The sequence below is a fragment of the Hippichthys cyanospilos genome, chromosome 2 (assembly GCF_059441005.1).
Source record: "Hippichthys cyanospilos isolate Australia breed blue-spotted pipefish chromosome 2, RoL_Hcya_1.0, whole genome shotgun sequence".
NCBI classification, from domain to species: Eukaryota; Metazoa; Chordata; class Actinopteri; order Syngnathiformes; family Syngnathidae; genus Hippichthys; species Hippichthys cyanospilos.
Genome location: NC_142370.1, coordinates 23,669,127 through 23,739,121, shown reverse-complemented (window position 1 = coordinate 23,739,121; position 69,995 = coordinate 23,669,127). Strand labels below are relative to the sequence as shown.

At 41.6% G+C, this 69,995-nt stretch overlaps 5 protein-coding genes and 1 pseudogene across 12 annotated transcripts; 2 read left to right on the top strand and 4 right to left on the bottom strand.

The window, feature by feature from the left end:
- Nucleotides 1-17,632: 17,632 nt before the first annotated feature.
- Nucleotides 17,633-19,452, bottom strand: LOC148427909 (alpha-1,6-mannosylglycoprotein 6-beta-N-acetylglucosaminyltransferase B pseudogene; annotated as a pseudogene).
- A 775-nt stretch (nt 19,453-20,227) lies between these two features.
- On the top strand, nt 20,228-24,988 carry hemk2 (HemK methyltransferase 2, ETF1 glutamine and histone H4 lysine). 6 transcript variants are annotated; one of them, XR_015864043.1, is made up of 6 exons: nt 20,228-20,492; nt 20,686-20,784; nt 20,854-21,097; nt 21,169-21,310; nt 23,079-23,379; nt 23,595-24,988. XR_015864043.1 is itself a non-coding variant. In XM_088405437.1 (6 exons), exons 1-6 carry the CDS (start codon nt 20,356-20,358, stop codon nt 23,149-23,151), a joined length of 540 nt encoding a protein of 179 aa, XP_088261563.1. In that variant the 5' UTR covers nt 20,228-20,355; the 3' UTR covers nt 23,152-24,988. The 6 variants fall into 6 exon arrangements, 5 of the variants coding, with proteins under 5 accessions (XP_088261563.1, XP_088261549.1, XP_088261556.1 ...); XM_088405437.1 differs by having other exon boundaries at nt 20,854-20,944; nt 21,014-21,097; nt 21,255-21,310; nt 23,079-24,988; XM_088405423.1 differs by having other exon boundaries at nt 20,854-20,944; nt 21,014-21,097; nt 23,079-24,988.
- On the bottom strand, nt 21,815-40,386 carry gart (phosphoribosylglycinamide formyltransferase). Its single transcript, XM_088405387.1, has 22 exons — nt 40,265-40,386; nt 39,911-39,993; nt 38,178-38,327; nt 37,845-37,940; nt 37,598-37,772; nt 37,350-37,461; nt 37,197-37,265; nt 35,589-35,714; nt 34,337-34,424; nt 34,001-34,255; nt 33,449-33,680; nt 33,147-33,241; nt 32,014-32,123; nt 31,051-31,249; nt 30,722-30,973; nt 29,418-29,570; nt 27,672-27,875; nt 27,455-27,592; nt 27,249-27,379; nt 26,755-26,896; nt 25,899-26,014; nt 21,815-25,824 (listed from the first exon to the last, which is right to left on the bottom strand). The coding sequence occupies exons 3-22, from the start codon at nt 38,320-38,322 to the stop codon at nt 25,630-25,632; spliced, it is 3,033 nt and encodes a 1,010-aa protein (XP_088261513.1). The 5' UTR covers nt 38,323-38,327; nt 39,911-39,993; nt 40,265-40,386; the 3' UTR covers nt 21,815-25,629.
- A 633-nt stretch (nt 40,387-41,019) lies between these two features.
- gpr180 (G protein-coupled receptor 180) lies at nt 41,020-46,819 on the bottom strand. The gene is made up of 10 exons (XM_088407858.1): nt 46,592-46,819; nt 46,261-46,404; nt 45,900-45,994; nt 45,483-45,588; nt 45,204-45,384; nt 44,145-44,194; nt 43,890-44,047; nt 43,632-43,820; nt 43,479-43,556; nt 41,020-41,976 (listed from the first exon to the last, which is right to left on the bottom strand). Exons 1-10 carry the CDS (start codon nt 46,725-46,727, stop codon nt 41,821-41,823), a joined length of 1,293 nt encoding a protein of 430 aa, XP_088263984.1. The 5' UTR covers nt 46,728-46,819; the 3' UTR covers nt 41,020-41,820.
- A 419-nt stretch (nt 46,820-47,238) lies between these two features.
- On the top strand, nt 47,239-53,413 carry tgds (TDP-glucose 4,6-dehydratase). The gene is made up of 12 exons (XM_088407859.1): nt 47,239-47,479; nt 47,565-47,631; nt 47,745-47,813; nt 47,880-47,970; nt 48,042-48,190; nt 48,257-48,355; nt 48,440-48,499; nt 48,644-48,687; nt 48,759-48,924; nt 48,996-49,051; nt 49,262-49,359; nt 49,458-53,413. The coding sequence occupies exons 1-12, from the start codon at nt 47,433-47,435 to the stop codon at nt 49,547-49,549; spliced, it is 1,038 nt and encodes a 345-aa protein (XP_088263985.1). The 5' UTR covers nt 47,239-47,432; the 3' UTR covers nt 49,550-53,413.
- LOC148427904 (ATP-dependent RNA helicase DDX3X-like) lies at nt 50,501-69,145 on the bottom strand. Of its 3 annotated transcripts, XM_088407854.1 has the most exons (20): nt 68,829-69,145; nt 65,188-65,239; nt 64,920-64,967; nt 64,684-64,737; nt 64,407-64,613; nt 64,209-64,311; nt 63,632-63,745; nt 63,288-63,387; nt 63,069-63,204; nt 62,887-62,984; nt 61,772-61,870; nt 60,687-60,847; nt 57,772-57,916; nt 57,523-57,667; nt 57,334-57,384; nt 56,745-56,926; nt 56,546-56,663; nt 55,513-55,666; nt 55,276-55,397; nt 50,501-55,194 (listed from the first exon to the last, which is right to left on the bottom strand). In XM_088407854.1, the coding sequence occupies exons 1-20, from the start codon at nt 68,871-68,873 to the stop codon at nt 55,115-55,117; spliced, it is 2,214 nt and encodes a 737-aa protein (XP_088263980.1). In that variant the 5' UTR covers nt 68,874-69,145; the 3' UTR covers nt 50,501-55,114. The 3 variants fall into 3 exon arrangements, with proteins under 3 accessions (XP_088263980.1, XP_088263981.1, XP_088263982.1); XM_088407855.1 differs by lacking the exon at nt 64,920-64,967; XM_088407856.1 differs by lacking the exon at nt 57,334-57,384 and having other exon boundaries at nt 68,829-69,144.
- Nucleotides 69,146-69,995: the final 850 nt, after the last annotated feature.

Genomic DNA, 69,995 nt, shown 5'->3' with positions numbered 1-69,995 from the left:
GCCACCACAGGGAGAATGAGGAACAACAACTTTGATCTCTCCCGTAACAAAAAAAATTAAAAAAAAATTGTAATTTTCCACCGCAATTCAGCCTGTTGGTAGTATTGGATTAAAACAGCCTTTTCTTCCCTGTCCACTCATGTGTGGCGACTGTGAGGATGAGGTCTGTCGGAGACGCTTGGCCGCGCTGCACAGTGGAGATAGAGGCAAGCAATTTTGACATTTCTGCTTCAGGGTCATGACGCATTAAATCAGCTCAGCAGAACATTTTCAAAACCTGGTCGAAAGCTGGCCAGGGCACATGTTTGCATGACTTTACCAATATATTAAATGGAAGGGTTGATGTGTCCGTTGATGGCTAATTATTAAGAAACGTTTGTTGGGTATTACGCCATTTGAATATTTTTTAATTCAATTCATTTGAAGTTTACTTTGATACTTTTAAGAAGCCCATGTTTCCATTTTTCAGTGTAATATCAAGAATTATTTCAATGTAACCTGAAGAAATCTTGTATCTAGACTTGTTACAAACATAGTAACAATATTTATATTGTAATATCTTCTCAATGATTTTATATTTTCATATTACTGAATCTAAAATATTACTTCAAATACATTCGGAACGATAGGCAAGGCAACGTAATTACAAAGTGCACGATTACAAACGCAACATTTAAAAGCAGTCAATAAAAGAACGAAAGGCATGTCTTTTTATTTTTAGTACAAGAAAAAAATAGCTTAGAAAAAATTCTTTATCAGAGCTCAGTCATGTGGGACAATCAGCACAGATTTTCACGCTGCACTCAAGGACCGGCCAACATACATAAGATGCAGGTGTCTTTGTTACAAAAGAAACCCTTGACTTTGCTCATTTTAAGGAAGAAGAGGGCCAGAGACAAGCGCACGTATCTTGCGTCAAGATACTATATCATCACTGGTGGAATGTGTCATTTACGAGCTCAATTTGGTTCTCTGACTGTTTATATGCAGTCGAAAGCCTTTTCAAAACCCGCGTATTGGCAATATATGATTTTTTTTAAATGTGATGTAAATGCCGCAATCAGCTGAATAAGCTCACATTGGAGGTTTTAAAAACTCAACCACGATCCCTTGTCCCTTTGCTTGATCCCCTGATCTCTTTTCTAACTCAAATATGTGGTCATGTGAACATATACCTCCGTCAAATGTGTCGTTGTTTTGTGGTCTGCCCGTGCTCTATCGGCAAGGAATCTGGGTCTTTGTTTATTTTTTTTAAACAGACTTCATTGTGTTATGCGCTGCTCTGCTCTGCCATTTCGCTGTACCTGGACGAGCGTGGGGAAAAAAAAACAAAAAAAACGTTCGCCATGGGGGGTCAAATCTACTCTCATCATGGTAGCACTTACAGTAGTTAGCCGAACTTGAATAGTGCCTTTCTCCGAGGAATAAAACCTCACAGTGAGAAAAACGATTAAGTTGTAACTGTAGTATGCGACTCAAATAGAATGTGTTTTATTGACAGCTGAATTTCTGACATATCCTGACCTTGACTTGAATGTTGATCGCAAAGGTAAAAAAATGAAATAGACTGAGGATCTTTTTTTAAGCTTCAGCTGACATGTTCTTTAGTGTGTGCATCGTTATTTAAACATGTCACCGAAACCACAAAGGTACTCGTAACATGACACGCAGCAAAGGCAGACTTCTAAAATAGTCTACCTTTTAATACATTTACACCAATATCCCGCATCAAGATAATATATATTCATTAGTGGAATGTGTCATGTCATGGCATGAGTAAATGTGAAACCATTGACTTTTTAGACCAATTTTGTCCTCATACAAAATAGTTGTCATAACCGTCGCCTAACATGTTGTTTTGTTTTGTTATTCCGGTTAAACTGGATGGCTTTGGGAGCAATGACTTCCTTGTTTTGGAGAATGCAAAGAGCAAAGGCCCGCCATCTTGTTCACAGGGCTTTACTGAAGGCTTGCTCACGCGTCTGCGACCGTCAGACTATTTGTCCGTCACTGGTGGATGCCCATTTTGCCGAAGAATGACAGACCAGCAAAAATGTGCATATCCCTGCCTCTGCTGGTAGTGATGATGGAAGTGTTGGTAAAATAAAACAATTAACAGAATAACTGACAACTTACAGATGGTTTTGTTTGACTTGAAGAAAGGTGGACCAAAGCCCCAGGGCAACAACAAATAATGAGTGACGGCGTAGCCTATTTCAGCTATTATTCATTATACTGTAAAAGGAAGGGGATGTGCATGTTAAGGCCCTTTTCATTCAAAACAAAAACGTGTGTCATTTTTTTTAAACATTTGTTTCCTAAAGCATTCAACTCAAGATGTCAAATATGGCCGTTACATTTTTTTTTTCCTGTTTAACTGAGGTCTTGGGTCTAGCGAAGCTCAAACGCAAGCAGGTTGCAAGCAACTCAGTATTTCACGCAACCTCCGGGATGCCCCGAGTTAGTCACCCCTGTATGACACATATGAAGGTTCTCGACGCCGTGACGCTCCACTGATCCAACAATCGGAAGTCTTGCTTGGTCAGGTGCAGGTTGGTCTTCGCGTGGATGACGAGTCGGTGGGAATGCTGGTGGGAGCTCGGTGTAAGCAGCATGACGTTCCTTGTTAACCCGTGCCTCGCGGCGAGGGACGGCGTAGTGAACCATTCAACGCATCCACATTTGAGTGTATGTTTTCAGGCAGTAAAGGGGGATCAATGTAGCTCCTCTCATGCAGATGACTCATCGAACAAATGGAGTAATGGTCCACGGACGCGCGATCCACAATTGACTGCTGTCTTGGATGCCCGGAAAGACAGATGGGGAAGGAAACCAGCAAATGATTTCACTCTTATCTTTTTTTGTTGGTGTTGTTAAGGAAGTCTTAGTGTATTTATCCAAGCGCAAGTAAAGCCTCAAAGCTGCGCACCGTATTAACAAAGCCAGACAAAGCGGAGGACTGTTCAAACGTTATGGGGGTTAAGCACTTTCAGCTCATTGAAATGTCCTTTCCTCTAGCTGCGCCAGGTGACCCAATGAGTCTGTAAGGAAAAAATATGATTTTCCTGAAAGCTCATTGGTATTACTTGCCTTTCAAAACCGCCGAATGGTTATAATGCATATAATTACGTGATTTCATGTATTTCTTTGTGTTTTAATTGCACTTGTCCTCAGTGCGGTACAGGTAAGATGGAGTTGATCTCGGACGACAACACTAAGAATTCAGTTGCGCGTTTTAGGAACGTGTGAGGAACGCCATCACAACTCCACTTTTCTGTTTTTCTCACAGTAACTGCCATGCAAATTAGCTCAATGAGACACACATACATGCCCCCATCGGATGAGTATAAGTTTTCTGGTTCCAGCTTTAGGCATCAAATGGAACGCATCAATTGGTGTTGTTGCTTAGCATACAAGCAGAGAGGTTCTTTCATTTTGAAACCTGAGGGAGGACCTGCAGAATCCATTAGTGCTTTGCCACCCCTCCACAAAAGCTGAAAAGTCACTCAACTGTCAGAAAGTAAACGTCAACACCTCCATCTTTCATTTATGCCTTTCTACTGCGTGTCACCGTCACAGCTGCACAAGTACTCTGTCAGGCTGCTCACTGGACGGAAGTTTCAGCCCGCCGGCTCTGATGGTTCACATCCGCTCGGACTGACATAGCCAGCATTATTCCGAGCAGGTTACAAAAGCCAAATATGATGAGGTTATGCAGCCACAGGCGTGTCTGTGGAGTTTCATATCTGTCTGCCTGTACCTCAATCAAAATCACCAAAATCACATTAGACCAGCTGCGTCAATCTTTAGATGTGGACTTAGAAATAAATTCCAACAACTCAGCATGTGTAGACTCTAAAGCTACACATGCGGAGACCACATCTAAAGAATGACACAGCTGGTCTAATGGGATTCACATCACATTACACCTACACAATACAAGTTGTAAATGAGCAGCAAGTTCCTTGGATGGAAAGCCGTTCATTCGGAGTCTTAGCGACTTTTGTGGGTCTCTGTTGTATGTCTGAGTGAGACAGTGGCAGCGGCACAACAGTTTGACGGGTGTTCTTTGACTGCCATGTACCTTATATGCCACTTTGAACCGAAAGGTTACAGAAACGCCAGATGGGAAATGCAGAAACATCAAAGCAGACATCACTCAAAATGCCACAAAATGAAATGCCAGCTATGTCTTCCCAGTCTGAACCAGGCAGATTTGAAGAACCATGATGTGTGTGGCGAGCAGATCAAGCGCCTTAGAGGCCAACCGCAATATTCTACTTTATCATAAAAATGGATCGCCTGGCCTTCTTTGAATGAAAGCGTGGCACCCTCAGTTTAATGGGTTGCGTAGATTTGGTTTGGCCATGGTAACACTCCATTACTCTGACACTTAAGCGCTTGAGTTATAATGACTATGATTTATTCACTGTAGGGGACCTGTTCCAAACATCACTAGTATACCCTAGGTTGAATTCTGTTGTTTAGAGAGATCGTTTTTATGCCATTTGGTAGAAGTGTGAATCTTGAATAGTGAAACAGTAGAAGTGTCTTGAAGATGTGCATGACAGTGACAATTTGTTGGCAGTGCAGTGATCCCTCCTACTACGCTGTCTCAGATATTGCGGTCTCACTACTTTTTCCAGGAAAAATAAAAAATATTTCAAAATGAAAAATAATTTAAAAATGTGCAAAAATGGAAAAAAAATTGAAAACAGCAAAAAAGTACATTACACAGTACTGTATTCATCAAATAACCAAGTTGTATTAGTTAATACCTATTGTTGGGGAGGATTTGGGTTGCTGGCTCGTTTAAGGTGTCTACCGGGTACAGGACGGTGTATCGGTAAGGATACAGGAAGGAAAGTTCGTTCAAAGAGTCTTTACTCAACAGGTGGAATGGTGAAATGATGATAATGGAAATAAACATACAGAAGTGAGGATTTATCGGCAGATGCAGAGTCTGAAATATCAAATAAACAAGATAAGTATAGACTATAATAGGTAAATTATACATATCAGTAATCGGAACAATATTGAAGCCTTGATATGCAACTGAATATAAATGATCACTTTAACTTAAATACAACCTAAATAATGGCACTTAAATGACATCTTAAATAGATACATATCACACTGCCACAATCAGTATTAGCATTCTAATTAGACCACCATTGAAAACTGCCTAAATATTTATGTGGTCTATGAAGACCTCTGGCGGCCAACAACAATGGCACACATTCCAACAGTAGTATAGGTCTAATATCGCGATTCCTTATGAACATTAATAAGGACGCGAAGCAGACATACAATTCACGGCTTCAAACAAGTACAATAGATAACATAGAAAACTTACTTTTTTGTCATGAACTCTGTACTTAAACTTAAATGCGCCACTTCGCCGACTTTACGAGCGCAGACCGCACGGTGAACAGGACATCACTGACTTCCGCATACGAAAGCATGCAGTCATGTGACCCGGAAGGTACGGCAATCAAACGGTCCACGTAACTATGCAACACTAAACCACACTTGAGAATCTAGCAGATACAAATATTTGGGGCCTTTTATACACCTATGTTAAAAATTCTTCAAGCTTTAGCGTTCTTGACGTTTCTTATCTTGTTTTGAAATGCATGCTTTTAGTTTGTCGGGACGCGTTTCATTTCCGTTTCCTGTTTAACGTTCTCTGTGAGTCATTTGGCTCGTTACGTGACGTAGTGAATGACAACTACGCTCATATTTATAGTTTATCATTTATGTTGATAACGCACGCGACTGCCTATGTTTAGTAAGCGATGAGTGTTTATTCTGTTTATGTGTTCGTTTGTGTAGAGGTTGCACTTACAGTTAGTAGTTGTTGTTAGTTGTTGCTTACCCGCTAATGTCGGCTAAAAATACAGTCAATTCATAGATTCAAGTTCGGCAAGTGTTTATATGTTAGTTTACTGACTTAAACATTGTTTTTGATTTATTATTCAACAGATACTACATGATACACCGTACATGAGCCAAAATAAATGTGAAGTTCAACGTGATGACTTGCGTACTCTTTCACCGGAGTCTGGGGTGCAGATAATCAGTCCTGAGAACAAATTCTCAACAAACTAAGTAATGTTAGTTATTTAATGAATATACAATAATGTTAATAAGGATAATGTAATGTTAAATAATTGGAGAAAGGTAATAAAATACCAATAAAAAGGATTGTTTATGGTTACTGCGGCTATATTGGGGCGTACATAGAAATCTAGGAACTGATACCCTACTTCGCAGGTTTCAGACTTCGCGGGGGTTGACACCCCCTATTAACAGTGAAGTAGGGGGGAATCACCGTAATTCGATCTTAAACTTACGCCTGCTCAGACCATGTCTAATGCAATCAAATCCATTCAAATATTTGTAAACAGCCGGCGTCAAAACCTCCCAACCATTGCATTACATTTGTTGAATCACGCACCGGGCAGCTCGGCAAGGGAGGGACACACGGACAATTCTGGCTGCGGGGTGGGCTGGTCACTCCGCAGCACAGATGTGCTTCCGCAATGTCAAATATCTCGTGCAGATCCACTGATCCACTGTGCTGGTCTACGAAATAATGCCAAACGTCATGTAGGATTTTAGCGTAGATCCTGCTAAACTGTTGGCTTTCCGTTAATACCAAGGAAAATGTACGTGATAAATGTCAACGTAAATCTGCCGTAGGTTTAATGAAGGGTCTCTATCAATATATAGGTAAGAAGTGTGTAATCCGCATTCTGCTTTTTCAGTAGTTTTATAATGTGCTCTCCAATCCATTATTACAGTGCACTCTTCTTTAGTAGTGTCTTGAAAATTGATGGAAAACACTTGGTCTCATCCCCACTGCCTGTTCATATCCCCTGATGTTATTCCCAACCAGATGCGAGCTTGAATGGAAGGATAAGCTTGTTGAAGCTGATGTCCCTTGCTAATGTTGGTGTCACAATTGAGGGCAGACTGTAGATCTCAATGGGATCTGCAGCTGCCTCTGGGAGTAAGATGAATGGTAAGATGAAAGACAAATGGAGGACAAAAGTGCCACATGGACACAAGAGGATGGCTAGACTAGGTTCTGTTGAAACAGGATCGAGGTATTCGGTCAGGGGACGAATAGGGAACGAATGAGAAGAATGGAAGTTCTAGGCCTGACGGGAGCGAGTGAGCGGCAGCTCTGATTGAAGGGGCACAGATAGAGATCCAAAAAACTCTTCATGCACTTAGCGAGACCATTAAGCATCAACCTCAAAGGGTCACAATATCACGTTGTTTTAATCACGATGCACGATTCTGCTGTGCCTCATTTTAGGTATGAAAAACATAGCACATGCCTGCCTCATCGATCATTGAATTACTTGTACGATGGACGCTATCATTCCTCAAAGGGTTCAAGGAAAGTGAGTCAATCCATTTTAACGACAGGTCCACACCAGCCACCCTGTGATAGATGGGGACAAATATGGCAGCATGGGAGATTAGAAACAAACGCGTCAATGGGCTCCACAAAGAAATTGGCGGCTTGCAAATTTTGCTGGCTGCATGCACTATGGAATTCGTTATATAATTATTTCTAGATTAAAGTGGAATGATTGAGTTCATCATATACAAAACCTCAATTAATCAACTATTTTAACAATGAGATAATACTAATTCTTCCCAGCTTGTTGCAAATCAGCTGATTTATTTGGAAATTAGTATCATATATCATTATTATTCAAGCGGTTTGCGACACAGTGAATAGCACGTCCGCCTCACAGTTTAAGCCACCCGAGTTCAAGTCCATCTTGCTCCGGCCTTCCTGTGTGGAGTTTGCATGCTCTCCTCGAGCCCTTGAGGATTCTCTCCGGGCACTCCGGCTTCCTCTCACACTCCCAAAACATGCATTGCAGGTGTATTGGACATACTAAATTGTCCTCGGGTGTGATTGGGTGTGTGAAAGGTTTTTCGTGCGATTGGCTGGCAACCAGTTCAGGGTGTCCCCCACCAGCTGGGATAGGCACCAGCAAGCCTGCGACCCTTGCGAGGATAAGAAGCTCTCGAGAATGGAAGGATAGTTATTATTATTAGGAAACAAAACAGAAAAAATAAGAATTCCAGGAATAATATGTTGCCATCATGAAACTGTTATTGATTGTACAGACATACCTAAAGAATGCCAAATTTTCCACATAGTCAATCTGAGCCAAGCATTGTTTATTTTCCCAAACCACGGAGAGCCGCAACGTAAGGATGAAAGAGACGCATGCCCTATGATATGTAAACTTATGAGTATAATTGTGTGTCACTGAAACCTTAGTCCTGAGAATCCTCAAGCGGACCCTGGCCCCGACGCAAGCTTGCGCTATGCAAATAAACGTTAGTCAGAACCCTCTCTTCTAAGTTTTCTAGAAGGGTGAGCCGTTGGCCCTTCCATCACTGCGTTTCGAGCGTGACTCAACAATGCAGATGCATAATTACTGTCACGTATTGACAACGCTAACCCTTGTTTTCACCAGGTATGTTAAAAGTCTGCAAAAAAGGTCTGTTATTCATGTTTTGTAGTATGTATGTGTAATTTCAAGGAAGTTCTCAAATATAGTTCGATGAAAACCTAGGTTATGTTTATGCAATTGCAGTGTTTCCACACCTACTGAACCTAGCGGCATTGCAGAGTTAGTTACTCTCTCTACCACTAGGGGTACCGGACGGTACGTTACAAGATCCAGCAAACAGGCTACATCTAGGAGATAAGGCACAAGTCACCGTGCTGCACAGCCTACTCGTTTGCAATGGCCGCGTTTTGAATGTGTGGAGCAGATGATTTTGACATAAAGAACCTGACAATGCCTCAAATTTACATCAAGAGAGGGTGCTAACACACTGTGGAAAAAAGCCTCAAAATACCGAGTGACATGTGCAATGTCACAGCTCTGGAAAAACTAGAAGGTGTGACAGTGGGTAATTCAAACTGCAGATGACACCATCAGAATTGTATTTTGTGACTAAACTTGTGTATAACTTACTTACTAAGCATGTTTCTGCTTTGCAACTAGATTCTAGATGTCTTGGTAAATCTTTTCAGTCTTGTGCACCCCTGAGCTTTAAAACGTTTTAACGCCTGAAAGCGTCAAACTCCAGTCCTGGGGCCTGTGTTTTTCCTGTTTTCCAAGTTTCACTTTGCAACACAACTGATTCAAATGATTAGCTCAATCAGTGAACTTAGCAGTAGCTTCATAATGATTAAGCCTAAAAGGGCTCAATCGACACTAAATCTTAATAAAAATTCTGCCCGAAGACAGGTAGGTGCCTGGTAACACCAAACACCCGATTGCAATTTTTTGAAAGGGATCTGTGTTGTTTTCTGAGGAGGCCTGTATCGTTTTTTACAGGCACTAATCAACTTTGAGGACACACGCACACAAAACGCTCGACTAAAACTGGACTATCAGCATTTCGTTACCTCGTGCAACGGCTCTGATGGGAAATGTAGTCTTACATCAGGCAAAGCACTGCTTCCATTGTCTAAATTGCACTGCCATAATCAACTTGTCAAATTTCTTAAGGGTTCGATCAATTGCCGTAGGTGTAAAAACAAGCTAGTTACACACTATGACAGTGTTATGATGTTATGTGTTCAGATGCAGTCATCATCCCTTTTAAAACCTGAATACAGTGATCCCTCCTACTTCGCGGTCTCAGATACCGCGGTCTCAGTACTTTGCGGGTTTTTCCAGGATAATTTAAAAATATTTAAGTAAAAAAAACTTTTAAAAATGTGCAAAAATGGAAAAAAAAAATTGAAACAAAAAAGTACATTGTGCAGTACTCTATTCTTCAAATAACTCAGTAATATTAGTTAATAACTGTTAAGAATTCTTCAAGCGTTAGAGTTCGTGATGTATTTTATCCTATTTTGAAATTCATGCTTTTAATTTGTCGGGTCGCGCTGCGTTTCCGTTTCCTATTTTAAGCTCTCTGTGTGTCATTTGCCTCGTTACGGTGACGTATGAATGACAACGTATGGTCATATTTATAGTTTATTATCATTTACTGTATGTTGATAACGCACGCTACTGCCTATTTTTAGTAAGCGATGAGTGTTTATTCTGTGTATGTGTTCGTTTGTGTAAAGGTTGCACTTTATAGTAGTAGTTGTTCTTAGTTGTTGCTAACCCGCTAATGTCGGCTAAAAATACAGTCAATTCATAGATTCAAGTTCGGCTGTAAAGTGTTTATATGTTAGTTGACTGATTTTAACATTGTTGTTGATTTATTATTCAACAGATACTACGTGATACACCATACTTGCGCACTCTTTCACCGGAGTCTTGTGCAGATAACCAGTCCTGAGAACAAATTCTCAACAAACTCAGGAATATTCGCTATTTAATGAATATACAATAATGTTAATAATTTTAATAAGGATAATGCAATGTTAAATAATAGGAGAAAGGAAATAAAATACGCAAAAAAATACAAAAAAAAAAAAAAGGATTGTTTACGGTTCCTGCGGCCAAATTTTTCGCGTACTTAGAATCAATCAATCAAATTTTATTTATATAGCCCTAAATCACCGAAGTCTCAAAGGGCTTCATAGAAATCTAGGAACTGATACCCTACTTCGCGGGTTTCAGACTTCGCCGGGGGTTGACCGGGGATTAACCGCGAAGTAGGGGGGATCACTGTATTGGCAATATTCAGATTTTGAAAGGTCATGTAAGCACATGCAAAAACCTGAACATGCTCCTCTTTGTGTTTAAAAAGGACATTCGAAGGTTAACGGCATTTAGTGCATCGAGTCTTTTCTTTTTTGATGGGTTCATTCAATACTATTAAGTTCTCATTATTTGCCTCTTGGAGTATACAACGATAAACCAAATCGGAAATAAACTCAGGCAAATTATGCCACGTCTTCTTTTACAATACAGAAACAGCACAATAAGATCACCAGATAACAATTAAAACAAAAACCAAGGCAACTCAGCATGTGAAAAAGCTGTTTTGTAGTGCATCAGGTAAACAGATTGTTGTTATGCTTGCTCTGGAACATTCATGCCATTTTCTCCACTGTTCGTGCCAAGCTTGTGAATAAAGTCCCTTTGAAAATTGGCACCATACAGCTCCACACAAATACAGTAACAAGCATGCGCTTCTGAAGCAAGAAAATAGTTCAGGCTGTTCAAGACAATCTGAGGATTTTCAGTACAGTTTACACTGAAATCAACTGTCCTCTGTCACAATCTCTGACTTGCCTTTGCGATGCTACGTCGTCCGCATGTCAGTGTTGCAACTTGACCCGAGCTCAGTTTCTGTCACACCTCTTGCAAAACAGTTGTCAGAGATGCCACTCAAAGCGAGTCCAATTTCCTTGTGCTCATTTGGTCCAACTGACCCATTTCCCTGCCACCCTCCTCTATTCCTTTCTGTTCCACCGAACCCATTTACCGACATGACCCCACATGACCATACGTCGTTTAGGCGTCGCTTTCGTGCGTCGCATCTCAAGGCTAAAAAGGACCTCCAAAGAAAGACTTGGTTGCAAGCAAAAATGACAAATTTAACAGAAAAGTTAAGGGTTCAAAAACATTTCCTTACAAATAAAGCCAATGACTGCTGCGCCTCCAACATTGGCGAGACATCCAGTTTGGGAAGAAGCTTCACCCGCTGTTTTAAGTGAAGCAATCTTTTAAACAATAAATAGACAATGACTACGTTTTGCCTTTGGAGTTATACAGTAGAGTATGGACTACTCGGGACTTGGATGAGTGTGAAGTAGACTAGCAGAAGATCCCAGGGCAAATGGTTTTGATACTGTAGAGCACAGGTCGAACTCCAGTCCTCGAGGGCCAGTATCCTACATGTTTTCAAACCCTTTCCCTCAAAAACACCTGATTCAAATGATTGGGATCGTTTTGAAGCTCCTGCAGAGCTTGCTAATGAGCTAATCATTTGAATCGGGTGTGTTGGGGAAAGAAAACCGGAAAACATGCAGGATGCCGGCCCTCGAGGACTGGAGTTTGACACCTATGCTGTAGAGCAACCAAAATAAATTGGTGAATAGCCTGGAAAGTTTACAAAATTGTGTTTTTTACTTTGAGAATTTGTTTTGGCAGCCCAGAGCGTGTAATTAATTCACAGAGAAAAACACCTTCATAGCAAGAGCTCTGCCTTCACGTGAGCATATTACCGTGGATCCTCTTTTCATCAATCATTTGTATAAAACTGCTCAATCTAGGAAGTAATCCCGCAGCTGTTTCCCACTTGAGTGCACACAGCGAACACGTGATGTCCGCCGTCCGCTAATGTCTTGTCACTTAGCAACTGCCGTGTGATTGTATTCTGCCTTCTGGCTGAATGATTGTGCTCACAACTGCAGGGAGAGAGTCTTGACATTCTCTCCCACTTTCACGGCATTCAGGTTCTTGCTTGGACTCCAAATAAAACAATTCACTTGCACTTGGGGAGCACAAAGCTTCCCCAGTCGGGAGCAAATTAAAGCTATAACCTCGTAAACATCCCCCATTCCATTTTGCCCGACTCCTGTATCAGTCCTTTTCCTTGAGCAGCCATCGCAGAAGAGGTCCAGCAGGCGAAACGCACAAGTGATTCTATTTTGACGAGTGGCAGCGGGCGACTCGCGGCGCATTGTTTAGCACGTCCCGCTAGCTGATGCGTTTGCTGACATCTCGAACCCGTCCCTTGCCTCTGTCTCCTCCCGCTTCAAGGCCATCACCACGGTGCCTGTCCCCAAGCGCGGACCCTCTACAATTTGCATATCGACAGAAACGGTCCACGGATGACGCAGTCAACACCGCCATTCACACGGCGCTAACGCACTTAGAGGGCAAGGTCACGTACGTAAGAATGCTCTTTGTTGATCAGGGCTCAGCATTCAACGCAATCATCCCTGCCAAACTGACGGAGAAGCTCCTTGCACTTGGGCCTCTGCAACTGGGTGCTGAACTTCTTCACAGACAGACCCCAATCAGTCAGAGTCCACAACCGCACATCCAGCACCGGAACCGTAAGCACAGGGACACCCCAGGACTTTGTGCTGAGCCCCCTGCTTTACAAATTCTTTACCTATGACTGTGTCGCTTACTCAAACAACACCAGCATAATTAAGTATGCAGACGACACTACAATCATCGGGCCGATCAGCGGTGGGGTCGAGACCGCATATGGGAACGAGGTGGCAGACCTTGCGGCCTGGTTTCGCAGCAACAATCTCCACCTCAACACGGACAAAACCATAAAACTGATCATCGAGACAAGGAGGCAGGTGGAGCCGCACAAACCACCACCGTTCATCAATGGGACTGAGGTGGCGAGGGCGAAAGCCTTCAAATTCCTCGGCACCTACATCGGCGAGGATCTCACCTGCTCCCACAACGCTCCACAGATCATGAAGAAGTCCCATCAAAGACTGTACTACCCACAAGCCATGGGGATTCTCAACATATCCCTCACGCACTAATCTGCCTCTTACTACATGCATAAATAATATTCTGCACTACTGTACATGATCTTTGCGCTCTATTATTAGCACCATTCTTTCTGTTAATGTTTTATTGCTCTTTATTGCTATTCTTATTGCTATTTATTTATTGCTCAAACATGGAATGTAGTCTGCTACTCAGGGAAGTGAACGGATTAAGAATTTCACTGTGTGGTATACTATAATACTATACACATGACAATAAAACTCTTAAATCTTGAAGAAAATATGTGGGATTCCGGAAGATGAGATTTATTCTGTTTTGCTATAGTTTTTATATCGTTGCCAAAATGTTGTTGCGTCTTACACGCGGTCACATAGAAAATACCAGAATTAGGCCCTAAGATGAGGGTGTGGCCCATACCGGGGTGCGTCCTATATTCGGGCGATCGGAATAAAATATTCCCCCCCCCAAATGGTGCAGTCGTGCAACTTACCTGTCTTGGCACATGGGAGAACATACCCCTAGGCGAGTTGGTGGATTTTACACCACCAAGCTCACCTTAGTATTGATGATTGTGAATGCTTATGACTGTCAGGGTCATTGAAAAATAGCATTTTTACAAGGAGAATTCTTTAAGAGAGGAGGTTTTTATTAGTTTGTTTCTGAGGGCCCCAAGTACCAGGTGTCACCCACGCTAACATCTGCCAAAGTAATAAAATGACGGACGACTCCCAACCGTCATGTCACATTGTGTTTCACTGTCACCTTGGCCTTGTATTTGTTCGGGAAAGTTGTTTTGGAGTTCAGCGACTGGCAATTTGCAGTCCCGGGAGAGAAAGCATCACTGCTGTGTTCTTGGTGTGACAACACACAGTTGCATTGACGGCTGAACAGCGGGCCGTTTGAATGCCATTCTGTCTTAAACTAAAGACTACCTTTCAGTCGCGGCAGTCACGCTAATTGAACAAGTGCCTCAATTGCATGTCTGTTCAGCCACAATAAGCTAGGTAGCAGCAAAATATCACAGTGAAATATCACTATAAAACTGAAGTGTTGTCATGCCAAAAACCCCGGGCGACGAGACATCCCGTTTTAACCTGGACAGTCCTAATTTTGAGTGTCCTGAGCCCCGGTGCACTTCGCCAGCCCCATTGTGATGACTTGAAAAAAATCAACGACCACGCAAGTGAAGTGAACCTCGTAATGCATTACAAAAGTCATGTAATTTCTGTAATGCCTTACTTTTACTGCCGCGCAGTAATGTAATATATTACACTCAAAAAATGTGTAATATTATACTCGTTACAAATGAGAGTAAAGTAATGCCTGCAATGCATTTTTAGCCTGAAAGTGGTGGGGGTTTTTTTTCCAAAATTCGCCAAAAACACAGCAAGATCGGAGGAGAAAAGCAAGTTTACTTGCAGATCTGCGACAGCTGACGCGAAACATGGACAATATGTACCTCCTTGCGGCCCACGGGCCATTACTTTGACATATGCGGCCTAATTCAATGCACCAAACTGCAACAGCTACTCCGTAAGCACATTGCGTGGAAATACTTTATTACAGGTATTTATTTGACAAACCAAAAGCAGAACAGCCACAAGGGTTTGCAAACTCTACTACACGGGTACAAAAGCAGGCAAAAAAAAAACCAACTTGACTGGCCAGTTTAGTGCTGTTTAACTGCCATCCAGGATAACATTTAGCATTAGCTAAAGTGATGACACATCTGCCTGTCATCGGACTGACTAGCTATTAAATTTGCTCTTAATTCCTGCCGAAAATTAATTGCATGTTTCATTTTCAGCCAACTTAACATGTCCCATTTTTTATTTTTGAAAATGTGGCCACCCCAGCCAAAAGGCCATGGAAGATAAAGCGGAAATGTCGAGTCAGGCTAGCAACATGATGTCGTCTGACAAACACATCTGTTTGAAAAGAAGTGTTAAGTGCTCCTGCTTACATCGTTTGTCACTCATTGGCGCTAATAAAACATGGCACAGCCATTCTTGTGAGTTCTCCCACAGCGTTTTTCATGACTTCAAAAGGTGATTGAAAGTGGCAAGTGATGGATTTTGGATTAATGAGCAAGGTCGCAGAGCTGCTGAAGAGCTTGTGTCGAGCTGTTGACATTTGGTGTAGCGTTCGGTTTTATTCTAGGACGGCAGGCTATCTTTGCAACAACAAGACCATTACATTCACTTTTTCCCACAGAGAGCTTCTTTTTTTTTTTTTATGGCCGGCTACACATCGTTTTTCTCCCGTTTTTCTTACATCTGCATGTAAGAGAGGCTCGTCATTCCTGCTGATTGAATTCAAACGACCCAAAACAATTTATATGAATCTCGCTATGTATAGTTTTGATTTGATTTAAACACGTAAAATCCATCTTAAGCAGTTCGGAGTCAATATTTATCTAAAGATATGATGAACATAATTTGAATATATTTCTTAATACACACACAGCAAGGGGTTCAGCAATTGATTCAAACTAATTATCTAATGAATCAATATTAGCACCGCGGATGGGTTTTGCTTATTCGACCAACCAAATCATCAATCAGGAACGCTGACAACGGTGGGCCAGCTAGCTGACCCTGTGAGGCAAATCTTAAATCCGATTGGTTGATCAATAGTGTCAGTTAGACGGCCTGGGTGAAAACCTTGGGATTCGGCAGCACATTGAGCACATATTTCAAACTGGAGGCCCGGGGGCCACATCCGGCCGGCCACATCGAAATGCTGCTGCTCTCGACATAGGTCAGCAGGGACTCCAGCTGCCTTGCGTTATCCCATGGTTTCCTCTGAATAGCAAGACGAGGCGAGTCTATTTAAACACTATCTCCTTGACCTCTTAGAGCACGGCCGCGGGGATCTGCGGGGATCGACCGGATTAACCGCTGCCTCGTGGCTAAACTGATTCATAAGAAATAGCAGCTACGCATTGAAAAACACCCATAACGGCGCATTAGCATTGAAATGAGGCAGAGATTTTTGTCAAGGGGGAACTTCTAGGTCACACACAGACAAGAGCTTAATCCATCCAGCCGGGGGGATTTGCTCATGTCAACGGCGCTCAAGTTCTTTTATGAAGAGAGGCCCCTTGTTTGTTCGGGTGCTAGAAGCAGTCCGTTGTAGAAACGGCAAGCGGAAAATGTCAAATCTGCTACAAAGACGGCTCCCAAAAGTTTTAGCCAACAACTGGCTTTGTGACTCGGACTGGCAGGACGTGTTGGAAAAGCAAAATATTCTACACCTCCATGTAAATTCAGGGATGTATCGAAATACCATCCGTGTTTGCCGTAAGTGAACACGTTACATTTAGTCATTATTCATTTTGTCAGTTTGAGTATTTTCTTTTTTTTACTGCAACATACGTTTTACTTTTATTTACGCATTTTTGTTTCAAGTGAATTTCATTTTCACTCTTTTGCATTGAGCAACATTCCGCGCGCTATTTTCATTACTCTTTTTTGCTTGCTCTAGTCATGCTCAAAAGTTGACATATCCTAAGGTACCTTAGAATAGCTTGAACCTCTAAGCACAACTTTAAAAATCACCAGGTTGTGCTCAAACATTTACAGCCCTCCTAGGGCACAGGTGTCAGACTCAAGGCCTGCGGGCCAGATCAGGCCCTTCGCATCATTTTATGTGGCCCGTGAATACCCCTTTCAAGTTTTTGGCGGCCTCTGATTTCAAAATGTGTAAAATGTATTTTAATTCACGGTCACAATGGACAGAGGACAAAAAACAAAAAACAAAACCATTTATACATCACTATTATATTTCCCTTGGGCCTCACCGATTGAAAAGCTGCAGCACTGAGAGAAATGCAAACCCCACAAGGAAAGTCCAAAACCTGAATTCAAAGATGAGTGCGCTAACTACTCATTGATAGGGAATGATAACAGACCAATTACCCCCACGCCCCCCCCCAAAAAAAGCTCAATATACATGTTTGTTTTCCCAATGAAAACAAAACCTAACTAAAGCTGTCAACTATATATCTTCATCAATCTCTTGCCTATTCCAGCTTGATAAAATGCAAATAGTTTTCCCCGAATCTTTTGAATTTGAAGCAACAGGTTGAAAGCTTCGCCTCAAGGTCAAACCTGCATGTTTTGCTCAAACAACATGTGATGGCTCACTGAAAACCTTATTTGCGGGTTCACAAAGCGCGTCACAAAACATTCAGTAAATGTTATTTTATTGAAATGTATTCGTTGGAGCCATTGTCACTATGCCCAAATGTCCTTAAAACCCTCCAGTTGCTCCTGATGTCTGCGTCATCAATAGTAAATGAATAATCAATGTAAAGTGCTAAGGTAGAAAAGCGTCGTGTAAGTGAGAGGCCGCGAGTGAGAGGTTGGACATGCTGTGCTTCCGTTTATATGAAGTCTATTGCTCACGTTAGTTGTACTATTTATTTTTATCATGAAAACAATGTCATCTTTCTTATAGACGCCATATAACAGTGGAGGGGCTAAAACTAAGTCTTCTGTGCTGTGTACCACTCATTCGCAGGTAAATGGCATGGCACTATTAGTGTAAATATCCCTTATTCGATTAAAGACAGTTCGATATCAAATCGCACTGACTCTGCGCCATTTTGAGACCGCACAAGTGGCCTGTTTAACTTTGTTCCGCTAGGAAGCGCCATTGTGCAGTCTAATCATTCGTTTTGGCTGCCGTCTGCAGAGTATTTCCCGTTTTATTTCTTTATAAAAACTATAAAATCAGGTCATCAGTCAGGTAAAAAAAAAAAAAAAAAAAGATGAAAACAGATTACATTGACTACATTGTGGAGCACTTGTGTTAAAACTAAGTTAAAAACCACTATACGATCACTATCTCGCCTCTGTGTGGTGTGTTCATGACGGGATAGGCAACAGGGTTGCATGAGGTGGTTCACTTTACTGCGCACGTGAGTGATATACGGCAGGGTTAGGGTTAGGGCCTTGGCACGTGTACTCGTAAGGCAGGTACGGTTCAACCTTGATTGTCATCATTTCTTTGATGGCAGCGTCAAACTCCTCAGAGTTGCTGTAGTCCACCGTCATGACATGAGGGCTGCGGCGACACTTCTATTGACGTGGGCTTTCCTTTGAAGAACTCGCGATTGAGCGAGCTGTGAGGAGGTTTAAACTTCGGTTGCGGGAAGACACAGCCGTTGGCTATCGCTTCCAATGGGGCGGGGCCTTCACAGGGAAATCCGAAGCCGACGAAGAGCTTTGCTTTGCGCAGCAGCTGCTGAAGCTAGTGCTGGGGCAGTATGCTGCGATTCTTGACAAAAGCAGGAACCTCTGCTGGTCTCCGTGTCTCGTAGTACACCGTGGCGCGCACCTCCATGTATTTGGGGAGAATCTGCAAGAAACCTTCTTTGCCCTGAAGCGTCCACATGCTGGCCTCCTTCCCGTACACCACCGCCATGCTGTTGACTTTGCTTTGCTGGATGCTCCTCTTTTCCGTGTCGTTGAGCTCCACCGACACGAAGCCCGCGAAGGAGTTGTCTGGCGTGTGAGGGAACATGGTCACGTACCGCCTGGCGTTCAGATTCCAATAGCCCCAGTTGGCCCGGTAGCCGCGCAGAGTGGCGTACTCCTCGGGGTTGTAAGCTGGCTCCGTCCCAAATGCGTCAATCACTCGGATGTGACATTTGTGTCTCCTGAGCGAGAGCCCCATGTGCTGCTTCATCTGCTGCAGGCTGTGGTAGTCCGTGTAGATGAGGTCAAAGGGCAGAGGGCCAGTCAGTGGGCAACTGCCTCTGCCGGGGGGCACACCCAGGAAGCTCTGGAGCTCTTTGACAGACACGGAGATTTTGAGTTTATGTCCTAGAACGTGGAGTGTGGTGAGGATATCGGCCCCCTTTAAGCACCTTGGGGCTGAAAACATCTCCGGACTCCTCTGTTACGAAGCCAACATGGATGAGGATCTTCTTCTGGTCCCGCCACCGGTGCTCCAGTTTAGCTTCGAGGCGGTTGGCAGCTGCGGTCCACTGCGGCGCCAGACGACAGATTCAACACCAATGTGGCGAGGCGAAGAAACCACACGTCGCTGTGCTAGTGGAGATCTTTACACTTTGCATGCCATCACAAAAGTGATACAAAAAAGTCCAAAACAGCAAAGACAAAGCCAACAGGTTCAAAGCATCAAAGGATCATAGCAATATATATATATATATATATATATATATATATATATATATATATATATATATATATATATATATATATATATATATATATATATATATATATATATATATATATATATATATATATATATATATATATATATATATATAAAAAGTTAATCAGGCGAATAGCAGTACTTGTGATTGACCAGCGGGAGGCACGCAGCAGAATGAACGCGAACAATAAGAAGCCACAACCATTACACTACAATCCCAAACGATAAAAGCACACACGCTAATGCACTATATGGTATTAAACGATATCGGATTGAGAGATTTGTGTTTGACAGCTTGGCTGTTGGGGGCATTAAATATTGTCGGTGCATATAAAGATGATGGAAGCCGAAAAACTAATATTTGCAGGAGCCCTATTTCCAATATTTATTTATAGCACGCGAAATTGGTACGAGTCAACAAGCAACTTGCGTATCAAAAAAACAACTTCCAAGAATCAACTGAACTGAGGAATGAATGTCGGCAAGGGACGCAAATAATGCAGTTCCCAAAAAAGGCCACGGGGTGGCAGCTCAACTTTAACAAGTGGTAATGGGCCATCGCCTACGCACACAATACGTTTGCGTGACGTACGAGGAAGTGCACCGGGCGCTATGGTTATAGTTTGATGAGCGAATGGAAAACGTGTCGCCTTTCGTTATAACGAATTAGCGCCATAACATGCACAGGACTCATCCGAGAAGGAAGGTGTGTGTTTAGCACGCCATGTCGGTTCGGTACCCGACGCCTCTGTACGATCACGCCGCACGCGGAGACTTCAGCGAGGTTTACGAGCCGTCGGAGGATTCATTCCTACTCATTGACGCGCTGGAACAGGATGCGCACAAGCTGCAGCAGATGAAGTAAAAAAACAAAACACGTGCTCGCCTCCGCCATAGACAAGAATCTGTTTTTTTTTTTTTTGCAAAAAGCACTGAAACGCTGAACACGTGTTCTTTCAAGTATTTCGAAGCGTTCGAATGGAAGTGTTGCGCAAAGATTACAATGCATTTAAGTTTTCCTCTAAAAGTGAGCTGAATATTGCTTTCGTTTTAGTGCTTTGTGGGGGCCGTGCGTGTGCGTGGAGGTGGGCAGCGGCTCCGGGGTGGTGTCCGCCTTCCTCGCGTCCCTGCTCGGACCCTCGGCGATCTATTTGTGAGTGACTTTGATCGACCCCCCCCCTCCCTTCCGTCCCATGTTAACAAGATATAGTGCATTTACTAGTTGCACGGACGTGAATGGCGCGGCAGCCCTGTGCACCGCCAAGACGGCATCACGCAACGCGGTGACGCTGGAACCCGTCATCACAGACCTGGTCAGACTCCGCATGACACGTGCGATGTCCATCCACCCTGTCAGTTTGATCTTTGCCGTGTTGCTTCAGGTGGGAAGTCTCCTGCCCCGGTTGAGTGGACAAGTGGACGTGCTACTGTTCAACCCTCCATATGTGGTCACACCATCCAGAGAGGTAGCGCTGCTTCATCCGTCCAAATCATACAAGCGTTACAACGTTGTTGTTTTGCGGTGCGCGTCGTCAAGGTGGGCAGCACGGGCATCGAAGCTGCTTGGGCGGGTGGGAAGCGAGGCCGCGAGGTCACCGACAGATTCCTACCCGTCGTCTCCAGGTTGCTGTCCAGTCGAGGGCGCTTCTACTTGGTGACGATCGCAGACAACCATCCAGGTGCTTGAGATGTTTAGGCCACAACGGGGCTGACACCGTAAATGATCTCTTTCATATATTATTTGCGTCTTAGAGAAAGCGACTAAATCATTAGATTTCAAAGTATTTAAGTGATTAAAGAATTGATCTATTAGTGTCATTTATTTATCACGATTAGTTATTTTATAGGTCTTTTCTGTATTTTAAAAGTAGGCTAAGTCGTTCTTTCATGCATTGCCTCAAAACTCAATAAGGATGGCTGATAGGGACAACGTAAGATTTAGACCTTTTCATTACGGACAAGCAAGAGGTGCTGCTGGTGCTGCATTTACCATTGTCCGTAGCGAAAACAAACATGGCCGTCTCCAGAGAAGTGCCACCCCACATGTAGTTGAATTTAATGATAACTGGACCTATGTTTATCATTTAAAACATAACTGTTTGCCATTAAGAACACATTCGTTTGCAAGTTTTTGAAATTTACAATCATTTAATTTATTCCATTTTAATGAATAGCGGTCTAAATCCTATACATTGTTCCTTTAACCAGATATACGTCATATGTGATTTGTTCAGGACATTTTACAATACATAGCTATATCTTTTCACACTTTGTTTTAAGTTTATCCATATGTAGCTTCTTAGTTGGAAGCTTTGTTGGAACTTGCATCATATACTGTATCTTTCAGGAAATTCGGTATCATATACAATGTTTTAGTCCAATCTATTTACATTGGTCTATTTATGTTTCTTACTTTCCACGCACCAAATACATTTTTTTTTCAAATTCCAAAATAATTTGACATCCATCAGTGGATTTGGTTTAGTTACAACACAATACAAAAGCTGTTCATGGTTTTTGCCTCATCTGTCAATAACCAATAAAAGGACCCAATTTCCTTGGATGTTTTAAACAGAAAAACCTGATCTTATACTGTAGGTTGTTTTGTACAAAAACACATTTTGGGGGAATTGCATAGAACCTTAATATTTTTTTTGGTTTTTAATTTTGACAAAACATTCTGGTTTAAATCAGTGCTTCTCAATTACAGTATATTTTGCCAAGCTCCACCTAGGAAAACAGAAACCTTAGATGCCCCACAATTGACGCGCTGACTATAAATAAGATTATTATCTATAAAAATTGTACAAGTTTACACAAACCTGTATCATTTTTAACATTAACAAAAGAAAAAAGAAATCTAAATCAACTTTCAACAACTGTGTTTTTACGGCAATTTATACGGGTTACAGCTTAGTCTAAAAGAGAAAAGCTCTGCTTTAAATGAATATCGGAAGAGGTTGGACTTTTTTTTTTTTTTTGACCCCAAAGGTTTAATAATGGCTGCCAGTGTACTCCATTCTTGCCAGTTTAGGTCACAAAATTAATGAAATTCCATTTTGAAATCTATCTCAAAAGTGAAACACATAAAATATTGTATTCAGTTTTTTTTTTTTTTAAATATATAGAATATAAAAATAATCAATACATGAACAACAACAAACTACAGGTCAAAAGTGAAACAACCCTATCCCTGCTAATTGGGTCAGTTTGACAACTTGTGGTCCCTTACAGACTCATCGTTTTTGTTTGTTTGTTTGTTTTTCTAAGTGTTGCAAATGATTGTCACATCAATTATGTGAAGCTGGATCATTTGTTCATCAGGGTAATAGGCTACACATCTGGAATGGACTTATTATAATCACCACTCAGCGATCGTTTCATATTTGAGCTGCTGATTTACTAGGAGTAATCCAATTTCATCTCACTTGTTTCTTGCCACTTTAGAGGAGATCGTCCGGATAATGAGTGGATACGGTCTGCAGGGGAAGCAATGCATGTCGACCAGAGCTGGAAATGAAGGACTGACTGTCCTGTGCTTTCACAAGTCACAAACATCATGAAAGTGTACTGCAACAAAATAATGAAACTGAGGTCTTATTCTAAGTGTGGATTAGGTCTTTTTTCAGACTGCCAGCCAAACCAGATTTTTAGCTCATGCAAATTGAAACTGCACTTGGCTGTAGCCGGAACAGTTACAAAACACACAAAATCTCATTGTTTGCAAGATTGAGTCCACATTCGGAAGGTAGTTTGACTCTTTCAGTGCCATGGATGAGAATTCTCATCTTTTTAAAAAAATAGTCATATATATGACAAAATTCTCATCAAATAGTTTTTTAGTGAGGGTCTTTTTCAGACTGCCAGCCAAACCAGATTTTTAGCTCATGCAAATTGAAACTGGACTTGACTGTAGCCGGCATGAAATCCCATTGTTTGCAAGATTGAGCCCACATTCGAAAGGTAGTTTGACTCTTTCAGTGCCATGGATGAGAATTCTCATCTTTTAAAAAAATAGTCATATAAATGACAAAATTCTCATCAAATAGTTTTTTAGGGAGGGTCGCTGACACCCTTGACCAGTGCTAATCTAATAAGATAATTGAGGACTGTAGTGATAACTGTGACCATTAGATGGCAGTGTTGCCATACATAACCACATATATTACATACTTGTACCCCTAAGTAAAGAATGGAACTCAATCTTTCATATGATGCCACCCATATTCACAATATTCTGTCAGCCTTGAAAGATGAGGGAAAATGCTAAACATACGAGGCACTCTCGAGGTTGCCTTTTCCGATAACGCTTGCCCCTGAAAGAGTCAATATTAGATCTTGTCAGGCTGTGTCTCCAACTTAAAAGGTCCGAACACACAGTTTTTGACTGTATTGAATTGTATTAGTACTACATTTCTAACAATATGAAGAATACACTCGTGTTTTTTATAGATAGTGAAGAATCAAACATAAGTACTGTACTCACATTTGGCAGTACAGTTAAAGGTGCATTCAATGACCACCCTCACGGTTCAACATCTAATACATACATAAAAAAAAAAAAAAGTCATTCAAAAGGAAGCAGTTCAAGCACAAGCTGCTAATTTGGAAAAAAAAAATAAAATGCTGTAAATGAAGTGTCATGTACCTTACACTGAAAACATGTCTCTGTATGACTTCTTTTTTCGAAAGAGGTCTCCACATGACCTCTTTTCATATGTGAAGCCCTTTGAGACCGGTGATTTAGGGCTATACAAATAAAACTTGATTGATTGACTGGAGAGCACTCAGCCTCTCAGCACATTCCCACTCTTAATGGTAAAGTAATCAGGTGTGATTTTTTTTTTTTAAACATAGTGGTAGTTGCTGCCACAGTCGAAATGATAGAGAATAGAGAATTCAACTTTATGGCGTTTACCTCCATTTGAGAACCACTTAGCTATACTTTAAGGCTTAAAGTATAGCTTAGTGGTTTTCAAATCGAGGTAAACGGAACTCCAGGGGGTAGAGATTTTCAACTATGTTGCTATAGAAACCTGTCAGATGGGTTACCATTGTGGCCCAGTCACTTTTGTTGAACACAGTGCTGACAGTCAGCACTTTGAATTGAATTTGAAGAAATATCCAACTGGAATCAAATATGACTGGAGTCTGAACGAGGGCTAAAGGTTTGCCTCAGTTTATACCATTATTTTTGACACCCAAAATAGTTTTGTGGTCTACAAGTTATGATAAACGTGATATTACATGTTCATGATCACATTGAGCATTTTGCACATATCCCTGAAATTAATGTCTACCCTGTCATTATGGGGTAACTGATGCTAACGTCACTGAAAACAAGTTTTAAAGGGGCAGTGTTGTGTCGTTCTTCAACAATGGCTCAGACTCCATATTTCCCAGTTTCCCAATCATTCATATGTGGATAAATGTGAAGATAATCATGCAGTCAAAAACTGATTTGTAAATTTGAAACTACCGCCGACGCACAGACCCCCCCCCCCCAAAAAAATATGGATCGCCACGATTCGCACAGGCATTTTGGTTTCAAAAGAAAATTTGCCAATGCCTGCTTGATAGAATAACTACAGTAGTATGTAGTTAAATGGGGAAACACTTTTGGGATATGGCACTGCACTTCAAATTGATTTGGAGAAAGACCTTTGATCGTGTTCAAATGTACTATTAAATACATCATTTGATATCAAAGTGTAGTTTTCCTTTGAAGCCTCAGAAGCAGATCGTAACATTACAAGTGGAAGTCCAAAAGAAATGACCTTTTAAGTAGCACGTTTCCAGAAAACATTAGACAACACCGTAGACATTCACGACAAGAGGAAATCCAAAAGAAATGATCTTTTAGTGATCATAAGTAGCATGTCTCCAGAACACATTAGACAACACCGCAGACATTCACGCAAATCTGGCATGTTGGTTCTTCTGGTCAAAGACCCCGCTTGGCCACAGTGTCAAACGACACATCTACTCAACTCGTCAACTACTGTAAATTGGACCAATGGATGACGCGGCCATCCTCACCAAGATGAACGGCCCCGCTGGCGACCAGCTCCATAGCTGCCGGGAAGGCCCTGTGTTCGGCCTCTTTGATTCTTTCCGACAGGCTTTCTTCCGTGTCGTCGTTCGACACCGGGACGGCCTCCTGCACGACGATGGCCCCTGCGTCCACCTCCTCCTGACGGACGAACGAGACACTTCATGAGCTCTGGCGGCGCGAGGGCATTCGGGATGACAACGTGGCCGACGTACTGCGACGAAGTGGACCGTGCAGCCGCTGACCCGCACCCCGGCCTGGAGAGCTTGCTTTTGGGCGTTCACGCCCTTGAAGGAGGGCAGCAGGGAAGGATGGATGTTCAAAAGTTTGCCTGAAATAAGACGATTTAAAGAGGGGGGGAAAAAAAAGATTCATGGTAGGTTTTGACCTGGCTTAATATCCGCACAGATACTTGGTATACAGTATTGACAAATATCTGTATTGTCTTTTTTTTTTTTTTTTTAAATCTGTTGAAGGTCAAATTATAATTTGTTTACTTTTGGGTGAAAAAAAAACAGTTGACCATAACATATTTTGCTGTCCCTGGAAACACTGCACCTTTTGTTATTTGAAATCTGTATAAGTGAAATGTTAACATTTTTCAGCTGGGATAGGTACCAGCATGCTTGCGACTTGTGAGGATAAATTTAATGGGTATAAAATGGATTGGGATAGGTACCAGCATGCTTGCGACTTGTGGGGATAAATTTAATGGGTATAAAATGGATGGACAGGTGTTTTTGGATGGATTGGTGTTTTAGCATTCAAATGACACGATGATAACCCTTGGCGAGCTCCCTGAACTTTTTGTCCTAATTTTACAATAAGATGTCTGATGTCTCAAACTAATAGATCAAATATAAAAACCAACATTAAGCAAACCTGAAGTTGTTAACTAACACACAGTGTGCTTACTTTTTAGCACTTGTGTGTTGAAGGATTGTTTCCGTTTTCCTTGGGACACCAATATTTTCCCTTTGATTGAAAATATCGGCTTTAAAACACCAGCGATTACTCCATGACCGTTAACTATTATAAGCCCTGAAAGGAAAGACAATTGGTCTGTCTTACTGTTCCATTTCTTGACAAAAGGTCCGGTGAGGATCCGCATGAATCCAGCCAGACACACCAATTCCACCCCGAACTCTTCCAGCACGCGGTCAATGGTGCCGTCAAACTCCGCTCTGCTCCCATATAGTTTGTGGTCTACCACCTAGTTAACACACATAACACCCATCAGCACTAATGGAAACCTCATGTGGTCATGTTTGGTCTGTTTCTTATGTTTTTTTCTTTTTCACAAATCTAAAAAATAGTTTGAAAACAAAGATGGGGCTCCGCTTGACTCTCGGCAGAGGTGTTTTGCTCTTTCCTGCCCTCCTTTTCTCCACTTTGTTGCGCGCTGTCCTCGTCTTTATCATTTGTGGCCTCTTGTAGCTAATTTGGTAAATTGAAGCCCATTCAGAGTCTCACGCTACCAACTCAAGGACGATCACACTCATCGGTTTGCTTCCAAAACAATCGCTATTTAGACTTCTTCCCCCCGAGGACAAGTGTGCGAGTACCCGTGTCTGGATGCCGGCCAGCATCGCTCTCTTGAGACCCTGAACCCCAGGCTTGTTGGAGATGACAACCACAATCTCAGCACAGCTAGACGGACGCTTGGCCTGGTCGATCAGCGCTTGAAGGTTGGTTCCTGGAGGAGAAAGCCGAGCCAGAGGTTGCTGCCCGTGCGGTTTTACGACCTCGCCGTATGAAACCAAAGACAAACCTGTGCCTGAGATGAGAACCCCAACTTTGGTCCTCTTGTGAGGAATGACGCTATCGCAAAGCCAACTTCCATTTTTGGATGTTGGACCGGTGTTTAGCAGGCTGTGTTTGAGGTTACGAACCGCCACAGACTCGGCACCTAAAGTAGCACATTGCAGACTGTAACTTTGCGTTGTGCGCGTCTCCTACGTAGAAGTTCCAGAGGCACCGTGTCCCACCAGGTAACTTGTGAGCGAGTGCGCCCACAATCCAGGCTTCCTCATGGGCTTGCACCTGTCGCAGGACCCTCTGCGCATCCACAGGGGCGACCACCAGCACGGCACCCAGGCCGCAATTAAAAGTGCGCGTCATCTCGTGATCGCTCAGGCCGCCCTCCTTCTGCAGCCAGGAAAACACTGGAGGAATGCTCCAACGAGACGCATCTGGAAAAAAAATGCATTTCCACTCATTCCAAATGTAACTGCGCTTACATCTACAGTGCAGGACCTGTAGGTAGTTTGCATGCAAATCACAGCAAGGATTTCTGGGAAGTATTCAGGCTTCAGGATTTGACTTTTCTGTCATCTCTGACTCCTTTATATATGAATCAAATTAGTCTTTGTCTCCGTCAATAGACTCGATCGAGTGTAACTTTGTTTTAATTCCTAAATACCAATTTTTTAAAAAAGCATAAAAGAAAGTCGTTAAGCTTTCTCAGCTCAAAATAGCCATCTGATTGATTAACCTTACAGCAAGAATCCAGAGCACACAGTCTTATTTTTCTCGTCATGACAGCCAACAGTGGGGTTGTACAATGAGTTACTGTATTAATGAGCCCACTCGCCCCCACCCCCAACAAAAAAATGAAACAACCTGCAGTTTCTGTAACAAGATAATTGAGCACCACGTCAAAATGTGTTTTAAACTTGCAGATGCACCGCGAAAGACGTAAGCCGCCTGACTGGTATTCTTAAGAGTCTCTGCCATATTTCTCAAATATAGTGGTTGTGAATATAGAATTTTTCGGTCTTAAGCATCAATGTTGCCTTTTGATCTCCTCTGTACTTGGATTCGCACCTTGTGGACAGGGACATCTGTGACTTGGACCTTTGTAACTCAAATTTGTCTTGCACTCAAAGGTAGGCTTGACTACAACTCTGGGTTGCATGCTTGCACAACCTGGTTAATTGTGGCATTTTCAAAGTATTGTGACGACTTGCCTCCTCGGCTAAAACCTCAATACCGGCACAAAATTACTGTCAAAAATGTGCTTTTGCATGTCTGATTAGACATTACTGCTTTACGTTACGGTAGGATCGGACAAAGGAGTCACATGCTCACATTCACATGAACTTTTTCGGGCGTCAAATTGGCTGCTGCGTTTGGCTCATTATGCTTATAATGCGCCTCCTGGTCCCGTGACTTTGAATAGCAACTGTTAAAGACGGACAAATGGCTCGACTGTCGTACAGACCCTTCTCATGTGATGTCACGTGTATCGCAAAATACTTTACACTGACGCATGCTGCTGTGCGGTGTGTTAAAAACAAGCGTGCCTTTTTTTGGGTCTGTTTGCAAGCTAAGCAAGCTTGTAAGGATTTGACCTACAGCAAGACAAGTTTATCCGGAAGCTAAATATTGAATGAATGAATTATTTTCTCCAGACCCCAATTAACAATGAAGCATCCTCAGAATCTAACAGAAACATCAATCTTGTTCTGTGTTGGTAGGGTCATAACAAATGAGTTACTATAAGTGAGTGGCACAATCAAATGTAAATCAGTCAAACACGATTCTCCCAAGATGCTGAGTGGGGAAAAAAAACAACAAAAACAAAGCTTACGTGATTTCACATGCAAACGAAACAAAGGAGAAGAAAATAAGTCATTATTCAAAGTATCAGAAGGCGTACTCTTGACCTGAATTAAATCTTGGGGAGAAAAAAAAAAAGGAAAGTGAATGAGTCCAAGTAATGTGTGCCTCACCTAAATCAACAGCCAGCTCCTTGGGCAGAACCCGAGGGATGTTTTCCAAAAGACCTCCACCAGTGATGTGAGCATACGCTTTGACAGCACCGCTGCGCAGAATTGGAAGGAGCAGACGACTGTAGATCTTAGTTGGTGTCAGCAAAACCTCCCCTAAAGGTCAATGTGACAATAGCACAGAAATCCCGATCATTACGAGGCCCCTTGTATTGCAAAAAAAATACAAAATAAATCTCAATTTACAAAATTGCTAAACTTCCATCAGGGTGGAAGACTGCGTAACGCTATTATAATCGTTCCTGCAAAAATCATTAATTGAGGTTACACCGCAGACATAACGTGCACAAAAAATTCTGAATTTGTGGCCACAGATTAGGTATGATGTGGACATGAAGTTATGGCCACAAAAGGAGGTACGATTTAAACAGTTTTTGTCAAGCTTTCACCCTTCAATGCACATTGTGCAGCTTATTCTAGTATGCACAGTTCGGCCACCTGGGGGCAGTATAGGAAAACTACAGCCTCTCCGCTTTGAAGGCAGAAATATATATGGTATTCAGTAGAGGATAACAAAAAATGCATGTGAGTGTTGTTCTAATATAGTCATCAACATTTGTGTTCCGATATAAGCTGCTTTAAGGGAAACAACGCCGCCACGAAGACACTGTTAGCTTGTGTGCCTATGGAACTAGGTATTATTTCTTCGTACACCTAAGGCTCTCAAAACGAAAAAATTGGACGATTTATGAAGAAGAAAAAAACTGCTTCTAAATGTGTTTTTTATTTTACTGCTTGTAGTAAAGCAAGATTAAATCAGCTCAATGAAAATTTTCGCAGACAACTTCCACACTGCTATCAGATTCTGTTGGGTGGCGACATAGCCTCTTTAAAGGCTCTCGCACAAAGTGCGTCGTTTTCTTGGTATCATTGCGGCTAGTTTGAATCTGACAATTTTACAATCAACAATGAGTACAGGTCTTTCAAAACATCAGTTTTGAATCGAGACAAATATTCAGATGGATCACAAATGTCAGCAAGTTTTTACCGATAAACCATATCCATTATTCCGAGGGAGCACAACAGGCACACTTGGTCAGTAGATACTATGTGGTGCTTTCAAACTCACGACATTTAATACTCCCTCGTTTGTGTGTAGTTTGAGACTCGCTTCCAAATGATTGTATTATTAAGCCTCAGTTTTGATAAAAATATTCACTAATTATACCTCCCAAAACACAAAATACTAGCGAGTGTGTTACTTGAGTCTTAAGGTACCAGCGGGCAACAATCATACCCCCACTCACCAATGGTCTGTCCCGGGCTACCAAAAGGCGCCGTGGAGCTGTAGCTGAGACGCGTTCGCTCCAAGATTTTGCGGACCAGGCTGAAGCCATTGCTATGGATACCGGAGGACGCCACGCCGATCAGCAAGTCTCCCTCAGTGATGTCCGCCAGGCGAGGCAGCAGGGCTCCCCGCTCCACCGCCCCCACGCAGAACCCGGCAAGGTCGTACTCCCCCGGGATGTAGACACCGGGCATTTCTGCCGTCTCGCCACCTGGACGTCACAAAGATGGATGGTTCAATATGGCGGCACATTAGTGCAAAAGTGCCAGAGTCAAGTGCTTGGCTTACCTAGCAGAGCGCAGCCAGCCATCTCGCACGCTTTGGCGATACCCGCGACAACGGTGGCGGTCACATCGACATCCAGCCTGCCGCACGAAAAGTAGTCGAGGAAGAAGAGCGGCTCGGCGCCCTGGGCCAGCACGTCGTTCACACACATGGCCACCAGATCCTGACCCAAGCTGCCATGCTGTCCACATGCTTGGGCGACCTGAATCGGGCAGACAGCTTAGGGTCAGTAGCAAAAACTAAAAGCACATCAATATTTTTTTTTTTTCATCAAATTCAATTCTTTGCAGGCAGTTATCCAACTTTTTACAGCAAGTTTGGGTTTTTGCAGAGTAAAACTCAGTTTATTCCTGATTTCATGCTTCAAAACAATAGCTTTGGCAGAAAATAGGGTGAAAAATGAACTGACGTGGCTTCTTGGTGGGTACCCAGGACCGTGACCCTTTCTTATACCCCTGTAAAATGTGTTCATTTTAATTATCTGTTGTTAGTTTAAAGTTTGCTACATCGTGAAATAACAGTTTATGCACAAATGGTAGAATGTGGTAGGGTGCTTTACGATATGTGTTTATAATAGTTACTGACTACTCGATTATGGCCTTGAAGCAAGTTACGAACAAGTCGTGATTCTTTTTTTAAGCACAATGTACAGCATGGGGTTTATGCAGTATGTATTGAAATAAATAAAACACTCATAAAATGGATGTTTGGAAAAAAAAACATAGGCACTTAAAGGGTTAACCCTTTAAAGGGATAGTGTGTAAGAGTTAGGTCGTTTTTCATTGTGGACAGCAGGAGGTACTGCAGGTGCTGCATTTACCAGTGTCCGTAACTATAACAAACATGATAACATAAATGTCTTAAGAGATTTTTATACTGTTTAGCCACATTGGCAATAGGTGTCATGAGCCAGTGCTGATAAGATACATAAATGATAATAAAATAATGGAAATGGCGAATTCACACCTTGAGTTTGGTCCCAACTCCATCAGTTCCAGATACAAGGATCGGATCAATGAAGCCTGCAGCTTTAAGGTCAAAGAGTCCAGCGAATCCTCCCAGCTCAACATTACATCCTGGTGAAAGGAAGATGTGAAAATACCAGAGGTGGGAGACTTACATTTTATTTTTCCTGTTTTAGTACTTATAGTTAACACTGTGCCTGTGGTTCTACGATGACACTGCAATTGAAACATAACACAGTAATATAAGTGTAACACCAAAACGAAGCCAGCTAAGGGGTTTAACCCTAGGTCACTATCATGTTTAAGCAGAGGAAAAAGTGCAATTAGCAAACATGTCCACAGGACGACATTATAATGCTTTACATAACTCAAATAGTGGATGTCGGTCCTCATTTACGTATAACTGGCTGCCCAACAACTATAGAAGACGGTTACATTAACATGTATCTAAATTTCATGTCACATATACTACAAGTGAAACAAAATATTGCTGAGGTTGAATATTCAAACAATTGTCTTTAATTAGGGAATTTTAAAAAATTATATCTTGAAATTTTTGTTGCCAGTTCTGCATTCATTGGTTACTCGAAAGAGTGACACCTTGCAGTGGAAGCTCGTCCTAGAATGCTCTTATCAGCAAGAAACCTGAAACCATGGCTAAGAAAAGGAGCAACTACAAATACATCTCTGGTAAAGTCAGCTGTGTTATAGCTGTGAGTGAAGTAGTGAAATGAACCACCCCAGTTTATTCACTCAACTGAGCATATTTCTCCACTGCTTGGTGGTACTGCAAAGTGGCTATTGTCACATTGACTCCCGGCTGATTGCGGTTCGAACTATAAAGACGCAGCAACATAGCAGATGAACATCCAAGTCTGCTGAATTATATTTGTCAGCGAAAAGGGGCGTGGCGGGCTGACAGACATATGACATAAGGATTATGACAGACGAAAATTACAATCCTGACATTTTTGATTCGCCGTTTTTTTTTTTCGCTTTCCCGTCATTCGTCGGTCCCTCCGCAAAACGGGCATCCGTTGGCGACGGATAGGCCGTCAGTGCTGGCAGTGCCCACCCCTGAAAAATACATGTTCATAGTTCCTCCAGATGGAAACGAATTGAATGAAAACTTACCCAAGCGGGAAGTTGCCCTAGCCAGGGGCTTGATCATGTCAACAAGTTTGTTGCCAGCAGCGATATCCACGCCGCTGTCTTTGTAGGTCATGCCCCTGTCAGAGACACAGTCAAATCACTGCTGTGTTTGTGAGGACTGTCATAAAAGGCCTCTGATCAATTATGCCTCTCTTATTGATAAAAGGCATAAAATTAACAGAGATGGAAAGAACAACAAGAAAATCGTCCAAAGTTTGTTTATTTGTCAAACCTGACAGCGACCATACAGAAGATGAACGGTTTTGAGCCGCATTCAAACACACCTTTTTTGCTTCAAATAGGCAATGGCCATGTGGCCAATGTCACGACGGTACACTGCACCGGGAAACCCCACGCCCGCCACGCCCTGATTGGCTGCCTCCAGAGCAGCCTCCAGAGAGGGCCTGACCGCCGTAATAGTTAGGACACGGCCGCCGCTGGAAACCACTTGTTTGTCCTTCAGCGCTGTACCTGCGTGGAACACCTGAATCCCAGTGTCCTCAACCTGAGACAGACCTGGAGAGGAAAGGCATTCAAAAATAAATAGACTCAACCTACTGTTTGCCTATGAAACTTTGCACTAAAGTTCAAAAGAGTAAAGTTATAATTAGGGTCACGTAACATAAAATGATGCATCGCAACGAATATCTTGTATGTAAGGGGAGCTGCAAAGTCTAGCCTGAATTGTTAGTAAGAGAATCTAAACCACAGAAAATGCACGAGCACTGTGATGCATGCCCCCCCCAACAAATCAAATAATTTGTATGGAATCAAAGTGGTTTAGCATCAATTTAGATACAGTATTCCTTTGTACAGTAAATACCCCAACCACTTACCAGTGATGACCACTCCTTTGCTGTAAGGGCCAGGATAACCAGCACTCGCCATCACCACGGTGACAGCAGATTTGCCCTGGTGCCACTCGGGTGAACTGGAGGCCAGCTTGCCGCTCATGGTGTTCAAGATGACCTCATACAAGTCACTCTTCAGCAAGGGAAGCAAAACCTGACACTCTGGGTCTCCAAAGCGACAGTTGAATTCCAGCACCTTGACTCCCTGCTGGGTCAACATGAGCCCGGCGTACAGAACCCCTGGAGAGTCAAGTGACAATGATGTTGACAGCACCCTCTCAATTACAAAATTACGAATCAGAGAATAAAACGTGCACTCGCCAACATAAGGAGTTCCCTCTTGCTTCATCCCATCCACGGTTTTCTGAAGCACGGACTCTCGGATCTCTGCCATCAGCTCCTCGTTCACCTGCACAAACCACACAAAGGGGAAGCAGACTCTTTTGAGAACTAATGGGACAGAAAGACAGGTTGTTGAGCTTGAAATGTAACTTTCGGGAAACGTCTGTCAAGGTAGTTTTGGCATCTTGCTATGACGGCCGATAACCGGGATGACGGTTTACAGCAGGGTTAAAAAGGCAAGGTTTCAATCACCGCCAATATTATATTTTCTACAACCAGTGATGAGAGCTTTTTTTTTTCTTAGTCTAACAAGCGCATGTTTAAATGGACCAGAATATGTTTAGTAAGATTCAAAAAGCCACGTCTTCGAATAAAATTACATGACGATCGCTGCTTTGTTTGTTTACCTTGTAGGCACGCATGGAGGTCTTAACACCTTCTGACCTAAACAGCATGCTTGAGGACATAATACGCCTGCATGTTTAAACCAATAAGCACGCTGAAATTTGATGATGTTGTCCACTTCCGGGAGGTGATTGGTCAACGCATTACAGATTAAAATGAAGTTATGATGCTTAGCACATCCTCTGTACCCTTTTTAGATCTAACAAGGCTTTCAAAATGGGACTTGAAAAAAAAGGTAAAGGCACATGCTCGTTGCTTTTTTTCTTTTTTAACCAAAAACTCAAATCAGTGCTTTTGCTAGCCAAACAAACTTATTTTCTGTATAATTTTTAAAGGTGGCAGGTGATCAAATTCGAGTTGTGTTGAAACTATCGGCCATTCAAGGATTTTTTTTTATCTAAATCTAGTGTGCCTCCATGTGGACATTCATAGAAGCGCGATGCAGCTATCACAAGTTCTCCAAGAGTTGACACAATTCGCCTCTATAGGTTGATGGCAATCCATTTTTTGGGGGGGGGGGCATGCATGGAGGATGAGGAGGATGTCTGTCTTAAAAACAGCGGGGCACTGTGACTTGCTAAGGACGTTTAAAAAAAACAAGAAGAATTTTAATGTACTGTATTTATTTATGCATTTACTTGTGCGAAACATGTGACACTTTTCTTCATGTACCAAATGCTCAATATTTTGTTTCAATGTGTTCATAGAAAAAAAGTACTGCTGTTCTTTTCATACCTTATATATACATTCAAATTTATCATACCTTCAGAATCTGATATAATGAAAAGAGGTAAAAAAAATAATGATAAAAAAATAAAAGTCATACCTGAGGAGTCGGACAGTAGGCTCCCATGCCACCTGTGTTTGGCCCTTGATCGCCATCTTGCAGGCGTTTATGGTCTTGTGCTGGAGGCATCGGCGACACAGTGTTGCCATCAGTGAAGCACAGACACTGCAAGAGCAAATTTCAAACCGGTTTAATTCTTTTTCACATAACACAACCTGATCAACACAGACTAAAATGAATTTGAAAACCAGGTGCATTCAACTGGGCCTTGGTGTACAGTATGTCAAACCACCTGTCTCAGTGATGTGATGATACAGTAAAGTGAGCCCTCGGTTTACGAGATTAATCGGTTAATTACGGTTGAGATCGTAACGCCGAATTGCAGTATGGCGGGCAATCCAAACCTATGTTAAATAGCTAATACCCCAGCTAAAAACATCAAAATTGAATATACATATAAAAAATCGGTATCGGTAATAGTATAGTAATAGTATAGTAAGTAATAGTGAGGGTAGCCTAGCCTAAGCTAGCTCCTTGATTATGTCCAGCTTCGTTTCCGTAAAAATAATCTTCTTACTTCTCTCTTTAACATTACTAGCAAACTAATCAATTCAAGTTTGAATTAAACAGTAAAATGCCCAATAAATACATTATTTTAAGCACTCAAGACGAGATCCAGTCTTTAGCATGCGGCCATTTTGAACGTGACGCCAACCAATAACAGAGCAGCATTGTAGTGACGTAGGAGTGACACGTCTATAGACCTATGAGCATGGACGCATCCAACATGGCAGTCACATACGCACACGGACAGCCATGTTGGATGTGTCGTAGGCAGAAAGTAATTCTCTCTTTAACATTACTAGCAAACTAATCAATTCAAGTTTGAATTAAACAGTAAAATGCCCAATAAATACATTATTTTAAGCACTCAAGACGAGATCCAGTCTTTAGCATGCGGCCATTTTGAACGTGACGCCAACCAATAACAGAGCAGCATTGTAGTGACGTAAGCAGTGACACGTCTATAGACCTATGAGCATGGACGCATCCAACATGGCAGTCACATACGCACACTGACAGCCATGTTGGATGTGTCGTAGGCAGAAAGTAATGGCGTAAATAGGGGACAGAAAAACGGTGCGGTACACGTCCTGAAGTGAAAAAAAACGCAAGGCAGGGGCGTTGTAAACCGGGGGTCCACTGTAGTAGAAAAGTAAAAATGAGTTACAAAAAATTTAATTCCAGATCAGCATAGCTTTTTCATTGAAGATAAAGATTAGGGGGGTAAATCTCACCTTGTCACAGATTATGTGTGTGTGTGTGTATATATATATATATATATATATATATATATATATACATATACACACACACACATATATATATATACACATATATATACACATATATATATATATATATATATATATATATATATACATATATACACATATATATATATATATGTATATATATATATATATACACACACACACATATATATATACACACACACATACATACACACATATATATATATATATATATACATATAAAAAACTTTAAGTTTATGAAAATGGCTCTTGGCGCAACAAAGGTTTGGGGTCGCTGTTGTGATTGCTACTTAAGTGTGTAAACACTCACAGATACTTCCTGTCCTTCAAGAAGCTCTTCCACCACCACAGTGTCACCAGCAGTCCCAAAGGCTCCATCCTGAAATTCAGACACAAAAAAAAAGAAAAAAAGACGCTGATAACCCACTCAACATAGCTCTTCACACCATCCAACACAACTCACCTTCATAATGTCCATCACAGCCTGACAGGCCTCGTCCTGGTTCTTTGCCACAATAACTCCTTTCCCTGCTGCCAAACCACTGGCCTTCACAACCAGTGCTGGAAAGTCAGCCCTGGGACACCCGAAAAGGAACAAAGCATATACTGTACAGTATGTTCGGAATTAAAAAGTGCTGTGTGGGTCAGTGAGGATTAAAAAAACAAACAAAAACAAAAAACAAAAAAAAAAAACAATACAGTAGTACTGACGTGCGAATGTAGTTGCACGCCTCTTCAGCATCAGTAAAAGATCCATAGTGTGCAGTGGGAATGCCATGGCGCACCATGAATGCTTTCGAGAAGCTTTTACTGGCCTCCAACTGGGCAGCTTTTGCAGATGGGCCAAAACACTGCACACCCGCCGCCATCAAGTCGTCCACGATACCTGGGTCAGGCGGCAAAGGCCTTGAAGAGGCTGCAGAGCACAATGAAACACGAGCGAAAAAGCCGAACATACCTGCAGCGAGCGGAACCTCAGGCCCAACCACCACCAGCCCTACGTGGTGGTCCTTACAAAATTGAGCCAATATGGCGTGGTTATTCACAGACACCTCTGTCGTGAAAATGAGCAGTTAATAACATGAGAGGCTTTACCTATTTTCCAATATGTCAGAGACCGATTAACTAAATCATAATTCATTTATGCTTTTTCAATCATAATAAATTATCTGCAGCCCTAGTTTTGTCTCAATAAATGGAAAAAACAATAAAACATTCATTAAATGAACGGTAAAAAAAAAAAGAAAAACTACATCGAGTGCATCTAAATGGGAAATAAAATGACATTCACCAGAGTTGCAAATTTTGCCGCAGCTCATTGTGCCGGCATTCCCCGGCGCCACCAGGACTTGCTGGATGTGTGGCGACTGGGCCAGCTTCCATGCCAGCGCATGTTCCCGCCCTCCTCCACCAACCACTAGCACCCGTTCAGCCATGGCACCTGCAGTATGGGAAAATGACCTTTCACGACTCCGTGTCGTCTAATTACACGCGCTGGTCGGAACAAAAGGTCGAGCGGCAAGCAAGCGCTGACCTTTTCTGACAACTGCTGTCTTATATTATGTTGTATTGTCACACTTAAATGGGCCCAATCAGGCAGAACCAGAACACAAACAAAAACGTCAAGCTTCTTGTCAGGCACATGAACTTACATGGCTCGGCTTTTTTGGAAAAACAGGATTAAGCATCTTGGATTTTTTGTCCTTGCCTCAGTATTATTACAAGTAGTTTGTTTGTTGCATCCTTCTGGCGATAACTTGGTGAGGGACAAAGATTTGAGAGTCACAATAATTACTATCCTCGTGACGTTTTTTTTTCCTCCCCATGTGATCTCATCAGTGGAACGCTCTGATTAGACTGATGCAATTTATCTTCCTTACCCTGAGCACAACAATTAGAGGCTTTATGTGCATCTGTGTGCACCAATCACACTCAACAACCTAAAAGTCAATAACTGTGAGGGCAGAGTTCATCCAAGGCTGAATCCAGACATTTGTATTCAGAAAAAAAATACCTTTACACAAAACAGCAGTGGTGAGAAGTAATGAAGTAGAAAACCCCAAATTTATCACTGCTTCCCTGAGTGGATTATTCAGATATCTATCCTTTTGCTTGGCTGCTTGGCATGGCATAGTTATAAAGGCAGCATGGGTCAATGTTAGAGCGGTGGTTTCCACCCTTGAGGCGATGGATACGATTCCTCGACTATCATAAACCTGGCGAAGCGTCCTTGAGCAAGATGGTGAACCGCCAGTTGCTCCTGATGCCGCATCATCAGTAGGTAAATGAGTTATCAGCATAAAAGGGCTTTCAGTACCCAAGATGGAAAAGCACTTTACAAATGAAAATCCTACTACTCATTTGGAAACGTTTTACTTTCCCTGCCTACATCTGAAAACGAGTATCTGACGTTTCTGCTACTTGTTAATCCCTAATCAGTTGTTCATGTTCCAAACCTTCAAGGATGATGAGTGCATAATTGAAAGAAATTCCACATTGGTTGAGCTTTTGACTGATATTGTGTGGACTTATCTGGAGGAAAATGCGACATTTGGAAGAATTTGAAACGGATAGCATTCGCGTGTATGACACCATAATCAAGAAGCAGGATATCGCTGATAAACATCCTTAAAAGAATTCTGAAAAGTTTTACTTCGTCGTTGTTGGGCCAAGTTACCGAATGGTTTTGTTCATGGCTTTATTTCACAGTATAAATGTATATATGCTCTTACTTAAGCACATATGAGTCTTAATTTAAAGTCCAATAAATTGAATCAATCCAGTGCCTCAGTTTTAACACTTTTAGTGATTAAAATTGACTCATTTACCGAGGAAAAGGATTCAACGTTAAAGTGTCAAACGTGACGTAGAAAAATATAACGCGCGTTTGGAAATCACTTTGGAAAAAAAAATAATTGCACAGCAAAAGAAAGGTGGCTTAAGTCTAACAATTTTTAATCTGCATCATTTTTTACACCCTTTTATCAGCAACTTGTTACATTCCTGAATCATAGCAACACCAACCTGGGAGTTTTTAAGAGAGCGGGAATTAGCCGGAGCCTGGTCGGAGACGGACGCGTCTTCTCTGCTTGCACACAGGCTGTGGACTGCACACACAAAATGCAGTGTGACACACAAACTTCAGTCGCAGACTCAAACACATCATGCACACACACACACACACACACACACACACACACACACACGCACGGGCAAGCACCACGTGGACCCCGTTTTGGACAAGGATGTGCATGGCCGCGCTAATGCTAACACATGTTACATAGCGTTGTCTGGCAGTGACGAACCACATAGAAGAAAAAAAAAGAATCTAAATAATTTCTACGGACTTTCGTTTTATATAACAGGTCCGCAACCTACCTTGTGCGCCCAAACTGGCGTTGAGAGATTTCTTCAACTTCCTTACAGTGTCAAACCAATACATCATGGGACTTGCAGTTCTCCACGATCGTTTTCGATTAGACCGACAGGCATCGTGGGACTTGTAGTTCTACACTAGCTCGTGGTAGGTTCGACAGACAGACAGGCAAGCAGGCAGGCAGACAATAGATAGATAGACGATAGAGAGAAAGAGAGATAGATAGATAGATAGATAGATAGATAGATAGATAGATAGATAGATAGATAGATAGATAGATAGATAGATAGATAGATAGATAGATAGATAGATAGATAGATAGATAGATAGATAGATAGATAGATAGATAGATAGATAGATAGATAGATAGATAGATAGATAGATAGATAGATAGATAGATAGATAGATAGATATAGATAAGCAAAACCCCTATTTTCTTTTAGCCGCTTATTCTCACAAGGGCGTGACAGAGCCTAGTAGGTGGGGAACACCTTGACCTGGTAGCCAACCAATTGCAGGGAACAAATAGACAAACAACATTCACACTTTCGAACACACCCCAGGGCAATTTGGAATGTACAATAACTACCACGCAACCACCACAAACCATCGCACCCCGAGAAAACACAAATTCATGGAGGGAACATGCACGCTCTGCGAAAGGCCGGAATCAAACCTACGACCTCGGCACTTGACTCAAAAGGTTCTAACTTTGCAATGATGGGGTAAAAAAAGACAACGTTTAATGGGATGTGCATCATTTTTTCCCCTGCAATAATTTATTTCCGGTCGAATATTTCCACAGTTTGTGGAGTAAAATATCAGGAAAAGTGAAAAGCTTTCTACTGAGCTTTTACAGTACTCAAAAGCATCTAACATAAACAAATTGTTTTCAAGCAATCAGGTTTGAAACAAGGTGGAGATATCTGAATGTCATGCATTAAAAAAAAAAAAAAAACAGATTAACTGCCTTTAAGGGTTTGGGGTTTATGCTTTCCACCTGTTGATAAAGACTCTGAGATAGACTCAAGAGAAAATCAAATACATACATTTATAGTAATGTATATCACCAGCCATTAAATTCTAAATTCATTTTTGTGTATGCTCACTCAACATTGCTTTTTCTTTGAATAAACCTTAATCCCATGTCTCGTTCAGGACAATCATTTGTTAAAAGTATACAATGAATGGTACTTCGGAGTACCTGTCTTATAGTATATTTTGTATATATATTTATACATCCATCCATCCATCCATTATCTTGACTGCTTATCCTCACAAGGGTATGCGTGCTGGAATCTATAATCTTGTTTATGCACAAATTCAAAAACAAAAAAATAACAAAAACGGTAGTCTGTTTTTGTCCTTTGTACTGCCTGGTGGCCCATCTCAAGTGGTCTTGCCTTTGTTTCATTGAAAGCAGACAGGCGCATTTAAGCCCGTTCCTTCGATTATCAGAAAACAGCAAAGGATCGACCCTCCTCGCTTTTACTCGGGCCTCTGGGCTCCATCCGGTGGCTCAAGCACAGACGCAGCCACGTCGAGACAGAAGACGTGCTCAGTAGTGTCCCCTCTGGTTGTTTCTGGACATTGTGAGCGGCAGTGACACCGAGGACAGCGAGGACACTTCCCAGTAGAGGGAACGGGACAGAAAAAGCTGGTAGAGAATCACCATGGAGATGGACTGACACAAAATCACACCGATGGCGACTACCTGCAGAAAAAAAACAAAGACAAACAAAGAGGGTTGGGAAAAGTTGTTTTCTTTTTTTTTTTTCCCTCAGCGGTGGAAAGGCCTAACTCAAGGTACAAATACTTTTAAAGCCAAACTCAAGTTTAAAAAAACTGATTTGAGTTTGAAACCCCACCCTTAGTTTTAAAACCCTACTTGAAAGACTAGGTTCAGTTTAAAGCTGTTCTATGTCGGAGTGCTACTGGTAGCAACCAACCATTCACAATGGACTCAATGAAGAAGTATGATTCAAATGGGCAAAAGGCCAGGAGCTGACCAACGAGGTAAACAAAATTCTCCATTCCAAAGTTTCTATATTTATTTCCAAATCACATTTCATGCTGCAATGATGTGTATTATCTTATTGGAAAAGAATGTTTAGTGTGTGCCCATAGAGGTCAATGATGTGCTGCTTCTGAAGAAGAATGTAATAAATAGAATGTCCTTATTCTAAAATTTTGGACACTCCATCACATGCACGCTACGCACACGTGATCAAGCACAACTTGATTAGCGGCAGCTGAAATCTTCATAACCAATTAGATATTAGCTTACAGGGTCAAGACAGATTTTAGAAACAAGATGGAATTGGACGCAGGACTCTGAACTGTGAGGCGTACGCAAACCACTGCCACACCGTGCCAACCTCTTGGCGTTCCTTTCAAGCTAAATGTCACCGTCCGCTTCATTTTCATCCCGTTACAACCGAAATCTGTCAGTTTGCCGCAACTGCTAACTGAAAATAAAACGCTGAATTTCTTTTGAAACGCCAATATCATCACTTATTATCGTTGGAGTAGAAAGAAAGTCATTCATGCATCATATGTATTTCGTACCCAAGTTGGATCTCTTTCCACCCACCGCTCAAGAGAGAAATCGATGTTTATTGTAGTTCTTGCCTGGAGTCGGTCAATACCGAGTTTCAATCTTTTTGTGGCACAAGGTTTCATTTTTTAGCCTTCCTCTGTGTAACTGAGGATAGCTTGGATGCACTAGACAGATATCTCTTCTGAGCAAATGTAAATTCCGTTCTAGCAAAAAAAAAAAAAAAAACAGTCCTTGGTTGAAACTCTGTAAAACAATGAGCTAAACGCCAGAATTTGCATGACGTCACATCCACAGAGGGCGGGAAATATGAACCCGAATCCAGTCAGGCAACTATTAGGCAGAGGCTTGGAGGAGTATCCATTTTCAACAGCTTATTAGAAAACGTTTATGTCGTAAATTGTCAAACTTAAAAGGTAACTGTGAAGTAACGTTTGGGCAAAGACCAACACAGTGGTGCTTGAAAACACTTTGAATCACTAACTACCACTAACAGCATAATTTGAAACCCTAAGCCTTTGCTGGACACCCTAACCAAACACTAAACCACACCGCAAATATAAAACACTACTTTGAAATCCTAACCCTAGTTTAAAACCCAAATCTCAATATAAACCCATACTTTGAAAGCTTTTCTCATATTGTTAACACTGTCAAACCTTCTCCCGCTGGTGCTCGTTGAAGATGACAGACGTGAGGACGAGGACAGGATGACAGAGGATCCACAAGAAGCATCCCTGGAGAGAAAACGCGAGTGTGAGGAGCTGCTGGGGGCAGGGGCGGCCACAAGTTGACTTGCCACGGTAGGTCACCTTGGCGAAGCAGAGATAGAAGTCTCTTTTGAGGGTGCTCCTCTCAGTGGAGATAATCTGATAGAGAACGGAGGCCAGGAGAAGGGCCAACATCACCCTTAGGGCAATGAGGAGAACGCTCGCTAGACTTTGATTGGTGTGATGTTCGCGCTTGGATGCGGAGTACTGCTCCCACATTTGAAGCACTCCCTGGAAGTGACACCACGTGAGTCTCTTTCCTTTGGGTGTGCAAAAACCATCTAACAAAGACGGGCGTACCTGCGCGACGACTCCGCAGACGCCGATAGCCGTAGACGCCGGAGTTTGTTCCCACTGCAGAGGCCGGGACTGAGGTTTCCGACCTCGACTCAGGCTCCAGCTTACGCACAGGCTCAGTAACGTGTAGAGCACTGACATTTGGGCTGCCATAGCCCAGACTGCGCGGAGGCAACAAATCAAAGACGTCACTTGGTGTTCGAGTTTACTCACAGCTGCAAGATTTTGGCGGGGTTCTAAAAAGGAGTGACGACATACAATCTGCCAGGCTGCTCATCAGTGGAATGCCAATGCCATCTCTGGAGTACCTGCGGAGCACAAGATTGTGTTTCATGTCAACACTGTCTCGTGCTAACTCTGCCAACTGTACGTTCTGATAGCACTGTTAGCTTATCTTAGGCTGCGCCCGCAATGCCCATTACCTCTAGAACCTCCCGCACACCGTGTGAAGCACCCGCAACTGACTTGGAAAAACAAATAACCGCCATTCATGCCCACAGATGGAGCAATTTGGTGAAGTGGGCATTTAACATTTTTCTCCTGTGAAAAACGCCAATTAAACATTACTCTTTACAGCTGGACCTTAAACAAAAAGCAGAAGCTAAATTTAGCAATCTCCATTTCATTCATCCATATTAAGTAGATGATCTTAATAGTCAAAATACATTGATCCCGTGACACAAAATTGAAATCGCTAATTATGTCCACTCGTAAGCATACGTATCTATCAGCACGCAAATTCAATGTACTATATGCCATCCGGACGAGACTGCAATAAGCGATCGCGGAACTTGAATGTGAATATTAACATTGAAATTGTGGAACGCACTAACGGTTATTGTCGAAGGCATAAACGATGCCTCACCATGCTGTGAAGCTAAGTAATAAAGGGATTAAAATACAACAAAAGATTTTATATCTTGTCATGTCCTTAAAGGTTTACGATACAATACACATTAAATGTTTGGACTGTTTTTAGGCTTGAGCCAACCTCCCACTGGATGTACAATGAGCATAATGAGCGACATTTAGAATGTCATATCCATGTTTCCAGTTATGGCGTTGAGAGTAATATAAAAGTAACGCAATAGTAGTGTAAATGCCTTACATTTTGAATACAGCAATATTGTAATGGAAGAAATTTCTTTGAAATGACAGTAATAAGTCATAAATAATGCATTACAGCTTTGAAATACCTTGCCCAACAATAATAGTAAATGCTAATCTGACAATAAGTAATACAACGTACTGTCTGCAGGGTTCTAATGCCTGTTGATAAGGTTCATTTGCTTTAGGCTCGTTTATGTTTTCTCTCACCTGGCCATGTGAACGTAGTTACAAAGGGCAGAGCATCCCTGCAAGAACAGACTTGCGGTTAGCACCTTCAGCACTGTGTGCATCGGACCACCCTTCTTCAGTGCCTGGTACAGTGGCTTAATGTAGATACAGGAAGCTACAAAGTACGCCAGGAGAAGGAGAAAATAAAATGTGTGGAGACCTGGAGAAGAGACATATAAAAAAAAAAAAACGGAAGCATTGAGCTGATATGCATATCAGCCATGGTTCAAAACTTCACAGAGCGAAGGAATATCTGACCTGTCTCCTCGGCACTAAAATGCTCCAGCGGGTTTCCTGCCGAATCGGCATTAAGCAGCAGGACTGTAAAACTGAGGGCACCATGAGAAGGAATCACGGTATCCTCCTGCAGACAGGATCATTAGCAGACTCAAATTGTCACAGTGTGAGTACAGCTTGTTAGTTGAGTGATTCCCAACCGAAAATAATCCATTACAGTGAGACCATGAAGTAGGAGTTTAATTTTTTTTCCAAGTCGAAATTTGTCGTTCAAAATATTTGTACAACAAATGAATTGTCCCCATCGAAATGACTTAAAGTGCCATTAATGTGTTACAAATTGGAGGAGTACCATGAGATGTTCCTTATGTAAAATATATACGTTGGCTAAGTAAATGTTGGGAATCACCCTTCGTACAGTCAGCCTTTTTCAGTTACCTGGCATGTGTATCGATCTGCGTAGAAAAGGCTCCAGACTGTCGGGAATGAATGATGAGGGATCGTCTGGTTGTGTTCTTCTTGACTGAGAGAAACTAAAGCAAAAGGAAAAACAAACAAATGCCCAAGTGGACTACTCAGTGTAAATCTGGTGTCGTAACTGCAGAAGTGGAAGCAAAATGGACACCACCTGAGATTGATAAAAGCAAATGTATTTAGCTGCTTGATTCATAATCCAGAAACGCAATATTATTTGGAACGCCATGTTCAGACTAGCGGGAACATATAGAAGAACATTGTAGTTCTAATTCATTTTTAACTTGTCGTCCCCTTTAATCGTGCTCTGACGTAAACTTCTTACTGATGAACTGGGCACTGGCGAGCCTTTCAGAGCAACTGAGGTTGTTCCAATCCTCGTCCACATTTGGATACAGCAGCAGTCGGGATTCTTTCTCTGCAGCTAGTGAAGGGTTGTCCAGTTGACAGACCAACAAACCATCAGCACCTACAGACACACAGTAAATAAGTGAATGTGTCCTCCTTTCCAACAGCTTAACGTTGTTTTCGCAAAACCGCCAATATTAAGTTCCATTTCAGAAAGAAGATGAGCAGAGAAGTTTAAAATGGACGCTCTAATAACAACATTCACAGAAACGACAAAAAAAAAAAAACAACAACAAAAACGTTGTTACCTTGATACATGAATTTAGTGATGAATTGGCCTCTATGTTGTCTCGCTAATTCGGTTTTAAATAGTCCCGTTACAGATTTTCCCAAAGTCTGCCCAGAGAAGAGCAATGCAACTGTTAGTGCGATTAATAAATACATTTTACAGTCACTATTTTTTTGCGTTTTAATCCGATAACTGTTAGCTCATCACTTCATTGAGCCACAAAACTAGCAGACGTCCCTCCTGCATCATCAAGCTACATGTATGGAAATAGGTAAAACGGAAGTCGGACGATTATGTTTTTAATAAGCCTAACACTACTCCATTTGGAATTTTCGTGAAGGCGTGAGAAGCGATAAAAAAATAAAGAATATGATATCTCAGCAAAATATACAAACTTGATGCCTCGTTGGGGACTTTATACTCGACCAGATGTCGTTACGTTTACGTTTATTTTGACAGCTTTTCGGAAGCGGTATTTCAACAGATAGCTTTGTGTAATCCCTTTGTCCAATCGGTACTGTTGATAAACCGAAGGATTTAGAATCCACCCAATCACAGTATCGGTTCGTCAAAATCATACACTTTAAGCCAATCAACTGAACTGACAACAGCCGAACGCGTCAGGCGCTATCCTCCCATTTTCAACGTGTCAACACTACCGTAAATGCCCGGCCACTGTCGCGCTCACAAGCACTTAGGACTTGCTAAGGCAAACATGGCAGGAACATGTCGTGTCGTAAGTGTGCGAATTCTTTCGCGATCACGAATTTATGAATCAAGACCGCTAAGTTAACTTAAATCCAAATATTGTCACGTGTAGTTCTTAAAACATTGATACGTGTAAGAGACTATATGGACCGATGGACGCTATTAGAACTGTGTTGGTGACTGGGGGGTCTGGGTTTATGTAAGTTTACGTCGCCAGTAAGTCATGTTTTCATCTTTGTTTTCGCTGTCACAAGTTATTTCTCTTTTTTTTTCCCCAAACACAGTGGCTCTCACCTTGTGTGTTCCCTGGTTCAAAGGCATCCCGAATGGAAAATTTATAACTTGGATAATGTAAGCTCTGAATTTAAATTGATGTAACTGTAGTAATGTAGTAATTATGGGACATACTGTGTGTGAAAGTGCTTCAAGAGTGATGGAAAAGTGATTTTTTTTTTTTTTCACAGTTAGATTACTGCTGCAGTCCAAGAAGTCTGGAGAGCATTAAAAACACAGCAAACTATACTTTCATCAAGGTAATATAAAAAAAAACAACAACAGGTGACCATAAGATATAATTACTGTACGTATTCGTGTCACAGGGGGATATCTGTAACTCCCAGCTGGTGAACCAAATCTTCAACACAGAAAATGTTGATGTCATCTTTCACTTGGCCGCCAAAACCCACGTTGGTGAGCAGAAATGAAGCTTTTGGCATTCACAGCACTATTTACTGTCATTGTCTTGCTGGGGTTTCCCTCAGATTCATCCTTCCAAAGCCCATCCACTTTCCGGCATGTAAACATCGATGGGACCCGAGTTTTGCTGGCAGCCGCCAGTCAGACTCGCCACCGGCTTCAACGCTTCATCTATGTCAGCACCGATGAAGTGTATGGATCTAGTCTAGATGAGGTTTGGTGGATTCTTTCATTCATTTAGTTGCTTTAGCAGTGGTGTAACTGGATTCTGGTTCTGCAGGCATTTGATGAGAACAGTCCTATGAGGCCTTCCAACCCATACTCGGCCTCAAAGGCAGCTGCAGAGCACCTGGTCAGGTTGTACTGGAAAAAATATAAGGTGCATCAAAGAAATTGCTTTCTTGTGAAGCAGAAATTAGACACAATAGCATTTGACGGTATTAACCTACTGTGCTCTTATCAGGTTCCTGTCATCATCACCAGGAGCAACAATATCTACGGTCCCCAGCAATACATTGACAAGGTAGGGACTGACTCAATAACAGGGGTGAGAAGTAACTATCTGTAGAGCTGCAGAAGTGAGTCCTTTTACCAACTCTACTCTACGCAGGAGTAAATACTTTTGGCAAGTGTCAGGTTGTAGTAATTGACTGTCAAATACTTACAGGTCATCCCCAAGTTTGTCACCCTCTTGCAAATGAGCAGGAAATGGTAGGTGTTTGAATTGGAAAGGTGACATTGAGCAGAGTCTTAACTTTATGCTCGTCTCCTCTATGCCGCAGTACCATTCAGGGAACCCTCCCCAAATCTCGCCATTTCTTGTTCATCGACGACGTAGTCAACGCCTTCCTGGTTCTTCTGGAGAAAGGGATTGTGGGAGAAGTCTACAACATTGGGTCAAACTGTGAAGTCGCGATAGTGCAACTGGCCAGGGAACTTGTAAAGATGGTAAGTTGAAATGGATACCGCAAATAGCTAAGGGCGTAAACAATACACTCAGAGGCATGTGTATGTTTAAGGTGCAAGACGTGCCAGATGCTGAGCTGAATGACTGGCTTGAATTTGTGCCAGACAGGTGAGACCAGATAAATCCACCCATTCGCATTTAGGAGTTATCGGCAGCATCAACGTACTGATTCTCAACTAGTGTGTCAGGAGTCTGTTTGTTTTTTGTTTGTTTTGGGGAAGGGGGGGGGGGCACATTGCCCAGCTCTAATCCAGGGCATCCGCATCACACTATGAGAACATTCAGTAAAGTGTTAAGTCACAGTCAATTGCTCTGTAGGCCAAAAGTGGACATCCGTTACCCCATCAAGTGTGAAAAGCTGCAGCAGTTGGGCTGGAAGGCTGAGGTGTCCTGGCCTGATGGCATTAAACGAACTGGTAAGACAGGCACACATACAAACATAGGACAAACAGATCATGACAGCTAAAATATTTGTGTCTGTCTCTGTTGCGTCTGTGTGTTTGTCTGTTTTTAGTTAAATGGTACCAGGAGCACCAAGACTTTTGGTCGGGCTCACCAGAGGGCCCTAGAGAAATCCAAAGCACGTTGGAAGCTCCAAACAAATAGGCAGCACATCTTCGCCCATACAATTGCATTGTCTGTACTGCACAGCCTTATCGGACCAACAGGCAGGGAGCGCAGCCTTACTTAACGGAAACACTGTGAAATATACTCAAATGTGACACGAAAGCGGTCTTGTTTTGCCTTGGCTCAGTCAGGGCAGTAAGTTCCAGTGGGGCAAATCCAGTGGACTGGTACCGGAACCTACACTTTGTATTATTTTGAGCCAAGCAGTATTTGGTCTGAGCTTTTCAAACTCGCACATCAGCTCAGGCTGCTTCCCTGCCACAGAGATCACATTCCAAGAGTCGGCTTCTCAATCCACACCACTCAGCTCTGCACCTGACCACTTGGTCCTTAGTGAGCCTGTTGGAAAGGTGACCTACGTTGCCTTTTTGGGGTGTGCCAGGCCACTGAGCACTGCAGTGGGAGGTTTGACCACATCGGGGTGAGGGAAAACAATGTTGTTCAAGGGCATAAAGTGACAATTTAGCTCCTGGTATCAGGGGGAACCACGCAAACCCCTTTGCTACTAATATATAATGTAAAATAAAAAAAAGCATGTTAAGATCAAATACAAAGGGTTAAATTCTTGTGGGAGTGATTTGGAGCGACGACCAACAATGGAAGTGGAGACCAATTTGTCGGCTGGTGGAGCATTACAGTTTGGGTACATTTCTAAAAAAGACAGCAGACATAAGGGGGTCCACGATACCGATGGACTGTAAATAACAGACCAGCATTTAACAAAAAAAAAAAAAAAGGTCAGATGCCCACCTTGTGGTTGTTAGTTTCCTCCCTGGAGGTCTCATAATATAAGAAGGTCCTGCCTCACTTGGATACACGATATGGCTATGTTGACAGATATGGGGGTTGCCCACAAGAATTCAACTGCACATAAAATGAAACCAACTTGATAGCGTTTCTCAAGTGTGCATATAGCCAAGAAGGAACAGGTTAATTTTGCAAATCCAAACCTTTAATTGTGGTAAAATCACAATGGATGCACAATATCCTTAGTGTGGTGCTCCTTTTCGTGCACAACTGCTAAACTAATACATAAAGCAAATACTAACTAGCAGGCAAGGTGGCGCCATGGGTCCACGCTGAACTGTCTGGCCAGTCATTTATGGTGTTACCAGGATTCATGCACTGAGAATAGATCATTTTTGCAATCACAAACAAAACCAAAATGTTTTGTGGTCACCAGGTGACTTCAGTCTACTTGTCGCAAGTATCCCCCGACCCCCCCTCCCCAGAAACAACTTAAATTTGCAATGTTTGAAATCTAAAACGTAGCATATATTTGATGTGCCACCAACGTGGGCACAAATTTGACCCCGTAGCCTTGTGGAACAAAGAGGCAGAAACACTTCAAGGGTGAACCGGCAAACAAGAAAATCAATTGCCCATTTCCTGACTGGCCGGATACTCAGCAGTGAGAGCGCAGAAGCACACTGTGCCTGAAAATATGCAGATCACAACAACATAGCAATAGAACCACAGTTACTTCTGTGTTATAGACTTTGAACATCCCCACTTGATAAACAAAGGGACACAGGGTATAGAGAGGAAGGAAAAGTGTCAAATGAACAACAACAAAAAACTGACTTGGAGCGAACCTGGACATGTTTGTACTGCATGGTTTTTTTTTTCTTTCATTTTTTTTTTTTTTTTTTTTTTTTTTTTACAAAATGGTTATTGATTCTTACAATTTAATCCAAACCTTGGCATATTTGGTAGAATTGCCTCAAATTATATTTTTTTGGGGGGGGCCAATTGAAAATGTTTTGCTGAAAGTGTATTATAATCATGTTTGGCATCGGAACCTGTTGTTAAAAACAAGGTTAGTGGATCTGATACTGAGTCCAATGAGACTTTCAAGGTAATCGGTTTCTCTCCATACGTCACGTGTGTTGGAAAGCCAGTGTCTGCTGATGCCGTTCGAAGTTTAAGTGCTTGCGAAACGGCTTGGGACATGACCTCCTCAGAGAAACCCTCTTACGCCGTTATTAAAAAGCTCACGCTACCCCAGAAAAATAGAAATTTTCATTCATACCAATGACATTCAACATTCATGTGCCAGTGTTTTTGTTCACTGTCTTTTGGTCAAGTCACTTATTTAAACATTTGCACTAGGCTTATAAAAATAAATATTTCTCAAAAATGTCTGATAAATTACACAAACTAGCGAAAGGAGACTCAAGAACTTTGGGTGCAAAAAGCTGGATCTTGCCATTGTTCTGAACCACAACTCAAACCGGTCCCTGCAAACAGAGATTCACATCTGTACCATCCTTTTCCACACACATGCAAACACACACACACACACACACACACACACACACACATTTCCTATATCACTACTGAGTTAGAGTCTTTATATTGCACTCCTCACACAGACCTCTTGTGAGGTGTTGGAGGACCAGTGCTACAGAAGACATTTTGTAAAAACTAAGTTGGAGTTTCAGTCTTTCTACAAACGGAAGGCCTGCAGGCCGCAGCAAAGGGAGCATAGCACCAGTAAATTGTTCACCATCAAAAACAAACACCCCTTAGTCTCAAGAGAACGTTATCACCGAACGGTTGAGTTTTATGCCATGGTGGTGCCAACAATACAAACAACTCCATGGTAACGCGGTATCAATATCAGGTTTATTAGGACTGTCCGTCTTGAATTTAAGGCATCAAAAGGTAAATGATTCGCTATGGAGGCTGCGTGTGACATATCATGCTTCACCACCGGGTGGCAATGGCAAATTCAGAAAAGCAGAAAAACCCACAGCTATGCCAGAAACTGCAATCAGTGCTTTGAGCTAAATGTTAAAATTAGCAGGCTAACCCGCTGGTAATAAACAACATTAGGTTGCGGGTTTTTTTTTAAACATTTACAAGCAGCTAAAGTGATCTGGAAGGTACACGTGTGTATGTGTGTGTGTGAGAACGCCTAGCCCCAACACACGCTTCAGTCTGGAAGCAAGAATTTCAAGGCACATGGCACATCCGTGTTCATGACAGCAAAGTGCGTGCAAGCCACAAAAAGATCTCTGTTGAGTGAACTATGGAAGTCAATTAGGAGTGGGTGGAGACTTGGCATGGTGCCTGATAGCCAACATCACCGAAACCAAAGGCGTGACTGATGAAACGGCAATTAAGTCCTCAACCGATTGTCATTTGCGAGCCACCCGTCTCCTAGGTGTCAAGTGCACATCACATCTGACAACCTCTCTGGTCAACATGGTCATTTGTAATTTTGCCTGTGACCTACTCCCGCTCAACCACAAGGACTGAAATTCAGGGCCACGCCGGCCCGCACACAACAAATCTGTACAAACGTCATTTTGTCACAACAGGGAGAACCCACCTTTCACGGGGTTCCTTATGAATTGTGCGTAAACTAAATGCTGCTTTCAGACTTTATAGCTTTCAGATTTTATACTGTATGTGACCAACAAAACACACAACTCAACACTACATCCCTGTCTGATGGCACGCACGCAAACACACACACACACACACACACACACACACACACACACACAGTTCAGAAAACAACGTTAAAAAAAGCATGAACTAAAAACCTGCTAGACAACTTCAATGGTGGTTTTTGCATGTCTAAACTGCTTGACCAAAAAAAATACAACAACACTTGCATATGTCCAATTGTCTTCGCCCAGAGCTTGGCCGCGTGGGCAATTTGGAAAAAAAAAATCTACTGGAATCAAAATGTCCACTGAGCTCAGCTCTCTGGACAAATGTGGAGCCCAGCAGCAAGTGACCAAGCACATTATCACTTGACAATTTTCTACTATGTACATGTTATCTACATGTTAATTCAAGATCTCCATGCAAATAAAATAAATTCCCAAACAGGTTTTTGCTGTCACATTCCAAATGCAAGGAGAAATAGTCTCTTTTTTTTTTTAATATATGGCCTGGCTCCGCAGCAGGGCCACGAGTAAATGTATCTCTTTTTGTCGCGTTGCCTGTTGCCTAGCAGGGCAACTCACATGTAGCCCACTATCGTTATTGTCATTTGAAAACAGATTGAGCCGATCTCCAACCTTCTAAAGTAAACAATCACTGCCCCGTTTGTCTTACTCCCCCCTTTGAGCCTCTGCTGCCCTGCTGGGAGACACTCCGGCCCAATGAGTGCACTCATCCCTGACAAATAATCCAGAAACACTCAAAGCAATACTGGAATGTTTTGGGGTTTTGTTTTGTTTGTTTGTTTTTTGAAGAGAAAAAAACTCTTCATGTGACTCTCCAGGATAGAGTGAGCAGGGATTTTGGACTAAGTTTTATTTCCCCTTGAAAGACGTTTTTGGCCAAAAAAGGGCCTTCAGTTTGTAGGGTGAGGTGGAGTCAGGTTTCCAGGCACAAAAGGATGCCAAGAGTTGGCAAGACAGACATGGGCACTGGTAGATGGAACTTAAGCAAGGTCATCCTTTGATTGAAGGGAAGACAAAAAAAAAAAAAAAAAGTATACTTTAATGTGTTTAAATTTGCTGCACTGCTAAATTAGATTTTCCCTCGGTGGCCCAGTAGCTGAAATTCCAACTTTTGGCAACTATGCAAGGAACCTTTTGACATCAAGCTCAAAGTAGAGCTGCAATATTGAGATCAGATTTCGAGATGCACAAACCCTACTGCGGGAGGTTTTATGCTTTTAAGAAGCAGATCAGATGAGGAATTAAGCTTGAGTTTCATGGCAGTTTTAGAAAGTTTAGATTTGTTTTGCCAAGGTTTGATTTTGTTCATGTCTAGCTTGTTTCCTTCCAAAGAGAAATCAAGGTAACAAACCCACACATGACAATAAACAGTATGTTTTACACGTAACAGAAATAAGAAAAGCCAATGCTCGAATTCTTGAAGGCACAGTACAGAAAAAAAATGAGCTGTGTTGTTCTTTTTGCCAAGTAAAACACAAATCCTACTATTCTGTTAGCTGACATTTCAAGTGATGGAAAACAACTCTTGCTAGGACTTAAATTTCTACCCCAGAATTTCCTGGGTCTTCTCAGACATCTTTCCAAGACATCTGCACTTCAATTAAAAGAAAAGGTTAAATGAAACTAAGAGCAGTATTTGTGGCCTCTCTTCCAGGAGGAGGCCTCAAGATGGAGACCTAAAGTCTCAATTTGTTTCATGTCTCAGTCCTTTTTTTTGTTTTGTTTTTTTTTACTCATACGGCGGGCGTGCAGGAAACAAAAAGATGACACAGGGTTGGGGAGAGGCTCACTAAAAGCCTGTGTAACAGAGAGAGTGAGAGCCAAACAAAACAGAACGACAAAGCCAAAATTGTAATAGGTGGGGGCGTTAAAATAATCAAATGGAAGTATCTCTGTCATGTGGTCTGTTGTGAGATCCAACCATGAAATAAATTTAGATTACATTGTCCAGGGATGATGTGGGGGTGGCTGTAGAATGAGTATATTTATATCGCATGCACATAGGTTCTAAATGTCAACTAGGGCATCATATGGGGTGAAGACAACAGAGGTGAGAAAGGAAGACAGCAGAGTGGGAAAGGGACAAAATGTGCGCGTGAGGAAAAAGAGAATTAAGAGTCTAGTTGCCCCACCAGTCAACTTGAGAGTGTGAGTAGTTGCCGCCGTAGCCGTCGCTTGTGTAGAAGGTTCCAAAACCACCTGCGGCAAAGACGGAAACATGGTAATGTTTACCCAGCCTGAAGTGAACTACAGTTCTAACTTCAATCACAGTAGCACCACCTGCAAAGCCACGGGCTCCTCCATGTCCCGCTTGGTTCCGAACACCCCGAGCTCCAAAGCCCCCAGCGCTGCCTCCGGCGGCCGTTTGACGATAGTCACGGGCTCCAAATCCACCTGCAAACCTGCCAAATTCATCAAACACAAAGACAATTCAACCAAACCATGACCGGCTCTTTTAGACTACATGCAACATCTCCACAGAATCCTCATCAAACACAGCGGCGTGGGTTTGTATGCCTTTTGGAGCGTCCGCGGTTGCTGCTCTTATGCTGGTGCTCATAAGCCAGGCTTTCCAGCCATGAAGGAACTTCCTGTTTGGCTTCAACCAGGATGTCCAGCAGGTCTTTAGTTATGTTCCCGTTCTTGTCGTTGAAGAATGATGTGGCCAGTCCTGAAAGAAAATAGGCCTTATTTGTAATATTGAATGCATGCAACAATTGATGTTTTTCTTTGGAATCCTTTCTACCCCTCAACCTTTTTGTATACAAATAGTGAATGTGACTATGACGCTGCCATGTGATTATCACTCTGTGTAGACTAGTGAGAGACAGCCACAGATGCTCCAGTTATAAAAAGTAAGCAAAACACATCCCCAAAAAAATATTCAAAGTGTGTTCCATGATTATAAGGCATTTTGAAAATGTAACCATATTTTGTTAAAAGTGGTCAGTAGTTTTTTTTTTTAGGTTAATGGGGACAAGCCATTGTGAATAAGTGAATCCTGAGCCCACACATACATTGTATGTACATACATAGAGTGGAGGAAACATGTTTAAGAAAAGCTTGCCAACATTTCTTTCCCATGACCAGTGATATCCTAACCATTGCCCCGAGGTTGAACAAGTGCTTCTTATTGGGTACAAATGTTCTCTGTTTTTACATAACACACAACGCACAGTGTGCTAGAGCATGCTGAACGACCGCTAACCCTCTCTTAGCAGATCCAGGGCCGGGTTCAGCCAGCGTTGTCGTTCTTTATACCTCCATGCATCTGCTCACGCCGTCCCCGCCCTCTATGTCTCCGCACTCCCCTCTCACTCATAGCCATAAGTGCTCCGCATTTATGTTATGCCATGACTTTGTCGCTGTAGAATGACCAGCAATGATTTAGTTTTAAGCAAAAGCGACTTCATTTCAGGCTGAGTATTTTTGAATAATTCTTGCTGTAAAAGTGTGTCATTGCTTGATGAAAATAGGAAAATGCTGTTCCCGGATGAGGAGTTGAGAACCACTAGTTTGAAGCGTAAATACCACAAGCAGTTTATCTTACCCAAGTTTCCCACTCGTCCTGTCCGTCCAATGCGGTGCACATACTCCTCAATGTCACTCGGCAGGTCAAAGTTAATGACGTGCTTCACATTGGAAATGTCAAGACCGCGAGCTGCAACCTGAGTGATAGTAAGAGAAGCTTTTAAAGCATGGACATAGACGTGTTAGGCTGCATTTTGCCAAGTTCAAAATTTACTGACAGCCGTCGCCACTAGGATGGGACATTTTCCAGATCGGAACTGGTTCAGAGCCTCCTCTCTGTCCCTCTGGGAGCGGTCTCCGTGGATGCTGGTGCAAGCATAACCCTCCCGGTACAGGAAGTCCTCCAAGGCGTCTGCGCCTTTTTTGGTCTCCACAAAAACCAGAGTCAGCGAATCCTTGCCTAATCAGCCGAAAAGAAAAGGAATAACTGAAAATTAGCTCTCATATTTCATTCACAAGTGAGCTCAGGATTCTTCTAGCCAACTTAGCTGAAATAATAAGGCAACTTACGTTGGCAATGACAAATGAAACACATGCGTTGCAGAACGTATGGATAAATAAAAGCAGAAATACATCAACACAATTGCAATCATAATGAGGGCCACTTTTTATAAGCAACATGTCGAACAAATGACTTTTATAATAGAAACTGTTGGCATGTTCCACTGGATATGACTCATGCCAGGATGCACAGAACCAATGAGATAATACACAAAGATGAGTATTGCAGGCAGGTAGACAAAGTTGTCATCACAAGATATCAAGAAATAAACTTGTGGATGTGATTCTCTCCAGCAGAGCGCTTACCAGGCTTCTCCATGTTCTCGCCAGCAGTGTCCTGCACTTCACTGGGGATGACTTGGGATAAAACCATACCAAACCATCAACACCAACGACAACAATTGCCCTCGCTTGAGTAGGGGACCCATGGTGGTGTGCATGTGCGTGTGTTCATGTAGAATTTGCGACCGGGATGGAAACACAATCATGTCTCACCTGTGGCACTGAGCAGGTCCAGGAGAAAAGACCTCTTGTCGCTCTCTTCCACCCAAACCACTTTTTGAGTGATGTTCTCGGAAGTGGAGCCCACTCGTCCCACCGCCAGGAAGATATAGTCATCTAGAAAATCCCTGGCAAGAATCTACATGGGGAAGTGAGAGTCATGGGTTTTGCTCAGGTGAGATTGACTCAAAATGAATAAGAGCGCAGAGACACTGCACAGGCAACATAGGTTAACAGACACACTTGTATTTCTTTGGGAAAGGTGGCACTGAACATCATGGTCTGCCGAGTGCCTTTTGGAGGCATGGTGTCCTGTTCAACGATGCGCCGTATCTGAGGTTCAAAGCCCATGTCCAGCATTCGATCCGCTTCATCCAGAACAAGGTACCTATAGCAAAAGCAAACAGCCAACTGTGAACTAAAAAGGGAAGCGAGTCCAAAATGTACAAACATTTATTATGAATGGACACATTTTGTCTGTTTTGTCCTGACACATGTGAAGAGGGTAAATGGCTTTGCCATATAGCTTAATTAGTAATTTCTCAAAAGAAATTGATAAAATTGAGAATGCAAGCAAATATATCATGAATGAAAAAAAATGGGACCATTCTGGCAGGTGTGTCTGTTTTAAGAATACAAAAATAATAAATAAATTTTAAAAAAAAGAAAATCCCTTGGTGTGACCGCTTTGGCGAATCTCATGTAATAACATTGTGATATGCTTTGTCATACAAAAATTACAATACCATCACACGACTGCCGCTAGCCTTTTCTTAGCCCACGTTCTTGTGTTCTAATGTAGTGGTTCTCAAATGGGGGCCTTAGTACCCCTGGGGGTATTTGATGGAACTTCAGGGGGTAATCGAGATTTTAAATAAAACGCAAAAATCCTTTAAAAATAATTTTTGACTTCAATTGTTTCAGGAAAATATAAGTTCATAAAACAAATTTTATGCTCAGAAGGTTATTTAAATTAATTATTGTAAAAACTCAATTCTCCCCAATACTAAAATGGTTCCACCTAACTTGTCCTGTGTCACCTCTCGTTACCTGTCAAGGTAATGATTTATTTTTGTGAACACATCTCTACCATGATCCAAAAAGAGGACACTTCAAGTTGAATATTTTTATTTTAATGACTGTATTTTTTGGGGGGAGAATAGTTCTGACTATTATTTTGGGGACAAATAATAATAGGTCAATGACTTATTGTTTTTTTTTTTTTTAACAAATCTCTACAGTAACCCCTAAAAGGGACATTTTAAGTAAATTATTTTTCTGTTGACCAATATTTCTTCATAATTATTACTTTTTGAGAACATGTCTGACACTTTTTTTTGGTGGAAAAATATTCATTAGTTATTTCTCTTTGATAACAGGTTTTTTCTATGATCAAAAAAGGCACTCGTGGACCAATATAAAAGGACATTTGAAAGGGTCTCAAGTTTAATCAATCAGACACTCATGGTTTGTTTTAAGTTTTTTGTTGTTTTTTTTTTGTTTGTTTTTTTTTTTTTTTTACCCAAAACGCTTAGCACAGGTTAAGGGGTACTTGGCTGAAAACATATTTCACAGGGGGTATGTCACGGAAAAAAAGTTGTGAACCACTGTTCTAGTGTATATGTACTGCATAACTTCAGTAAACGAGCAGTCCATCTAGAGCAGGCATGTCCAAAGTCCGGCCCGAGGGCCAAATGCGGCCCGTGGTCAATTTCCATCCGGCCCGCAGCCTCTGTCATAAAATCCTGTCATAAAATCAATAATGTCTGGCCCGCATGGAGAATGAATACATTGGGCAGCAGCGCTGTTACGTGTGTGCTAATTGCTGCCGTCTATAGGTTCAATTAGGAACAGCAAATTGGTATATGAGTAATTGACTGTATGAGCCCCAAACTCTCTAAAATGGCAACAATCAACAAATGGAGGAAAGTTGACTGCGAGGCCGATGGTTCAAGGATGAGTGGAAATTGGACTATTTCTTCACTGAAATACGGAACAACTGTCTCTGCTTCATTTGTAAAGAGACAGCGGCTGTTTTTAAAGAGTTCAATGTGAAGCGACATTACCAAACAAAACATGCTGACGTATATGGCAAGACCACAGGTAATGAACGCAGCGAGAAACTGAAACATCTTGAAGCTAGTTTAATCTCACAGCAGCAATATTTTACAACTTTTACTGACAGCTGGAGAAGTCCGAGAGATTCGAGCATCTGCTAAGAAAATGCTAAGCTTGTTCGACCCGACGTCCCCGACGTCGGGTCGAGAAGACATTCTCGGTTATGAACTTAAATTGTAAATTGTGAAGACACGGCTATCGGACTCCCACTTACAAGACATCTTGCGCATCCATACTACTGCCGTAGAGCCACACCGGGCCTTTGTCCTGCACTCCAGATCTCAGTTTCACCCATCGCACTCATGCGCACAAGTCACTTTTCATTTACGATCAGTCTGAAAACTTTTTTTTTTTTTTTTTTTACTTTTCACTCCAGAGTAATAACCATTTAAAAATCCAATCAACATTTATAGTTACTAGTGTCATATTTTAAATGAGCCCTGCACTTGTCGATATGACTATTACTCGTTCATTTCTCTGTTATTGTGTTTACAATTTTTAAAAATATTAAACTGCTATGGTGAGATATTTTTTATGTTTCAAATGTAATTTGTACCCAAGAGTACAATTACTTCTGTTCAACTGTTACAAAAAAGTTAAAGTGTTAAAAAAAAGTGAAGTGAATATTCAATTTCAATATTTAATGTCAATTCAATTTTGATATGCACGTTTCAAATGAACAATAACACATGCTTAAGATATCTGAAATGAAAATAAAAAAGCAAATGTGAAACACAGAACGGCTCGCTGAAATGTATTTAAATTCATTGCTGTTATATGTAAAGACAGCCTTGTCAAGGTTGCCCCCCCTACATTTAACACACCAAATCTGGCCCCCTTTGCAAAACGTTTGGACACCCCTGATCTAGAGCATGTATTGATTTAACCCTAACCCAAAATAAATAAAATCAATGCCGGCAACAGTGACAAGTTAGCTTAACTTTCATTATGATGATTGGTGAAGCCAATTTATTTTAAAAAGTGATGCATGATCTACTAGCTTGTGGACAGGGAAGCTTGCTCCTCTATGCATATCTTACTTGCAATAGTCCAGTCCAATCTTGCCTCTCTCCATCATGTCCACCAATCTTCCAGGAGTGGCCACCAATAGGTGACAGCCTCTTTCCAGATCTCGGATTTGCTGGCCAATGTCTGCTCCTCCATAGACGACACAGGGACGCACTCTGGACCGGTATGAAAACTAAAACAAAATGATTAATTAAACTAATTAAATTAAAAATTAATTAAAAAAAATAATTAAAAATTAATTAAAAATTTGTAACACAGTACACTAACAAAACAATATACTTTTTTTTTTTTTTTTTTTTTTTTTTTTTTAAAAAAAGGCAGATGAAGAAAAGCAGGGGTACCAGGACAGAGCCCTGGAATAGTGATGGCTAAATGAGGCCTCCGGAATCGTATTGCCACATTGGGCAAGCTGTATTGATACGGTGTTGGCACTTCTATACTACCATTTTGGTGATCAATAGGATACCAGATGGTAATTATTTGTTTTTCACCCAACCTATAAATGATATATAGTATTGCATGTACATTTTTACTGTTTCTATTTTAATCCAAATTTAACATATCTTTGAAATGTACAGCGAATAAATCACAAGAACATGAGTCAATGTTAAAAAATGGCATGAAATTTATTTTTCTACGTGTTTTTATAAAAAAATTAAAATAATAAAAAAAAAAATCTTTTCTATGTAAACTTTCATGTGTGAAAAAACTCATGTTTTAGAATTGCCTCAAACAATGCATGGAAGTATGATTTTTTTTTTTGGGGTGTATGAAATGTTTATTAATTAACAGCATTTGCTCGCTTAGGGAGTAAAACCCATGAAACGTTTGGGGGGGGGGGGGGGGGGGGGGGGGGGCAGTGGAGCCCCGTGTCACAACGTCCCTGATTTACGTTACGTCCAGATTTAAGTAACTGCTTCTGTCTGCTGTAGGAATCTGTCAAATATGTAAAGTTTAAACACTTTTCACATTTAAAACGTTAGGGTTAACCACATATACATACATGGGGTTTTTCCTTTGGGATTTCACTTTTCGTGGGGGATATTTGGTCGCCATTAACCGCGAATAACAAGGGAACAAAGTATATGGAACCTACCTTCCTGGCTTCGTCATATATCTGTAAAGCCAGCTCTCGAGTAGGGGCCAGGACCAGAGAAATGGGGTACTGCTTCCGACGGCCATATTTTCCATTGTCCTACAATATGTGGAATAATTACCATATGATATCCAAAAAGCAGCAGGTCACAGGTGAAAGATTAACATCGATGTCAAAGAATGACGGATACAGTGAAAGCAAGAAATAAACTGAAGAGCTATCATTAGAGCATACACCCAGCTAAGACGACAATGAATACATTTTAGCATATATAAGTACTCAGCAAGGATGTGGTTTGCCGTTTAGCTAGTGAGTGATTGTCACATTTGGACCTACTGTAACTCCTCAATCTTTGTAAGGAGCTATGGTTGAAATCTCAATAATGAGTGATGCAAACACAGTAAAATATATTAAATGATTACTTCCTCTTTTGCGGTAATATCACCAAACAATGTTTTAGTGATATTAGTTTAGTCAACACCTTGAAAATTCACATCTGGGCTATGTCACTCACATGTTCAAATTTGTTTAACTGCAGTGAGAGACAGAGTTTAACTCACTCCACTTTACTTAGGCCAGGCCAGGCATGTTCAAACCCGGTCCTCCAGGGCCGCTACCTTGTATGTTAAAGGTTTCTGTCCTCCCAACCACAGACTGCACTGAATGAAGTAATATATGAAAGTCTTGGTTCGCTTTTATTTTGAAGTTCCTCCCGGAAGCAAGGTTGTGACAACGATCTGCTACTTGATCATTTTTACCTCTCAGCGTGAGCGGCAATTGATGGAAACAACAACGCTGTGTTTTTTTTTTTTCTTAATTGACACTCTTTTTTCAGCTGAGTAGTTGTTTATGTAGTGTGATGTCATGCAGTCGAATAACAATAGCGAGGCGGGCCCCTTGTCAACCCCGATCAACACAATGGACATCCCTGGTCTATCATATCGTCTGTAACTAACTGGAAGTAAACCTGAAATGCTTAGCATTTGTCTCATACTGGCCATTTGATGTGAAACCCAAATGATTTCAGTTAACAAATGATTTCAGTTTAACAGTCAAAATAAAAGGCAGTGCTTTTCTTTTGGTGGAGAAAAAAAAAGTCAAAATAAATTCCACACCTGCCCAGAGGCTTTAGCTGCATTAAGAGCATCTCCTGGTCCCTCTGCGTAGATTTGGCTGAGAATCGGCAGCAGGAATGCTGCAGTCTTCCCAGAACCTATAAACAAAAAAGGGCAAAAATCAACAACTTTGTGCTGATCCTGCACATTAACACATCGAAGCCAAACACAATTTGGCATACCTGTCTGTGCGCAGGCCATGAGGTCTCGTTTAGATTTGACAATTGGAATGGCATATTTCTGGACAGGGGTTGGTCGGGTGTAGCGGCTCAGCGCAATATTGCCCATGATAATCTCACCCATGTCAATGTCCTGGAACTACAAAATTTTAATCAGCATTTAAATCGGTTAAACACTTGCAAACAAAACATCAAGGGGGGCAGAATTCAATTTAGACTTACGCTCTCAATGTGATGAGGGCAGTTCTGTCCAGTGGCCTCGACAGGAATGTCGTCATATTTCTCAAAATTAATCCCAGTGTTGCTGCCAGAGAACAACTCGCTAGAGGGCAGAATGAAGATCTGTTAAACACTATTTGACCAAACCAGTCATTGGAAAATACATAGTTAAAAAAAAAAAAATGTGGCTTTAAGAAGTTGCTGGCCGTGTTCCACTCACAATGACAAATTTCACTCAATTGAGCGTTTGTATCTGATAGCCTACTACAAGACTCTGCAAGGTGTAATGAATTGTATAAATCCATATTGCCTTTCTCCTTATGAAGCCCAACATTAGTCTGACTTACTGCTCAAGGCGTTCATTGAGTGGCGTTGGTTTAGACCAGTCTCCATCACTGCAGGCCTCCTCCACCCAGCGGCTGTTTCCACCTCCGCCCCCATTGTACCCACCATGGTCAAAGCTAAGCCAAAAACACAGAACATAGTCCAACAAATGTGCATTTGCAAATTTAAGCATATTCTCAGTAGAATTTCAAATACAGTGTTACCTTGATCAAACAATTGTATGTTACATGACCAAGGTCGTCACTCAATTTACCTGTACAGCTACTAAATTTTCTGCACTCCGTGCCTATATGTGGGGGCAATACGCCGGCTTAATTGTTGCATTTTTTTTCCCCTTCGGGTTACGAGGCGGTACATCACAAGCTTGCTGATAACCTATATTTGAGCTCACAACAGAGCTAATGAAACAAGTTGAAGTAATTCTTTGCAACTAAAAAAAAAAAAAAAACCTAAAAATTGTGGTACTGTTACCAAAACAAAGACTGTACTTGTATACATTATTGATTTATTTATTAATTTTTATTCAAACTTGAGCCGTTGTTAATGGAAAAGGAAGGTAGAACATTAATATCATCTCACCGTCCACGATTTGCATTGCTTCTGTCACTGAAGAAAGCAGATTTTCCTCGGTTGTTTCCAAAGCTGCTGTAGGCATCCTTGGCAGTGTTCCAACCGCCAGTGTCTAACAAGATCATTGAACACACAAGAAAAGGGCATCAAGTTTCCTCAACCAAGCAAGTAGGTCAATGGTTACATGCAGTCAAACAGCATCACCACCTTTGTTTTCGTACAACCCAAAGCCCAGTGGCTGAGCGGGATTGATGGGAGTGAAGGATCCACCTCTGTTGCCACGATAGCCGCTTCCGCCCATGCCCCCTCTGCCCCGCTCCATGCGAGGCGGACCTCGGTTGTAAGCGTTCCCACCGGTCATGCGGTTGTCATGGTAACCATTGACAAAGTTGCCTCGGCCCCCATCCCAACCAACTGCAGAGAGGGAACACTAACTAAATAACTGATTTCAAGCGACGCTAAGTTCACGGGAAAGGCATCTTACAGGCGGCGGCAGGTGCGATGGTGTAGCCTGCTCTGGCAGCAAACACATTTCCTCCTAGAAAAAGAAAATATTGAACATATTATATATGTAACTAAATGAAAAGTAAAATGTGGCCAACTGAAGTGAATGCAGCAAGTTAGACTTTCAAAATGTAGCATTCTGAGTCACTTGGGCCTCTAGGACTCATACAAAGTAATTTTTTTGGGGGGAAGAAGCACTAAATAGATGCTCCTCACCATTTTTAGGACCATCTTTGTTCCGTAAATGTGGAGGAATGTATCTTCCTGCAGACACGAGAGAGACATCAGCCTCATTCTAACAATCAGTAAATAGGGAAAGTAACACACAAACAAAAGCAAAAAACAATACCGGTAGTAATTTACAATGTCACAGTGCCACATTATGCCCCATGGAGCTGCCTCAATATTACCAAGGCAGCAGTAGGGTGTGCGATCACCAACTGCTCTCACAAGTAAAACATGTAGGTACATAGAGAGTGCTTACTGTTGGTCCCACCACCTTGTCCGTCTGCCACATTCAAGTCTAGGACAGCAAGCTAGGGATGAAAAAAAAAAGTTTGCAAATTTTTACCAAAACTAACAAACTTGTTGACCATAGTATAAGTTGATATGACTTTGTTACTATAAATTGATACTTTATTCCACAGTGATGATTTTGTTTTGATGCATAGGTATGATTTAGCTTGCTGTGTGTCCATGTACTGTAAGATGATGATCAAAATGCAGCCGCTGCTGTAAAATAATATCCAGGATTGTACAAAAAGTATTGGCACTACATGGTTTTTATGACGTAAAAACCCAAAACAAAGTGGCATGCAAAATACATAGAGTGGTTCTGAAAGATGAGTTTAACTTGTGTGACAAAAGCCATGACAAATCATTTGTATTACTAATCAGATCCCATTCCATATTAGAAATTTAGTCCAGCCTCTCAAAACAAAGTTATTTTTTCAGGAAAATATACTAATAAAAAAAAAATAAGCGTAAAAAACACCTGCTAATTACATGAATGTGAAGAATGTGAAGAATTTTAAAAATTCTTTGTCCATCGTGATAAAATCGTTTTGATTGTGTGACTTCTTCCGGTGTGCGTTTAGGCCACCTGGAGGCAGTAGAATGTGGATATTCAGCTATACGGGGAGTTACCGTCCATAATTTGCAAGAATAGTAAATTTTTGCGGAGGTAAAGCTTGGATTAGGTGAAGATTCCCTGAGAGTATTATTCTACTGTCTACAACAAAACAGCATGGTGTTAACCCGTCTACGGCATTTATTTGTTGCTCTTTGTTTACATTAACCCTGATGCATGTCCTATCTATACCAACACTCTTCCATGAGTCGAGTCAAAAATGACCCCATTTAGAATCAATGCATATTTGCAACGAACCTTTACTTTGGGTAAAGGCGGTGCTTTTTTATTATATTTTGTTCAAGGAGTGATTTCATTTTTTACATGTTCGTTCATCGCTTTTTATTTACATTTAATCACAAAACTATCAAGTATCAAAAATGTGAACATCTCTCTTCTCACTATGTGCGACTGTTCCAAACCACTTGCTTCTGGCTGTGATCACTGCACACAGGAATACTGTGTTGTAGTCTGTTTCCAGTCGGTAGGCTCTGGTCCTCTTATCACACGTAACTCAATGTACTGTTTAACAGCATCATGTCAACATGATATCAAAGCGCAAGAAATGGCGGCTATCTTCAAATCTTCCAATTGACATGGTGACGTTCCAAACTGGGTTATGTAAAGCATCGGTCCCCTAACTTTTTATCACCACGGACCGGTCAACGCCGGGGAGGGGGTTGGGGTTAGGGGGGCTGCTGGCTGCTCTAAAAAAACACATCGTCCTACTCACTATGTATGTATGCGGCCAGAAGCGGCGCCAAAAAAACAAAGATCAAGCCGGGGGTTGGGGACCGCTGATGTAAAGGAGTCCGAAAGAGCTCACTGATAGGTTAAATCCCACCTCCTGCAAAATTGGTCAATCCAATGAAGGCCATGAGGCCGGCGTTGTTTACATTTTCTTCTGTCTGTTGTTACTCATCATCCCTCCATGTTTGTACTTGTCAGCACCTATTATACTATCTGTGATAAACAGCTTCCATGCATCTATTGGGGAGATGATGCTCAACCTGGGTGCAGGCCCTGACTGATCATTTTGTTGGACACAATATCGATTTCTTCTTTGGAGGACGTGTTAGAGGACCCCTCTTTTTCCAACTGATCTTATTCAGTGGGAGGAGGTTGATATCTCGGTGGCCTGACATCTCCTGGTGGACAACAGTTTTGGGTCCTCTGCATCCGAAATGTCAGATCCTGAGTTATTCCCCTCGATGGGCTCTTAATCCCATTTGCCCAGGACCATTTGTCATGCAGGGTTGTTCGGGAATCCTAGTTAGCCTCCTAGCAGCCATGATACTCTGGATGAGAAAAATAAAAATTACAATGTTTGAATGGCACACAGAAATATAATATTTAAATATATAACTCCATTTACATACAAGTAAATGCATTCACACATGCATATGTGCACGCACATTAATGCACACACTCACACATGTCATTGAACAATCAATAAGCATAACAAGGCCACCTAATGGGTTAGCTTTTATTACAAGGTCTTTTATAAAGAGTCTCTACACAACAGATGCATCAATAGTAATCTGCAGAAAGCGAACTGTAGTTGGAAGTAAGATAACTAGAGAACAACAAAGTAGGCTAATTTAATACAAATAAAACTAATACTTTGTCACAGAAAAGACATGAATGTAGAAATTAAGTTAAAGACAATACTTACGCGTATGTTGCTGTGTAAAATGACCTCCTGGGTGATGAGGCTGCTAGCATCAGATGTACATTTGTGACAGTAATTGTATTCTGACAGTCACAGTTGATGGGAATCAAAGATTCCTGGATCTAACCCTTCGAGGATGCATAGAAACCGGGTGGGGTCATTTTTGATCCCACTTATGGAAAAGCTGGGTAGTGATATACTATGGCACTTTTTCTTAACAATTTCTTAAAATGTATGAAAAATTAAAGATAAAATTAAACTGCATTTTAGTAAGTATAAAATAAGTTTTTATGAGAATTCCTGGACTCATTGTAAAAGCATTGAAGAATAACACCTGGGATTCACGTTGACCCTATTTACGTATCAAAGAGTTAAATGGATGTGTACTGTACAAGGCAAAGAGGTGACTGCTGTAAATACAAGTCATGCAAAATTAAAAAAGCGGATTTGAAAGCATACACCACACACTTCACTATCACAGACTTAGTACTGAAGTCTGTGCATACACACAAATCACATTGCAAAGAGAGTTGCGGAACTCTGCCTCAATTAAATAAAAACGAAATTCAGTTGAAAAGCAAGATTATCACAACGCAATCGTGACAAATTTACAAAGTCAAAACGAATTGTGAGGGGAAAAAAACTAAATGATGATGGCCGAGGTCTGCGCCCAATTTATTTTGGGCCAATATTAAGACAAAATCTCTTGATTTGGCCAGGTAAACAAACATAGTGTGAGTCGGGTGCATATTCCTGCGTCGCTAGTGACGCATTATATTTGAGCATTTTTGTGACGTATGCGAGTTAAAACAAAAAGGGAAAAAGCTTTTTGGATTTGACAATAAAGTGTGTCACGCTGTCAAATTTCAGCATTGAGATGGTGTCGACTCCGAAGGCTTGACATGTTAGCGTACCTCCATTTTATTTTTGCTTCAGAGCTGCAAGACACGCAGTGAGGATAATAGCGAACTGGTCCGTTCGATATGCAAACCTGACCGCCCCGACGGAGGCCGTCGTTATTTGGCGATCACTTTTCTGTACGAAATATTTTAGGAACACTATAACACGCGAATAAATAAAGAGTTTGCGTAAATGTATATGTGGGGATGTCATTTGTAACGGCAATGTTTCGAGAAATAGGAATAACATTTTCACCATTATACACTTGGCACAATACAGCTGGCCCTAGGAGTCAAACGAATGAAGCGCATCCAACGTTAGCAAGATAGCATCCCGCTAGCGATTGTTAGCCGCTAAGCTAACACCATTGTAAGCCTTTTTTTTGCCGAATGACGCCACAAGCAACATCGAACGAGCTGCTTACCTGTTGTTCTAGACCGTGGACATTCTCGACGGACACATGACTCATCACTATGGAATATGGAGGAAAAATGTTGACGTTGAGAAAAAGACCTCTTTGTTTGCCGGGGTTCGATATAACGTTATCGTCCTTTGTCGCGTGCCTGGCAGCGACAAAAGAGATAGGCTATTCGGCAGGTTTGGAAGAAGAGTCCACACTTTGCAGAACGCAAAGAGAACTTTGCTTGAAATTCCACTACGTTGCTTACCAACGTGCTACTTGATGCAAACCCAGCTGATGTCGATTTGTTCTACAGCTGGGAATGAGGATGTGCTAAGAAAGCACGCGTGAACAAACTAGAGGGGAAAAAAAACATCCGGTGATGATGGAAAAATAAAGGTAAAATAAAAGGGTTTGCAGAAAATTTCAAAACAGGAAGTTGAGCACCGAAATTGAACGGTTTATCTTGCAAAAGAATTTTAGCCGTCGAGTGAGAATATGTGCGTTTGTTGTATGTTAACGATGGCTTTCCATTTTGCAAAAAATGGTTACAACTCCGATAGAAAAACCGTTTCTGTATGTGTGTATATATATATATATATATATATATATATATATATATATATATATATATATATATATATATATATACATTCCTTGATTAAAGTACATTTATAATAATAGAATATACGCTATAACTACATATGCTTCCTTATCTTGAAGCTTCCTTACCCGAACATCGGCAAATAATTTAATTGAAATTCATCCTCAATTCCATTATCCCTTTTTTTTTAACGAGTCTACTTTTAATATATTTTAAAGCAATGATTTAATGTCTTAAAAGCATTAAATTAATGCTTTAAAATATGCATTTTAAGCAAGTTTTGTCACTCTGTTGTTCTTTTGTTTACAATGGAGCAGCCCCTCCCACCACGGCAACAATATATCAAAATGCCTTTTGAGTAATCATATAATATTGAGTAATCATAATATTGTATTTTGCAATTAATTAATTCGTGTTTTGATCGCTCTTCAACGTCGTCATTTTCGTGGAATGACATGAAACCTTAAGATGAGAAGATGATCGCAATCCAATCTCCTTGTGCATTTGTGCAAGCGGCATACATGGAGGGACTTGCAAGTCCTTAATATTCCGAAGGTACTGGTTGCTATGGACATTTGGAAGATGAA

Coding starts and splice junctions, on each gene's coding strand:
- gart (XM_088405387.1), bottom strand. CDS start 38,322: ATGGCTGAACGGGTGCTAGTGGTTGGTGGAGGAGGGCGGGAACATGCG. Junction 35,715..37,196: donor TTGAAGGACAGGAAGTATCT/GTGAGTGTTTAC, acceptor TTGCTCTTGCAG/TGTCTGTGCTTCACTGATGG. Junction 31,250..32,013: donor GAGTTGGGACCAAACTCAAG/GTGTGAATTCGC, acceptor TGCCCGATTCAG/GTCGCCCAAGCATGTGGACA.
- gpr180 (XM_088407858.1), bottom strand. CDS start 46,727: ATGTATTTATTAATCGCACTAACAGTTGCATTGCTCTTCTCTGGGCAG. Junction 44,195..45,203: donor AACTACGTTCACATGGCCAG/GTGAGAGAAAAC, acceptor TGTGCTCCGCAG/GTACTCCAGAGATGGCATTG. Junction 43,557..43,631: donor TCTATCTCTGCTTCGCCAAG/GTGACCTACCGT, acceptor TTTTCTCTCCAG/GGATGCTTCTTGTGGATCCT.
- hemk2 (XM_088405402.1), top strand. CDS start 20,356: ATGTCGGTTCGGTACCCGACGCCTCTGTACGATCACGCCGCACGCGGA. Junction 20,785..20,853: donor GGACCCTCGGCGATCTATTT/GTGAGTGACTTT, acceptor TGCATTTACTAG/TTGCACGGACGTGAATGGCG. Junction 21,311..23,078: donor GATCGCAGACAACCATCCAG/GTGCTTGAGATG, acceptor TTGCCACTTTAG/AGGAGATCGTCCGGATAATG.
- tgds (XM_088407859.1), top strand. CDS start 47,433: ATGGACGCTATTAGAACTGTGTTGGTGACTGGGGGGTCTGGGTTTAT. Junction 48,191..48,256: donor ATGGATCTAGTCTAGATGAG/GTTTGGTGGATT, acceptor CTGGTTCTGCAG/GCATTTGATGAGAACAGTCC. Junction 49,052..49,261: donor CTTGAATTTGTGCCAGACAG/GTGAGACCAGAT, acceptor ATTGCTCTGTAG/GCCAAAAGTGGACATCCGTT.
- LOC148427904 (XM_088407854.1), bottom strand. CDS start 68,873: ATGAGTCATGTGTCCGTCGAGAATGTCCACGGTCTAGAACAACAG. Junction 63,205..63,287: donor GCCCTCATCACATTGAGAGC/GTAAGTCTAAAT, acceptor AAAATTTTGTAG/TTCCAGGACATTGACATGGG. Junction 56,664..56,744: donor CCATCCTAGTGGCGACGGCT/GTCAGTAAATTT, acceptor ACTATCACTCAG/GTTGCAGCTCGCGGTCTTGA.